Here is a 72,089-nt window from a genome sequence, read left to right on the forward strand (position 1 = left end):
TGTTCTTTAGGCTCAAAAACATTGACTTAGCACGCCGATAATGGTAAACAATTTATCGGCACTAGTGTGATACAAACTCATTAGCTCATTTTTTATCATATAAATACTGGTAAAGGAAAATACTAAGCTTTGTCAAACTAATACATGTAAACAAGTGACTACGGCTTATTTACAAATAGCAATTGATTGATTAATTATTTTATTAAATGCTTATTAACATTCTTAAATTGTACAAATTCGTAAATTTTGCATATGCTCGGGCCGGGTCGGGCCAAAATTCGGGCTGTAAAGGTGGCCCAAACTCGGCCCTATTAAATTGAATTGGGCCATGAGCTTCGGGCCGTGGGCTTTTTGGGCCTAAAATCGAGGCCCAGGCCCGGAAAAAAATCGGGCTGGACCGGGTCGGGCTAGCGGGCCTGGGCCATATGATCAGCTCTAATATTAGTCTATTCTAAGACTAAGGAAAAACATGAGGAGCACTTAAGGATAGTCTTGCAGACTCTGAGGGAGAATCAACTTTACGCCAAGCTATCTAAGTGCGAGTTCTGGTTAGAGGAGGTGGCTTTTCTAGGGCATGTGATATCTAAGAAGGGGTATCTGTGGATCCTAGTAAGGTTGAGGTCGTGACCAAGTGGGAATCACCGAAGAATGTTGCTGAGATTCAGAGTTTCTTAGGCCTTGCTGGGTACTACAGGATATTCGTGAAAGATTTCTCTACCATAGCACGGCCCATGACGTCTTTGATGAGGAAAGAGACCAGATTTTTTTGGGACGAGGGTTGTGAGACGGCGTTTCAGACCTTAAAGGAACGCTTGACCACAGCTCCTATTCTAGCTTTGCCAGAGGGATGTGAGAACTTTGAGGTATATACCGATGCTTCAAAGAATGGTCTTGGTTGTGTTTTGATGCAGGCAGGGAAAGTCATCGCTTAAGCTTCGAGGCAGTTGAAGCCATATGAGGAGAACTACCCTACTCATGATCTGGAGCTGGGTGCAGTTGTTTTCGCTCTTAAGATTTGGAGGCACTATCTTTATGGAGCAACTTTCAAGGTGTTTTCTTATCATAAGATCCTAAAATGTAATACTACGGATTTATGAGTCTCTGGGTACTCTATCGAGTAGGCCTTACTCTGTCGAGTAAGGGTGAGTTGCAGTTTAAAATAGTTTTTGACCTGTTGGGTACTCGATCGAGTAACGTAGATACTCGATCGAGTAAGGGGGCACTCGATCGAGTATCTCAGCTACTCGATCGAGTAGCCGGTTTACGGGGGTTGATTTGTCGGGTTTTGTTAATAATGCGATTAAGTATATAATAACTTCCATCACTTTTCTTTAAACACTTTTAAACCTAATTACTTTCAAAAAGAGAAATCAAACTACGTTCTTCGCTTCAATCGCATTGTTGGCAAATCCCGGAGCTTGGAAGGTCGGATTTTACCTTTCTTTATACCGTTGTAATCCTTGCGTCGAGGGTAAGATTTATATACCGTTTTTATAGTATTTCGTTAAAGTTGGTTAAACCCTAATATTGGGATTTGGGGGTTTTGTTGTATTTTGTGATTGGTAGTGATTATATGTTTGTATGTTAGGAGGAGCATTCATAGAGGAAGCGTTTTTATATCAGCTGTGAGATCATCTGATTGTGTTGTGCTTTCCAGGTAGGGTTTCCCTTCTCAGTATTAGTCCCATGATGTGTTGTGGTGTTTTGTGGTTGTTGAATATTATCATACTCGTATTGTGACGATTGCTGGAATTGGTTGCTGATAGTAGTTGTGATTGATTGTATCTGTCTGTGTTCTTCGGGATGCGTCCCTGGCTGAGTGGAGTCACTTGCGGGAGTGGCTTCACGCCCATGATTCGCTTTCTGTGGAACCCGCCACAGAAGGGATGTGCACATTAATGGATTTGGGTTTATCGCTCGATGGAGATGAGCGGGGCTTAGGTGGGAACGGCTGCGGTCCCCCATTGGCGGCGAGGAGTGACCTGTTGCGATGGGCACTCTGGCAGGGCTACACACTTTAGTGTGTAGTCAGGATTGTGGAGTAGGGTTTGGAGTTCGGAGAATATCTGTGATGATTGAGCTGTTTGTTTTACTGTGTTGTTGATTTATATAAATTGTGTAATTAGTACTGACCCTGTTTAATGTTTTAAAAATTGTGGTGATCCATTCGGGGATGGTGAGCACTTATTGAGCAGGTATGAGTCGAGTTACTGGGATAGCTGGGATGTGCCACCGTCTGATGATAGAAGTCTTCCGCTGTAGTTTAGTAGTTTAATAAACATTTCAGTTAGTTGCTAGACAGTTGGTTTGAGGACTTGTATTCGTATTTTGGTTTTGGTTTTCGATTGTAACCTTTCGCTAAAGTATTACTATTTAAATGTTGTTTCGTTATTATCTATTTGATCATCGTTGCCTCGGGTAACCGAGATGGTAGCATCCTTATACCTGAGTGGTCCTTGTAAGGCACTTGGAGTATAGGGGTGTTACATAAAATATATCTACACTCAGAAGGAGCTTAACATGCGGCAGAGACGGTGGATGGAGCTGATCGGGGATTACGATATGGAGATCATCTATCACGAGGGTAAGGCTAATGTTGTTGCAGATGCTTTGAGTAGGAAGAGCGTTCATTCGCTATGTACAGCTATGTCCTTATTAAAGCTGAGAGATGAGATGTCTAGGATGGGGATCTTTATGTTAAGGAAGGGAGATACCATCGGGGATTTGACGATCGAGCCAGAGTTGTATGGGAACATCAAGAGGAAGCAGGAGCTTGATCCTAAGATTCAAGAGTGGAAGTCAAGAGTAGAGAGTGGAACAGTTTCCAGGTTTTTTATCCATACAGATGGGAGTGTTCGTTTTGATGGGAGATGGTGTGTTCCTGAGGATGCAGAGTTGAGGAGAGTGATCTTGACGGAGGCTCATTGCACTCCTTATTCAGTTCATCCGGATGACGACAAGCTTTACAAAGACCTTAAGAAGACTTTCTGGTGGCCAAACATGAAGAAAGATGTAGCCGAGTTCGTGGCCAGGTGTTTGACCTGTCAGAGAGTCAAAGGTGAACAAAGGAGACCACAAGGTAATATACAATCCTTGGAAGTACCTGCGTGGAAATGGGAGTCAATCTCTATGGACTTCATTGTGGGGTTGCCTAGGTCACAGTAAGGTAACAACATGATCTGGGTGATTGTTGATCGGTTAACTAAGTCAGCTCACTTTGTTCCTATGAAAGATACTTGGTCTAAGATGCAGCTAGCACTGGGTTACAGGAGGCACGTTGTTAGGTTACATGGTATACCTAAAGATATCGTTTCTGATCGTGATGCGAGGTTCATATCCAAGTTTTGGCAAGAACTGCAGAAGTTGATGGGTACAACCTTGAAGATGAGTACAGCTTTCCATCCAGCAACTGATGGTCAGACTGAGCGAACCATCAAGACCTTAGAGGACATGTTGAGGGCATGCGTTATGGAGTTTGGGGGCAGTTGGGAAGACATGCTTGATCTGATCGAGTTTTCATGCAACAACGATTATCATACGAGCATCGGGATGACACCTTTTGAGGCTTTGTATGGCGGAAGTGCGAAGTCCGATTTGTTGGGATGATAGTTACGAGACAAAGTGGTTTTAGGGCCACAAAGTACAGGATATGGTTGAGCAAGTCCAGTTGATTCGGCAAAAGATGAGAGCAACTCAAGATCGTCAGAAGAGCTATGCCGATTTACACCATGAGAGACATTGAATTGTGCAGAGGTGACAAGGTCCTTTTGAATGTGTCACCTATGCGAGGTGTGATGAGATTTGGGAAGAGAGGTAAGCTAAGCCAAAAGTTCATAGGTCCTTATGAGATTTTGAACCATATAGGCGAGGTAGCCTCTGATTAGCTTTGCCATCGCTTTGGATAGAGTCCACAATGTTTTCCATGTTTCTCGGCTTCGGAAGTATGTGAGTGATCCATCACATATCCTTGAGATGGAGAACATCGAGCTTGATGAATCCTTGTCCTACGACGAGATTCCTAAAGAGATTCTTGATCGCAAGGTTCGTAAGACAAGAAATGGTGAGACGGTCTTACTCAAGGTCCTTTGGTCTAATCACAATGTGGAAGAGGCCACATGGGAACCCGAGGAAGCCATGCGAGAACGTTTTCCTAGCCTGTTTGATCAGGTATGTTGGTTACGGGGACATAACCGTTGTCTTTTTAAGGGGGTAGGAGATGGTCGCGGTTGTGTTTTGTTTTACTTTGGGTTGGGTTGGTGGTGTCTTGGGTAGTTCCTTTGGGTTTACAAATGTTTGCGTGGAAAGTCTTTTTGTCTTTTGTGTTTGTGTCTTTTGTGTTTGTGGTGTCCCGTGTTAGTTGGGGTGTGAACTTGGGGACGAAGTTTTTTTTAAGCGGGGAAGACTGTAATATTACGGATTTTATTAAGTTGTATACTCGACCGAGTAGAGCCTACTCGACCGAGTAGTGTTACTTGTAGGGTCTGTTTTGGTTATGCCGATGAAAAATCGGCCGAGTATGGGAATATTCGACCGAGTAGAGGATACTCGGCCGAGTATAGCTTTACTCGACCGAGTATCCGGTCTGACGAGTGTTGTTTTAGCGGTTTGATGCGGGAGTGTTTAGGGTTATTTTTATATTTACCGTCAGTTTCTAAAACGCCATTTGAACCCTAATAATTTTACGATTACCTTAATTACTCTCTAATCACTCCCTAATCATCCTCTAATCTCGTGTGTGTGCAATCGTTGTGACCTTTACGTGCAATCTCACATTCTACTATTGGTAAGTTCATTCCCTATGTCATTTATGTTTTATTGGGACTACTATATGTTTGGAATTAGGGAATAAAACGGGGATGGTTCATTATGTAATTGTGTTATGTGATTAATGTATAGGAGAAGACTTCGTACAGGAGCCTTTCTGATTGTCTCATCTTCATTCTAATGTTGATTGCTAAGGTAGGGTTTCCTACTCAGTTTATGTTAATTGTTATGGCATGATTGTTTCGTGATTATTGTTAACTGCTGATCATTGGAGTATGGGCGTTGTTGTGATGGTGTTGGTGTGGAGAGGTTGTGGCAGCTGTGATGCTGTGTGATGTGATTGTGGTGGAGTCACTTGCGGGAGTAGCTTCACACCCTAGTTCGCCCTCCGTGGAACCCGCCACGGGAGGGGATGTGCACATTAAGGGACAGAGATTTGTTTTAGTCGCTCGTTGATGAGCTGGACTTGGTGGGATCGGCTGCGGTCACCCACTGGCGACGTGGATTACCTGTTGCAATGGGTAATCTGGCGGTGGCTACACACCGGTGTGTAGTCATTCTTGTGTGAGATCGGGAGACCGGGAGTGTGGATGATCACTGGTTACCGTGTTGTTTGCCTTACATTGATTGAGTAATCTTGTCCCCGTGTTGTTGTTTGTAAAACTGCGGTGATCCATTCGGGGATGGTGAGCAGACTTTGAGTGTATTGCTATTGGTGAGCTTGGGACGTCATGGGGGAGTTGTCATCATCATCGTAGCATCATTGTTCGAGTCGTAGTTATGATTTCCAGTTGTTAGACATTTATTTATATTTCGTTGGATCAGTGTGGGATTTGGTTTTGATGTAAACACTATTTTGTTGGTACTTTAATAAATGTGCTCAGTTCAAACGCTTTTAATATTTACTAACCTCGGATAACCGAGATGGTAACACACTTTCATGGTAGGGTGGTCCTGGTAAGGCACATTGGTATGAGGGGGAGGGGGGGGGGGGCTTGCAATTGCATCAATAAACATTTGATGATACTTAATGAAAATAATCTGTAAATATTTCAGAACAAAGGAGGGGGTGCAGGTGAACTCCCTGCACCCCCATAAGAACCGCCCCAGAGTCTGTATCCACCACTATAGAGTCCCACCTTTACCTTACAAATACCCCGTTTAAACCATGGTACAAGAAGCCCCAACTAGCAAAGATCCTAGATCTAAGAAGTAAGATTCCTAGAGGTGCGATGACATCCTAAGGTAGTGTCGTAGTGACGTGGGCCATAAGTGGGAATGACAGTCGTGGTGGGTTTATGGTGGTTTCTGAAGGTGGTGACAGTTGATAGTGGTGGTGTGTGAAGGAACAGAATGCAAAAAAAATCAGCATGAATCATCATCCCAAAAAAATCTCAATAAACACATTAAAATTGTAAATATTACCCTGAGAAGCCGAAGCTTAATGTCTTGACTATCAAACTTTTCTCCACGTTCTTTTAACGCCCTCTCACATCTCTGTTTTTCAGATTCAATCCTATCTTCAATTTTTTGCTGTTCTAATGTTTTCAGTTTTGATATGGAAAGAAGAAACATAAGTGAAAACACAGAAAGTGAACTAAAACAAAATACGGCAGTCGACAGGAAAGAAAATCAAGTGAAAAAATGGAGGAAAATATACCGTCAAAGCAAGATTGAATCATAAGGTCTATTTCACTGTAAGCTACCTTGTAAACTAAATTCATAACATCTATTTTTTCCATCACCTTTTGCATGTTTGCCATACTTTGTATTGAATTTTGTTTGTTTTAAGCAATGATCAATTTTTTTTTTTTGAAATAAAAAGTGAAACAATGTAGGGTAAAATTGGCTCTTTTTTTTGTTGTTGTTTAGATAAAGGAGAAAATGTATGGATTAGGGTTATAAGGGAGAAGGAAGATGAAAAGACGAGAGAGTGAATGGAAAATGCAGTGCATTCGTATTTGAGAATGAATGGTACTCCGTATGAATGCAATTATAGCAGGAGACATCTTGAAAAGACGAAAGGGCCAAGTAATAACTAATAACTAGTTTTTGTGCCGTGAAATTCACTGGTGCGTTTGAGTTTAATTGTATAAGTTCACGAATAAATGTAACTTTATTCATTTCGAACATGTTGACAACTTGTTGAATACGATGCCACGCAAAACTGTTGCACGTGAATTGTCGTTCATTTATTTTTGCGAGAAACAGAACAACATACTAAATTCAATTCCACGTGAATTAAGATATTAGACGGGTAAGTAATATAGTGGTGTAATTTAACCTTTTTTTTGATAAAATATAAGTATATTATATCAAAAAGTAAAGATCACCATACAAGAGAACACAAGTCGATCATGAAAAATGAGTTAACGGTGAGGCAGACTGCACTCTGCAGGTGGCGGTGACGGTGAGACAGGCGTCGTGTAGATTTGAATATTTTCTAATTAACTTGAATACGGAGCCACATAACCACTGAAATCGGGTCAATATGGTGTTGGGTAGAGGTTGTAAACGGGTTAATCAGATTAGTTTTTGTAAGATAAACTTTAAATTCAAAATCAGTAAAAAAATCGACTAAAAGTGAATATATAGCCAACATACACTTAACCAACTAGGTAAATATATAAAATTCTAGGTAAAACACCATCGCTGATAAAGACCGAAAACACCTTTTATAGGACTGAAAAACTCTTTTATAGGACTGTCTTATAGTATAGAACGGGCACATTAGGAAATCCAACGTTAAAAGAGGAGATTACCATTATAAATGGGAAGTTATTTAACTAAATATTATAACAATGTGATAAAAGCCACAAGTTTATAATTGACATAAAGATTTTATAAAACGGCAACCAAATCGCGTCTTCCCAAATACCCTGCATATGAATAACTTGAATTGAGTTAGATAAAAGAACTAGAGTTGTTCTATCAGATATGAGTAGTACTTGAGTTGAGTTCTTAGATAGAACTTGAGTCAAAAAGCATTGAGACAAAAGAACTTGAGTTGAGTTAGACAAAAGAACTTGAATTGTGTTGAGTTAGACAAAAGAACTTGAGTTGAGTTGAGTTGTGTTGAGTACTTGAGTTGAGGGAGTTAGCCAAAAGAACTTGAGTTGAGCTTTGAAACTTGAGTTGAGCTTTGAAAACTTGAGTTGAATCTTGATATTAAACGAGTTGTGCTTGCAGCGAGAAGTCGGGAATAATATTAATTTACTTTTAGTTCAGGAATCTTAGCAACATATCGGTACATATATTGGTAAAAAAATACAACCAAAATTGCAGATATCTATAATTTAGACCTTAAAAATGGGTCATTTGATTCACTTTCGGATCGGGTTAAATGAGTTCGATTTGGATCGAGTTGACCTTAATTTTGGTTTCAGTTCAATTTCGATCGGGTTCATTTCAGTTAGCCACTTTAATCGGTTTGTATTATTTCGAGTCAGATACGATTCCTATCAGGTCAACGTCAGTTCAGTTCTGTTTCGGGTTATTAGTATTCGTGGTCATGACGTATCTGGTGAAAACAAGAAGAAATTCGCCTCGCTAAAAGGATTCGCAAGCCAAATTTAGAACTCGGATATCTATAATTATTTAGACCTGATAAACAAGCATTCGATTCACTTTCGGATCGGGTTAAATCTACATGAGCCCGTACAAACCACCGTCTCAAAAATTATTGTTTTAAGACGTAAGAGCATCCACAACCATAAGGATTACTCTATGCGAAAATGTGAGGAAGAGTAGAGTCAGTTATGAAAATGATGTCGTAAAAATGTGGTGATGTACTTCAACGTTGATATTTTAATATATGAATTAACATTTCAACGAAAAAAATATAGTATCTTAATAGATATTATTGATGTCTCAACCAGCAAAGAAGCACTTCTTTCTTGATATTTTTCTCCATGACATGGCCAAGCACTTTCTCTAAGTTATGCCTGCAAAGACAATTTATAAGGCAATGACAATTCATCTATGCCAGGGTACGGGTTCAGATGGACAATTAGAGACTGTTCCTGTCAGTTACGGAAAAAATAAAATGTAATAAACACATAGTATGAACATACCTTTTTCTTGATGACCAAATCATAACATTGAACTTCTCAATGCAGAACTTTAGAAAATCATCACAAAAAGGCCTTTTGTACACTGAGAAAACAGAAAACAAAAGTGGTAAGGTGAGGGAGTCAGTCGAACAAGTCAAAATTGAATTACAATTGGTTAAAAATGATGGTTCAAGCTTTAAAGATTTTTCATTACCTTTATCCATACTTACAACATGTCCAAGCAACCCATTCACATCGAGGACAAGAAGCTTTCTTTTATATTTCAAAATAGAAGCATTTGAGGGATGTGATGTTGGCAGTCCGCTTGGGGTAACATTTTTATGATCCAAAGAAGCTTCTTTTGCTATGTGATCTGTTTCTACGTGCGGCATAGGACTTTCAAACATCGCATATGCATGGAAGCTGTGTATATATCTACAATTTGCCTCTTTGTCACACCTGCCTACATTGGGGCAAACCTCCGGTGGGTTTTTACCACCAAAATCCCTTGAATGTATGCTTCTCTCTCTCTCTCTCTCTCTCCCCCTCTCTCTCTCTCCCCCTCTCTCTCTCTCTCTCTCTCTCTCTCTCTCTCTCTCTCTCTCTCTCTCTCTCTCTCTCTCTCTCTCTCGTAGAAAACCAACTATGATTATCATCAAAGCTATGATTATTTGAATTCCCTGCAACCACTTGCTGTTCTACACTCGGATGTTTGCACTTTTCTTCTTCCATCTTCTCGTCTTCTTCTTCTAATGCATTTTCAACCCCGTCTTCTTTCTCTTTCTATTTCTCTTTCCCTTCATCTTCTGCATCTTCTTTTCCTTCTCTTTCATCCTTGTCTTCTCCCATCTGAGTGTATGCCAAGTTGAGAATTTGTACGTATGTTTGTCTTGTCTTTGTCAATGCTTCAGCAACTTTTATAACACTAGGGCTACTAAAAAATTTGTCTTGGCCATTATCATTATTTGAGGTTGACACATTGAAAGCCTTGTAACACTCCATCATTAATTTTTTCATGCATTCATGGTTAGGCATTGTTTTCATCAAAGATACAGTTTTTAATTGCAATTCTTTGAAGTTGTTGGCCAATTTCTCAATGGTCCTTTCATAATCATATAACATCTCCTGCTTCATAAATAAGGCAAATAAGTATTTCAAATATACATCAGAAGTTAAAAGGATGAAAAAAGTATTCTTACAGCAACCTGTTCATTTTTCTCTTCGTCTACATTTTTTTTCTAGTATTTGAGTCTCTAAAAATGTTTTCAAGTACGGAGCCCCCTCATTTATCTCTTCGTCTACATTTTCTGGTGGTTGAGTCTGTAAAAGTGTTTCCAAGTTCGGAGCCCCCTTTTCAATGTCTCCAAGTCCAAAGCCCTTTTTTTTCCATTCTTCTTGCTTCGCATTCAATTGTTTTATTGTCCAGTCTTTAATTCTAGGGCACGCACTTTCATGGTCAACATAATGGATCTGCACATTTGATTAGACTGATGAATTATGTGGTTATAGTAAACTATTCAACATATAGAAAATAATATCAAGTTGGAAAGCTGGTGAATTGGGTGTACTGCATAACAGATAGACTTTGGATTAGGTTGATTAATCAAATTTATATAAAACAGCAGAGTGGAACACTTATCAGCCACCTGCAAATAGGGGTGACTAAGTATTAAAGCTTCAATCTTAGATGTACTACACTAAGTATTAAAGCTTCAATCGAAAATGTGAGGAAGAGTAGAGTAAGGCTTCCAACTACAAGGAACGGATTTTAGCGTAATAACGACAAGCTTCTGCATATCAAAAATGATTTTACTGATGGAAAACTATGTACAAAATGGAATGATTCCTAATAGAAAGTTTATACACGTCCCAAAATGAAAACCAGAAAGCTTAGTATGGACACAGATACATCGGCTATCAGTTGCTTGGAAGATGGCTTGAAATTGATATACCAGATCAGATCAGGGCACTCTAGAATGGTGCAGAAAAATGAGAACCAGATCATTGATATAGAAGCATTTGATTATTGCTGCAATTCTAGCTCTTTTATATATGTCAAAAGATATCAGGAGGTAACACTTAATTCTTCTTGCCAGCTCTACATGCTTCAATTTCAATTTCAATTTTCATTTAAAGAGTCTTGACAACCTGGCAAAACCCACTGTTTTCGATGGCACATTCAAGCTTATTTTCTTGGATGAACTTCTGCACATTCTCGGGAACTGCCACTCCTTCAAGATATTTGTGAATATAACCATCTAACCCTGCCATGACCCCGATATTACAAACTATGTTAGTCAAGTTACTTGTATTTGACATGGATCTTGGGGATCAATAGAACTATAGAAGCAAGCATCAAACATGGTTGTGGAGACCGAAAGAAGTTGATCTTACCTATGCATTTATCTTCCTTGTTGTCCACTGTGAATGTAGAAGGAAATACCGCTGTGTAAGGCTGGATGAGGGGGCATATTAAACAAAATCTTATTCCAATGAGAGGCTATAAAAATCTTATTATTGTTGCATCATATCAAATATTTACAGGATTGCACAAAGCCTTGCATGGTGAATCGTCCAACAATATAGTATTCGTTTCATCATAGAACCCCTTCTCCCAAGGAAGACCTTTTTCTGTATTCTGCCATAACTTCTTCAGCTCCTTCAAAAACAAAGGTTTATGTTTGTTTTTACAATGGTATTATTGTTGATGTACCTGAGCACACTTGTCTTTACTCTGCATGTCATAGTTAGATAGACCAAGAGAATACATGTGAGTAGAGTACAGAAGTCCATATGAACGATATTTTATGAATGCAGTGAAGGCCATATGCATGATAGTATCTTAATATTATTATTTGTATAGAGTACTTCACTAGAATTCTGAATGTGGTAACCCATATAAGTGAATTTAGGTTCCACCCATTATGCAAACCTTTCAGCTATGTCATCTCTGCTTTGCTGATGACTTCTTGTTGTTTAGCAGAGGGGATATAGGATCTGTAACTGTAATTCTCAGAGCTTTTGCCACATTCTCAGCAGCTTCTGGATTGACAATGAACAAGGATAAATCTGAGATTTAGGGTGTATTTGGATACCATTTTAGGAGGGAAAGGGAGGGGAGGGGGAGTGAGAGGAAGGAAAGGTAGAGGAGGGGAGGGAAAATAAATTATGGTTGTTTGGATAACAAAAATGATGAGAGGGTGATGGAAGAGGAGGAAGAGGGAGGTGGTAGAATGTATGGATGATTATGATGAAAGGAGAGTTAAAAAAGTTTTCCTTCCAAATCTTGCCAATGATGGAAAGATTTTAGTTTGCTCTAAAGGAGGGAAATTAAATCCTCTCATTCCCCTCCCCTTCCATTTCCCTCCTTCCAAATATTGTAACCAAACAAAGGAAATTAAACCCCTCCCTTTCCCTCTCCTCCATTTTCCTCTAATTCTCTCAATCCAAACACACCCTTATTGTAATGGTATGACACCTGATGTGGTACAGGCCATTATTAGAATTTCTGGGTTTCAGATTGGGCACTTCTCATTCAGATACTTGGGGATTCCCATTTGTTACAAGAGAATCTCCATGGAGACTGTTCTAAGCTAGTGGAAAAAATGGTGGCTACAATTAAAGGGTGGGGGTACCAGAAAGTTGAGTTATGCAGGTAGGTTGGAGTTGGATATTTGTGATCCCTAAGGGGGTGATTCAGAGAATCATGCATTGGAGCGTATACGGAGCGGAAGACTTTATTGTGGATTCAAGTGAGGCGAAAGATCCGAATGCACTAGGTGCAACCCGACCAGTTCGTGTCACTTGGCGTGATATGGACGAAGCGGAAGTCTTTTTGTTTGGTTTTTGTGTTTATGTTGTGCAAGAATAAAAGGATATTTGCTTCGATTTCTTGTGAAGAGATCGAACCAATGGGATATTTGCTATCACTAGACCTATAGCGATAACAATGGGGAATTACTCGAAAACGCGTCAAGTAATTCAACTTAAACTGCGGAGCGCGTCCTTAGTTCAAGGCAAGACTCGAAATCATCGACTCTTTGAAAAGATTGAAACAACAAGTTTCTCTCTCTAAAAGGTTTTTTCTTCAACTTGGATGATTTACAAAAGAGGAGGTTAGGTCCTTATATAGGAATAAAACCTTGGCCTCCAAGCAAGCATTTAATGCTAGTTTGTAAGTTTCTAGGATGAATGAACATAGAACTCACAAACTAGACTATTTTGTCAACTTTTTTTCTACCTAGTTTGAAAATGCAAAAAAATAAAATTGGATGCTCCTCCCCTTGGTGCCGCTGAAATTTCGGCTCCTCCTATTGTTCCCACACGACATTCCTCTTGTTCCCACACGGCATCAAGGTTCTCGCGGGTCTTGAGCTTTAATCGCACATATTTCCTTTTCTTTTATGTGAGCCCATCCAATTTTGTGTGCGAATATGTATTACTTGGGCGTGGTTTTGCTTGGTACTCTAAATTGAGCACAACCTCTTTCATGGAGTCGATATTCGCATCAGGTCGTTTATTAATCGTCCCGCCATACGCATCAAATTCTCCCCCTTAAAAAAGAATTGTCCTCAATTCTTGCCTCAGCATGCCGGGATCAAAGATGAATATTATAAACCCGAACAAACCCGAACACGTAGTCGAATCTTTGATGCCACCGGGATCAAAACAAATCTGGAAGTTAGATTCAAACTTGATTAAGAACATGAAGCAGTTTATGCACCCCGTTGATCTATTCTTCAGCTCATCATCTTCAATGTAGTCTTCATATTTATCCCTCTCCGGTGATTTGAATTTGTAATGAGTATTGTCAATCACAACCATTTTGTGCCATCTTTGCTTGTGCTTTACTTTCTTGTGATTTCCTTCCCACCACCTTTCATGCACAAGTCTACCAACATCCTCCAAATAGTAGTTGCTTGAAACAACAAGATCATCATGAGTTTCCATGAAAATTGACCTCAATAAGAATTTAGAGTTCCCACCATGTAGCTTCTCATCAATGTATTTATCAATTGGTGATTGATACGGTTCTTTGACTTGATATGGTTCCCACCTTCGTATCACATCCTGCATGTCTCTTTGCAGTTGGGGCCAATGAAAATGCTCTTTGAGAATATCTATAATTTTTTTTACCCCGAAATGTCCTCCAAGTTCACCTTCATGAGCTTCTCGAATAAGAAGTTCCCGAGTTGAAAGTTTTGGAACATAAAGTCTATTACCTTTGAAGAGGAAACCATCTGGAATAATGAACTCATCATAAGTTCCGGATTTGCAAATCTCGAAGGTTTATCCAAAGTCGGAATCATGCTCGTAGTAATCCTTCAATGCCTCAAATCCAAGTAATCGGGCATCGAGCACGTTCAATAATGAGTACCGTCGTGAGAGAGCATCGACCACCACATTACTCTTGCCATGTTTATACTTTGATGAAAAGTGAAAGGATTGTAGGAACTTCACCCACTTGGCATGCCGTGGGTTTAGCTTTTGTTGTCCATTGATGTGCTTCAGTGATTCGTGGTTCGAGTGCAGGATGAAATGACTCGGCCAAAGGTAGTGATGAAGAGCTCTCACGATAGCATAAAATTCTTTGTCGTACGTCGAGTAATTGAGCCTGGCTCCATTCAATTTCTTGGAGGAATAAGCGATGGGTCGTTTTCCTTGTATTAGTACGGTTCCAATTCCAACACCGCTTGCGTCACATTCCATCTCGAATGGTTGAGTGAAATCTGGGAGTGCCAATAAAGGTGCCTCGTAAAGTTTTTGAATAATCGTCTCGAACGTCCCTTGAGTAGCCGGGGTCCATACGAAGGTTCCCCTTTTCGTACACTCGGTAATAGGACTAGTAATGGTACTAAAGTCCCGAATGAACCTCCGATAGAATGATGCGAGTCCATGAAATGATCGGACCTCCGTGGTGGTCTCAGGAGTAGGCCATGACTTGATTGCTTCAATTTTGATTTGATCCGCCGAAACCCCGTCTTTAGATACCATATAGTCGAGAAAGATGACACTCTCGACCCACAACGACCACTTCTCCTTCTTTTCATAGAGTTTCTGCCCTCGAAGTATGTCGGACACCTCTCGAAGGTGTAGGGAATGTTCTTTCTCAGTTCGACTGTACCCCAAAATGTCATCCAAATAGACGACAACAAATATGCTCAAGAAAGGTTTGAGTACCTCGTTCATGAGTCGCATAAAAGTACTCGGAGCATTGGTTAATCCGAATGCCATGACGGCCCACTCGTATAACCTATGTCTAGTCTTGGACGCGGTTTTCCACTTATCCCTTTCTCTTATTCGCATTTGGTGATAACCACTCCTCAAGTCGATCTTAGAAAAGGTTTCGGATCCATGTAACTCATCAAGCATGTCGTCGAGCCTTGGGATAGGAAAACGATACTTGATAGTTATGTTGTTCATGGCTCGACTATCAACGCACATTCGCCACGTCCCATCCTTCTTTGGGACAAGTAGAGTAGGGACAACACATGGTCTTATGCCCTCGCGCACATAACCTCGTTCCATCAATTCCTCGATTTGCAATTCCTTTGTCTTCATTGGATTGCATCTATAGGCGGCCTTGTTTGGTAAGGGAGCTCTCGGTAGGAGATCGATTTGGTGTTCAATCCCTCGAATAGGTGGTAAACCAGCTGGTAGTTCCTTGGAGAAAACATCCTTCATTTTCTCACCCGAGATTGGCACAAGATTAGGATTGTCTTGAGTTGCATCGTGATAACTTGAATGATCACTTTCTCCCATATGAGTTTCGTCATAAACTTCTTCCAATTCTTCATCAAAAACAATTGGTAGATTTGGATCAAATAAAGAAGTACCTTCCGCATGAGGTTCATCCAAGTTGGCAAATATATCGTCTTCAATCACATCTTTAATTTGATCATCGTCACTCAATGGCTCTATAATCTCGTCCTTTTCTCTTTCTTCGAAATTGAACACATCACCCAATCGTTCCTCCTCATAAAATAACTCACCCCGATAAGCATCAGCGTCTCTCAAGGTATTCAATTGTTCATTTGGACACGTGCTTTGATAATGCCCAAACCTCGGATACTTTAAACATCGTGCTTTGGAGAGACTTGTTTCCTTAGAATCGGGCGTTCTTGCCGTGGAACTAGGGGTGGCAGCCGACTTGGGTTCGCCAACACTATTCGCCGTGCTCCATTGTTTGAGATTGGCGATCTTACGATAAGTCGTAAGCGTATAAGTTGCTGGAACATATTTCTTACGCAACTTGCGTTTAAGAGAATCCCAAGAAGATAATTTCCGTTTCCCAGCGCGAGCACGCCTTGCTTTCAAACTCTCGTACCATAGTGAAGCCCCTCCACTCAATCTTTGAGTAGCGTACTTGCAGCGTTTCACGTCATCCAGAACTTCAAAATCAAACATTCGTTCGATTTTCCGTTCCCATTCCAGGTAGTCCTTTGGGTCCGTGCCTCCCGTGAACTCGGGTAGTTCACTCACTTCGAACTCTTCAACGGTTCGTTCTCGTCTAGGCAACCACTTGGAATCGTTTTCTTGTAACTTTTTCAAGGCTCTTTGAAGATTCTCAAGAAATTTGGGATCGTCGAAGTTCATTTTGATGTTGGTTGTCTGAAATTTCGAAGCTCTCTTTTTTTTTTTTGATGGTGAACAGTACCGTGAACATTGATTTTTTTTTTTTGTTCAATTCGTGCCTTCAAGATCCAATCGATTAAACCTCAACTACCTCGCCGAGTTTAATCTTTGAATACCAAGCGCGTTGGATATTCAACTATCAACTGATTGAGACCTCCTTAGGACCGTCTTGATTTTTTTGGGGTGATCAAGAGCCGAAGCTCTGATACCATTTGGAGCGTATACGGAGCGGAAGACTTTATTGTGGATTCAAGTGAGGCGAAAGATCCGAATGCACTAGGTGCAACCCGACCAGTTCGTGTCACTTGGCGTGATATGGGCGAAGCGGAAGTCTTTTTGTTTGGTTTTTGTGTTTATGTTGTGCAAGAATAAAAGGATATTTGCTTCGATTTCTTGTGAAGAGATCGAACCAATGGGATATTTGCTATCACTAGACCTATAGCGATAACAATGGGGAATTACTCGAAAACGCGTCAAGTAATTCAACTTAAACTGCGGAGCGCGTCCTTAGTTCAAGGCAAGACTCGAAATCATCGACTCTTTGAAAAGATTGAAACAACAAGTTTCTCTCTCTAAAAGGTTTTTTCTTCAACTTGGATGATTTACAAAAGAGGAGGTTAGGTCCTTATATAGGAATAAAACCTTGGCCTCCAAGCAAGCATTTAATGCTAGTTTGTAAGTTTCTAGGATGAATGAACATAGAACTCACAAACTAGACTATTTTGTCAACTTTTTTTCTACCTAGTTTGAAAATGCAAAAAAATAAAATTGGATTCTCCTCCCCTTGGTGCCGCTGAAATTTCGGCTCCTCCTATTGTTCCCACACGACATTCCTCTTGTTCCCACACGGCATCAAGGTTCTCGCGGGTCTTGAGCTTTAATCGCACATATTTCCTTTTCTTTTATGTGAGCCCATCCAATTTTGTGTGCGAATATGTATTACTTGGGCGTGGTTTTGCTTGGTACTCTAAATTGAGCACAACCTCTTTCATGGAGTCGATATTCGCATCAGGTCGTTTATTAATCGTCCCGCCATACGCATCATGCATATTTGTAGAAAATTACCTGTGGGAGAGAGAGTAAATTAGGAATTGTTAACAGTCAGACACGGAATATGACTTTGATTGGCAACTTATGGATCTGTTGGTTCAACCACATTTACATCAAGCGGAGAGACTGGTTTAGCTAATAAGCAGAGAGTACTCTGATCCTGATCTGGTTTGGAACAGGCTTGCTTTGCTTAAGCGTAACTTTATTGCTTGGGTTTATGCTAGGGGCAGATTAATGACCAAGGATAGACTGGTGAAGTTTGGAATCCTTGCTGATGGGAGTTGTGAACTGTGTGGGGGGCTGCTGAAACAAGGAATCACCTTTTCTTTGCATGTCCATTTAGTTGCAGGTGCCTTAAGTTGATTGCAAGATGGCTTGAAATTGATATACCAGATCAGGGCACTCTAGAATAGTGCAGAAAAATGAGAACCAAATCATTGATGCAGAAGCATTAGATTATTGCTGCAATTCTAGCTCTTTTATATCAGGTCTGGTGGTGTCATAATAAATGCAGGGTGGATATGATAGTTTGTCAACCTCAGGTAATTGTTGCTCAAGTACAGCAGACATTAGAAGTGCAGGCAGCGGAAAGCTTTGGACAACTTATCACAGAGTGGATGGTGCATGGTGTACGGGGATAGGCATCAACTCAAATACTTCAGATTAGTTTTGTAACATGGTTTGTTGGTTGTAAGTGTCAGTTATGAAAATGATGTCGTAAAAATGTGGTGATGTACTTCAACGTTGATATTTTAATATATGAATTAACATTTCAACGAAAAAAATATAGTATCTTAATAGATATTACTGATGTCTCACCCAGCAAAGAAGCACTTCTTTCTTGATATTTTTCTCCATGACATGGCCAAGCACTTTCTCTAAATTATGCCTGCAAAGACAATTTATAAGGCAATGACAATTCATCTATGCCAGGGTACGGGTTCAGATGGACAATTAGAGACTGTTCCAGTCAATTACGGAAAAAATAAAATATAATAAACACATAGTATGAACATACCTTTTTCTTGATGACCAAATCATAACATTGAACTTCTCAATGCAGAACTTTAGAAAATCATCACAAAAAGGCCTTTTGTACACTGAGAAAACAGAAAACAAAAGTGGTGAGGTGAGGGAGTCAGTCGAACAAGTCAAAATTGAATTACAATTGGTTAAAAATGATGGTTCAAGCTTTAAAGATTTTTCATTACCTTTATCCATACTTACAACATGTCCAAGCAACCCATTCACATCGAGGACAAGAAGCTTTCTTTTATATTTCAAAATAGAAGCATTTGAGGGATGTGATGTTGGCAGTCCGCTTGGGGTAACATTTTTATGATCCAAAGAAGTTTCTTTTGCTATGTGATCTGTTTCTACGTGCGGCGTAGGACTTTCAAACATCGCATATGCATGGAAGCTGTGTATATATCTACAATTTGCCTCTTTGTCACACCTACCTACATTGGGGCAAACCTTCGGTGGGTTTTTACCACCAAAATCCCTTGAATGTATGCTTCTCTCTCTCTCTCTCTCTCTCTCTCTCTCTCTCTCTCTCTCTCTCTCTCTCTCTCTCTCTCTATCGTAGAAAACCAACTATGATTATCATCAAAGCTATGATTATTTGAATTCCCTGCAACCACTTGCTGTTCTACACTCTGATGTTTGCACTTTTCTTCTTCCATCTTCTCGTCTTCTTCTTCTAATGCATTTTCAACCCCGTCTTCTTTCTCTTTCTCTTTCTCTTTCCCTTCATCTTCTGCATCTTCTTTTCCTTCTCTTTCATCCTTGTCTTCTCCCATCTGAGTGTATGCCAAGTTGATAATTTGTACGTATGTTTGTCTTGTCTTTGTCAATGCTTCAGCAACTTTTATAACACTAGGGCTACTAAAAAATTTGTCTTGGCCATTATCATTATTTGAGGTTGACACATTGAAAGCCTTGTAACACTCCATCATTAATTTTTTCATGCCTTCATGGTTAGGCATTGTTTTCATCAAAGATACAGTTTTTAATTGCAATTCTTTGAAGTTGTTGGCCAATTTCTCAATGGTCCTTTCATAATCATATAACATCTCCTGCTTCATAAATAAGGCAAATAAGTATTTCAAATATACATCAGAAGTTAAAAGGATGAAAAAAGTATTCTTACAGCAACCTGTTCATTTTTCTCTTCGTCTACATTTTTTTTCTAGTATTTGAGTCTCTAAAAATGTTTTCAAGTACGGAGCCCCCTCATTTATCTCTTCAATTCTTCTATATTTTCTGGTGGTTGAGTCTGTAAAAGTGTTTCCAAGTTCGGAGCCCCCTTTTCAATGTCTCCAAGTGCAAAGCCTTTTTTTTTTCCAGTCTTCTTGCTTTGCATTCAATTGTTTTATTGTCCAGTCTTTAATTCTAGGGCACGCACTTTCATGGTCAACATAATGGATCTGCACATTTGATTAGACTAATGAATTATGCGGTTATAGTAAACTATTCAACTTATAGAAAAGAATATCAAGTTGGAAAGCTGGTGAATTGGGTGTACTGCATAGCAGATAGACTTTGGATTAGGTGGATTAATCAAATTTATATAAAACAGCAGATTGGAACACTTATCAGCCACCTGCAAATAGGGGTGAGCAAGTTTAAGTCCGGACCGGAAAAATGGACCAGACCGGACCATTTGGTCTAGACCAAACCCGGACCGAATTTTTTAGGTCCGGTCCTCAGTCCCATTTTTTGAGTTTTCGGTCTTCGGTCCGGCTAGACCAAACCCGAAAATTTAGGTCCGGACCAAATGGACCGAATTTTATGTTTCTAAAGACTATCATTAGAATATTATAAACTAAATTACCCTTTTATCTTTACAAGACATTATAAATTAATATTGAGTATTTTTTCTCAAAAACAATCGTCTAATTATTCATCGACATTTAATTTAGTGAAACTTAAACGTAATTATCATACACGAAATAGTGAAAGAATTTGTTCTAGGTCCATTTCGGTCTAAGACCGGACCGGATCGAATGTTTCGGGTTTGGTCCGGTCCAAAACCGAAAGTTTTAGGTCTGGTCTTCGGTTCACAAAAAATTTATTTTCGGTCTTCGGTCCGGTCCGATTTGGTTCGGCCCGGTCCGGTCTTGGACCGATGCTCAGCCCTACCTGCAAATACAACCTGATCTTGGAAAAATGTTTGCAAAGTGAAAGAGATACTCAGGGATGGATATGTTTATGGCATCTGGGCTCCTCATGCTCAAGGATATACTTTCAGAAGGGGTTATGGTTGGCTTAAAACCCCTCAACCTGTTCAACCTTGGGCCAGATTAGTATGGAATAATTGGAACACTCCAAAGCACTCACTAATCTATTTCTCTACTGTGTGTACAGTTGCAGGATACGAGATGCCTTAGAGTTGTGGCTAGGCAGGGCCATACCCACAGTCACTGCCATGGTAGCATGAAAGAAGAACATTGTCCAGTGGAAAAGTATGGCAGTGGTCATAAATGCATATTGCTACAATGTATGACTACAAAGGAATAAGGCACGGACCAATGGTATGCTGATCAGACCTGGGAAAGTGGCCAAACAGATTGAAGAAGAAACCAGAAGGAGAGTCAAGTATAAAGCTGGTCCAAACATGGATCAGAAGAGCATTGAATGGTTGCGAAACTCAACTTTCTATGTTTTTACTTATGTTTTCCATGTATATTTGACACTTGGGTCCTATTTTTGATAGTATAATATATACTCACATTTCACCAAAAAAAAAATCGTATTTTACCAGAAGAAACAGGAGAGGACCATTGAACGGCTTTCCATGTTCCCATAGTGATCTTGTCAGCTTTATTCTGTCGATAACAAACTCACACCAATTCAACTCATCCAATTTATCTGTGTCAATCAAGTTTGGCAATATATCAGAAAACACAGAGTCATTCCCACGGCAATAGATCAAAGATGTTATGATGTACAAGATTATGTTGATCTTGAACATTCGACCATCGTCCTTGTTCTCAAGATGAAATCATATAAGCAATTTAGTGTTATATTCTTTCTAGGATGCTTCTTAAATTGAGCTGTCCACTCAGCTTTATAGTTCTTAAAAGCTTCGGTAGACAAATCTGATGGGATGACAATTTTTTTTTGTTCCCATTGGCAGCCCCAGTGTTTTCTCAACATCCTCTTCAGTCACCGGTAATCACTCATTTTCCAGACAAATTTCCGATTTTTCATAGTCAAAATTACTCACTACATAGTGAGCTAAACAATGCGGAATCTTGTTGAGTTGTAGACACATAAAATGCTTGAAAGGTGTTTCATTCAAACTTGCTTTCTGTGTATCACTCAATTTATGTATGAAGCTGACTAACTTAGACGGAGATATTCTTGTGTCTAAATGAGGCATACCTACAAAACTTGAGGCTTTACAAGTTTCCCTGACCTCATCATCCTCGCCTGCGTCTTGTTTCTCAAGGTTTTCTCTTTTTTTGCTTCTTATCACTTCTGCTTGTCAACGTATTTCTAGCTCCAGCCCTCTTTCTCTGAGGTATAGATTCTAACATGTCCTTTGTCGCGTCCTCTTTCTCAACAACATCCTTTTCTTGTGTGTCAGCTCTGAGAAGTGCATTAATAACAAACTATTAACAAAATTCATACAAGCTTTTCAAAAAGATAAGATCAATAACAAGTACGGATTACAAATTACTATCAAATAATCTGTCACCATGGGTTACCTAAGACCATTGTAAGCGATATGGATTAGATCTTCCTTAGTAGGTTTTGGAAGGAGGTCTTCGAGTTATAACAGGTTGATTTACACATGTCCACTAGTTACCACCCTTTGATGGCGCCAATTTGAGGTGGTCAACAAGTGTTTTGAGACCTATTTGAGGTGTATGACAAGAGAGAAGCCAAAGGAATGGGTTCAGTGGATACCCTTGGATGAATGGTGGTATAACACTAATTTTCACTCCTCTGCCCAAAGTACTCCTGGTCAGATTTATGCTTAATCACCAGCCATGGGAGATAGTAGGGTGGCAGCTGTGGATAAGAGCCTGGCAGCTAGGGAGGAATGCATTAAAGTGCTGCAATTTCACTTGAAAAGAGCCCAAGACAGGATGAAAGTGCAATCTGACAAGAGAAGAACTGACAAACAGTTTAATGTTGGGGAATTGGTCTATGATAAGCTTCAGCCCTATAGACAAATGTCTGTGGTTTATAGATCACGTGCCAAGCTTTATCCTAGGTACTTTAGGCCTTTCCCAGTAATGTAAAGAATTGGATAGCCTATAAACTCCAACTTCCTGAGACTTCAAAAATACATCCTGTATTTCACATTTCGCCTCCACCAGAAAGTGTAAGAATTCATAAAGTTGATAATTTGTAGGTTTTACATCTTTGTGAAAATGAATTTAGGTAACAAATAGGCTATAGAAGATTGTATGCGATTTATAAATGTATCCATTGATCTAATGAATAAACTCAAGCATTCAGTCTCTCTAAAACTTTCCTGTAATTCTATGTAATCTTTCAATTACCAGAATCAATAATTCGATTCCTTTCTTCTTCTAGGAATCCTATGGTTGTTTCAGTTTTCCTCGAACTGTTCCTGGAATTCATATCAATTTCTAGGGTTCATTGAAGCTGGTAAGAATATAATATCAACAAGAACGGAGTACAAATTACTATCGAATAATCAACAAATTCAAGCAATCGGGTAATATTTTATTGGGGTTTCCGTAAGTATGGACAATCCGGCGAAGGGTTACTCGAAGTCGAAGTCTGGATAATTAGGTACAAAATCAATTTATAAGGTTAGAAATTAACCTGAGTTTTCCGTCGGAAACTTTGACTTCCATGGGGAAGAAGTTGGTGTTATGTGAGAAAACAACTCAGTTGAGCTGGGGTGTTAGAAATAGAGAAATTGAGCTGAGTTAGTCATGAATGTCCAATAGAAGTCATAAAGTCGGCAACTTTGTTGGCTTCACGAAAGCAATGTTTAATTATCAGTTATCACTTCATCAAAGAACTGAAGATATAATTTTACATCCTTGATAATACTAGAAATTTCCCAAAGAAATTGCCAAGTACTACGGATTGAGTTGATAACACATAAATTTTCACCTTCTACAATTAACTTCGAGATTCCTAAGTATTTAGCTGCTAAAATGCCTTCCTTTAAAGGGAGAGTTTCAGCAACAAGAATACTATTAGCTCCGCACTTTTTTGCTCATAGCAAAACGACTTTACCATTATGATCTCTTATAGCATATCCTAGAGCAGCTTTATTACCATCTATTTTTGATCCGTCAAAATTTAGCTTTAGAAACACATTTTTAGGTTTCTCCCACCAAATTTCTTTCCTACTAATAGTATTTCTAACTGACACGTCTTTATCATGATTGTTAAGATTCTTATGTCTAGTCTCATTCCAAATATTGATGCTATTATTACATAAAAGGATAAGTTTACTGATATTAAAATGAACATCAATAAAAATAATGTTATTTCTATGGAATCATGCATTCCACCAAATAAATACAATCTTAATGAAATCGGCTTTTGGAATTAAAATTTTAAGATGATTAAGTTTCTCTATAAAGCTCTAACTTGCAATATTATCATATATTGCCAAAAAATTGTTAAAGCTAATGATATTCATGTATTGGGTGACCGATGCAATCAAGGAACACTTGAAAAAGAAATGATCTTTATCTTCAATTGGATGATTGCACAAAACACATTGAGGTGGTACAATTATACGATTTCTTATTAGAAGCCTACTTTTCGTAGAGAGACCATCTACATTTAGTTTCCAAATCCAGTAAAATTCACATTTGTCAATATTTCTATCGAACAAACCTTGTGCTAACCATGTCGCTATTTTGGTAGAGAAATTTCCATCCACAGATAATATCCAAAGAAGGGTATCTGGAATATCATTATGCGGCAATGAAATATTAATTATCTGTATACAATATCATTATTTACTATACTAGATAACTTACTGACATCCCATTGTTTATCAGGAGTTATAAAATCTCTAACCAAAAGATTTACATCAAGATTACTATGACCATCTATATTTCTAGTAAGAGGATAAGAAAAAACTCAATTGTCAGTCCAAAATTTGATATTGCTACCATTATCTACCTGCCATCTTAACCCTTTTCTAAAAAAAAAAAAACGAATCTTTTTGTTGTTACATGTTCTCTTAACAATCGTACCTATTTTATAAAAACGTAATTATTTTTAGGAAAATTCTTCCGTTCTTCCAGAGGATGTCCTCCCTACTTACACATGAGGAGGACAAAATGAGAATTAAATATTGTATCCTCCTCATGTGTGAGTAGAGAGGACGTCCTCCGGGAGGACGGAAGAATTTCTCTTATTTTTATTAGTACACCATTGTATATAATACGGAGTACGTACCTATTTTATTACTTTTTTGTACCATTTAATTCAAATTGTAATATGTCCTTCAATAAATTATTGAGAGACCGTTTTTAGGAGATTTATTGGTAGACATGGAAAACGGGTTAATCGGATTGGGTTAAGATCATGTCAGTTCAGGTTGAAGTCATGATTGGGCCAACAAATTTCTTGTTTCAAGAGATAATAGACTGTGTGCAAATAAATATTCGGGTCAGATCATATCTAATCGAGTTGATTCGGGTTACAGGCCAAGCTCGTGTCCTCAGTTTGCGTGTCAAGTTAGATACGAATTGGGTTATTCGGAACTGGTCATAAAAATCAGGTCAATTTTATCAGGTCTAGACGTAGTGGCCTGGGTTCACGTCTATTCCTTTTTTTCCCCATTGTTTTAGTAAATTGAACTCTCAAGAACAACCAAAAAATATGATGTGGGGCGTCAGACTTTGAATAAAACAGTTTTAACATTAACTTAACCAAGTAGGTTTCTCCTCCATTTCTATCCTTGATCCTTCCCATTTCTCACAATCCCACTCCTTCACCCTCTTCCCTTCATTTCACCTTTGTTCTTCCCACAATCCCACCTTTTATATATAAATAACCTCTTAATTACACACACTAATCATGTGCCTACACTAATCTCAACTTGCTTAAACAAATCCCTTTTGCACTACCAACCAATTAAACAAATAGCAAGTGGATAATTACAAGATTTACTCTTAAGATTATCAACAAGATAAGGAATATAATCATAACCCATAGGATAGATTCCACAACTTGTCCCAAGTTTTTTAATGGTTATAAGATTACAAGGTTTGTATTATTCAGATGGTTTATGTTGCTTAGCCAAAAGGGTCCCCTCTCCTCTCCACTACTTTGATGTTTATTTCTTTGCTTCCTTAATTCACTACAACAAATTAACACTTACCTACTTTTCTTTCCTATATCCTTTCCTTTCCTAGTAATAAAAATCCATCATCAATATTATCCATTTCAAGTACAAAATCTGTCCTTTTTTTAGTACTTTCCTACATGATATTACACCTAACCCACTTTCAAAGGTTTCTTTAGGTTTTCTTGTAAAAATAATTATTATTTAGTTCTATTTTGTGATGGAAATGAAGGATTTGAGCATGCATGGTGAAGATCTAAATGGGTTTGATGTATTTTCTAATAATCAAGAAGTTGTAGTTGTTGTTGGCAAAGAAGATGAAGAGATCTGGTTTGAAACCGCTTCTCAACATCACCAAAACAGTTTTATTAATACACATAATAATAACAACAACAATAATAATAATAACGATAACAATAATAATAATAACAATAGTGAGTATGTTGATTTGGATGTGAGTGATCCATCATCGCTATTCTACGCCGAGTTTCCGGCTCTACCTGATTTCCCGTGCAAATCATCCTCATCGTCGTCAAATCGAGTCGCGTCAAAGCGGTTTTTTAATTCAACAGCCACATCGTCCTCCTCCGCGTCGACGGCTTCTTCCGGGGTAGCCTCGTGGGCCGTGCTCAACTCCGACGCTGACCACGACCCGAATTCAAACCCACAAAACCAACAAGGAGGTTTGGTTTTGGATGATGTGGATGTAGATGAATGCATGGATATGATGGAGAATTTGGGTTGCATGGATCTACTAGAGAGTACTGATATTTGTTGGGACCCGTCTCCTTTATTTGAAAACGAGTCCCAAAACAGTCACAGTCATAGCCACGACCACTTGCGCCACGAACAGCAACAGCAGCCGCAACAACCCGTTGACGATGCTGATGAGGAGCACTTGTTTCGACAGTTCATGTTGCAAAATGAGTGTAAAGTTAACACTAATAATACTACACCATATGTTGACCTTGGTCAAAGTAGTGGTGCTGCTGGTGGGACCCAGCAGCCGGAGGATGACTTGGCGATGGTGTTCTTCGAGTGGTTGAAGTCAAACAAGGAGACGGTTTCGGCCGAAGATTTGAGGAATATTAAGATAAAGAAGTCAACTATTGAGAGTGCTGCTAAACGTCTTGGTGGTGGTAAAGAAGGAATGAAACAGTTGCTTAAGTTGATTCTTCAGTGGGTCCAAAATCACCATCTTCATAATAATCTAAACCCGAATCCTAACCCTAACCCTAATTCAAACACGGACTTTCATTGCATGAACCCGCCAACATGGTCTATGCCGGATATGGGACCCATGGTGCCAATCGCACCGTCTCCAGGGTTCATGATGCCCCAGCCCCACATGGGTGGGGATCCTTATGGGTACCCACCTCCGCCAATCCCGGGTCAAGAATACCACTCATGGGCCCAACCAGTTGCACCAGTGCAGTACGGGATGGGCCCATACGGGTCATATCCAGACCCGGGATTTGGTGGGTACCCGGCTCCGTATCCGGGTGGATTGTACTACCACCCGGGTCCAGGAGAGGGGTTGGTGAGGGTAGGGTCGTCGGCGACGAAGGAGGCTAGGAAGAAAAGGATGGCTAGGCAAAGAAGGTTGTTTACACATCAACATCATAGAAACCATCATAATCATCAGGGGAATAATAATCAGATGGCGGAGATGAGTGGGGGTTTAGGGCATGGGAATTGTGGGGTTGCTGCACCACATCCTAGCCATGCAAATTGGGTTTATTGGCCACAACATCAGCTTCCTCCGGTCCCACCTCCTTCTCAAGTGATTCAGTCGGTTTCGGGGTCCGGTCACATTGTTGGGCAGGTTGCAACCCAGCAGGACCGAGCTGGGTTAAGTGGGTTCCCTAGACAAGTGGGTGGGGTGGATAAAAAACAGGTGAATTAAATTTTTAAATTTATTATAATTTGGTTAATTTTATTGGTTCTTTTGGTATGCCAATTGTAATTGGTGTGTTTTGCTTTTTTGTTTTGAAATTTGAATTGTGGGGGAGTATTTTTAGGGTATGGTTATTTCCCTAGAAAGTTTTAATTAGTTCAATTTTTCATCATGGGAAATGAAAGTGAATGATTAAAGTTTTGAAATTGGTTTAATTTATTGTGGATTATTATTATTATTATTGTAGGGATGGAAAACGGAGAAAAATCTAAGATTCTTATTGCAAAAAGTGTTGAAGCAAAGCGATGTTGGTAATCTCGGGAGGATCGTCTTGCCCAAGGTAGGTTATCAAATGTAAATTTATACATTTAGATTAATGTTGTCCAAGGGGGTGTAATTAAGTCGTAATTGTTGTCTAATTCATGTCGGGTTTCTTAAATCAGAAAGAAGCGGAGATGCATCTGCCAGAGCTAGAGGCTAGGGACGGGATTCCCATCGCAATGGAAGATATAGGGACATCTCGTGTTTGGAACATGCGCTACAGGTACAAATTATCATAATGCTCAATAGATAACACCTGATTATTTAGAGATTACTCGTATTATTCTTATATTTGATAAATCTAACGGAGAAATATTTGGATTTGTTTTTTGGAGCTCCAGATTTTGGCCTAATAACAAAAGCAGGATGTACCTTCTAGAGAATACAGGTCTGTTATTATTATGTCCTCCAACTTGGTAACTTGGTACATTACAATTTGTGCCTTTTATTAGGAGTCTTCTCATCCATGAACGTGGACCGTTGATTTCAGGAGATTTTGTGAGATCGAACGGACTGCAAGAAGGGGACTTCATTGTAATCTACTCAGATGTTAAATGTGGCAAATATGTACGCTTTCTATTCCCCATCATTATCTTATTATCTTCAACTTGTAGTTGTAGTACTATGTTACTATGATCTTGTGGTACTCCAATTTGGTACAGAATATATATACATGTAATTGACTTTATTCCCTTTCCTTCCAAGTTGTCAAATATGTGGTGTATAGTAAAGAAGATATTAAGGTACATGTTAGATTAACTTGCAAGTTGCAAGCTTGGAACTAATCTGAACGTATTAAGGTCTATGATCGAATTTAGGCACAAATTGCTCGTTTCTTATAGATGGATTAGGTTATGGACAAATCCTTCGATGAGTCTATGATACATCATTATCAAATACTGAGTACTTCCCTTGTCCAATGCAATTGTTTAATTTTTTCACTCTTTGTGAGGGGTGTTGTAAACAAATGATTGGGACGGGTGTAAAGCTAACGAATTACCTAAAAAAGGGTTTACAGAACTTTAGCAAGTTGCATGAGTAGCGGAGAGTGAGAAAAAGGTGAACGACGAGGGGAGAATTATAGGGGAAATGATTTGGAGTTGTTGGAGGAGTAAGGCTTGTAGGGGAGATGGGTGGGAGGCGATGGTGGAGGCGCAAAAAAGGACTTGAGGGAGTGGGGTATGGAGGTAGCTATAGATGATGGGTTAAATGTAGTTGGGGTGAGGTGAAGGGCATGGTGATAAAAAAGGCGATCGAAGGGGTGACAATGTGACATAGGATGAGTGAGTATAGGGTTCGGGGTGTGAGGAGGGAAACTAAAAGGTAGAATTTGGAAAATTTGCTGATGATAAGAGTTTATGTTACAGTGAGCTGAGAGGACTAATAAGGCCGCATTTTATGGCGAAGTCGTCTCTTATTGATTACTCCTCAATTAGGATTTTGCTTTAGATTTTTTATACTAGAGCGTAACAAGGCATTATTGAAATGTGATATGTGAGATCATAAGAAGGTACTCCCATGCTGCTCAATCTGATTTTTATGATTCAATTGCGTCTGTGTGGGTGATATACGTATTTCAACGTTGATTCAGAATGTTTCGTCTTTAGATAAGGACTCCCAGTTTTGTATTATGTCCACAAATTGGACGCACAAAACTTGTATAGGAGTATAGGAGCCCCTTAAGGTCATTGTTGTAAGATCTTCAACGTTTTGCAATACAATGACGATATTTTAAGATAAAAAGCGGAAAGTTTGGGATAGCTTATATAAAATGACGTCTAAGATCTACTTTCTACCAATCGAAATATATACTCTCTATAAAAAAGAACACCTAAACAATGACGCTAAAAATAGTTTGATACTTCATCCGAAATATGCTGTCAAATGGTCTTATCTAAGAATTTGTTGTTCATGGCAGTCCGCTTGCATTGGAAATGATTCTGTAGTGTTTGTTCTTAGCATAAAACGGATTTTGTGTGACGTTCTTAAAGTTTTCTTAGGCTTAGACATGATTAGTCTTCTTGATTTAATAACAGTGGTTTCTTCTGTAACCTTTCAGATGATTAGAGGAGTGAAAGTACGTCCGTCCCAACAAGGTGCAAAACCCGAAACACTCACCAAGAGTAACAAGCCTAGCAAGACCCAGAAAACGCAAGGATCTTCCACACCCTCTTCTCTGAATATGATGCAATGACTTATTTGTTCTATGTAACATCGAGAATAACAGTGATCAGAGAAAAATAAATTAGATAGCTAGCATGTCTAGTTTTTTTTTATCTCTTTGATGAGCTAAACCGAAGATGTTCGAATGGCTCTTGGAGTTTTGGGTGCTGTAAAAGAGGACAATTTATGTGAGTAACTGGAACCTCTTAATTAGATCAGCACCTTGAAAATATTTGTATGTGAAACAATGTACTCATATTTTGTATCTTCTTTGTTTTTGTTGTTCTTTTGTAAACTGAGCTCATCCTTGGATGATGATGTGGTGTATACCGATTAAAACCCGCTGTTAGATAAAGATTCGTGTAGAGTTTATCTCATTTATTTACCTATTACTGTTTCAATTAAGTTCTGTAAATAAAAAATAAAATATGTGATAACTTGGGGTCTTATTTTAGTGTTTGCTCATTTTGCAAGAGTGGTGTTGCTAGGATTTGTCGTGAGGGCCGAGAAATTTCAGCGGGGATACCGACGCTTAATACGTTTTATGAAGTTTAGTTATGTTCATACCGACGGTTTTATACGTTTTATTAAGTTGATACTGTAAACTGGAAAATATCAAAAATTTCAATCAAGTTTTTTTTTTTTTTTTTTTTTTTTTTTTTTTTTTTTTGAGAAAAGATAAAAGATTATATTAAAAACGAAAAGGTTTAATACAAACCAGGGGGAGGATCAGTGGATAAAGGAGTACAAACATTGGGCACGGTCAGAGTTATAAAAAGATACTCCCTATGTTATCTGTTATCTTGTTTCATTTTGGGTGTCTCAGTTAATTGTTGTCCTTTCTATTTTAAGAATGAACTTGATGAGCAATTTGATCATTCACACTCAATTTGTTCCACTTGTCATTTAGTAATTGGTTCCCTCTCCTTTCCTTGATCTTTGTGCGAAAACCAAAGGACAACAATTGACCGGGACGGAGGGAGTAAAACAAAAGGGGTACAAAATCCCAATTAAATAAACCACCATCAGAGCTCGAATTGCGCAAAGCGAACTTGGAAATTGTCTCTGTAACATGGTTTGTAGACCGCTTTTCATAGATGATCGTTGAAGGTGAGACTTTTAATCGATCCCCGCACTCTAAAATGATATTTTACAGCGCGCAAGGAGCCGAATTACCCAAAATTAAGTCAATTAATTTAGGTTGAATTAATATTAAATTAGTTAAGTTTAATTAAGTTAATAACTTAAATTACATTTGATTAAATTCAATTAAGAGATGAAGTGTAAGTTGATTATAGAGCGTATATAGAAGCTCATTTTTGTTCGGATTGGCTAGCCAACTTAGGAAATAATGGGGAGCAAAGGTTTTTTTTGGTGTCAAATGAGCCACAATTGAGTACAATAATAAGAAGTGCGAGATTCGAAACTAGGTATAGGTTAGTAGTGCTGGAGAAAACTCAGGGAAGCACCGGAGTGTTGCGAAGTTTAGTGGATTTGGAGCAAAAGTTCAACCCATTTCTTCGCCCCTTTAATTTCCCTTCCGTCTTTACCCCCTCATTTTCGTTTTTCACTCTCTTCTCGTAATCAAAAATGGCCTTAAAAGAGACACTTACATTTCTTTTGGTCTTTGGTTGTTGCATGTTGTTCGCTTTTTCCCTTGATAACTCCGTCACAAGGCAGTGTCACGGCTGATGTTTAACACCATAGGAACAACACGATATGAACACAGTTTACTTATCCGATCTCACAATACCAAAGTCGTAGTTTTTTTTTTTTTTTTTTTTTTTTTTTTTTTTTTGGCAAAAGGCAAAGAAGAAGTTGACAAAACAAAGAAGTTGGAAAAGGGAATGTGCATTTACAGGAAAATTGAAAACTTCATACGACAGTACTAACTCGCGTCTAGTATTGCTTCTCTCTAATTTCTATCTCTGCTGCTAATCCTTCATGTTCTCCCTAAGCTTTCGGCAACTCTTTAACTAGACGGTAAAGCTTCTTTTTTATTTTATTGAATATCTTCCTCGTCTTCGCTTTCACTTTTGCGTGCGCTTGGCTTACTTGAAATAGGCTGATTTATCGATAGGCTCTGTCATCATCAGTACACATTGTAAAGACAATAAAACACAAGAAACAAAATACTTGCTATTTGTGTCATTCCATTCGATAACAGAAAAGTAGGCAATCACCTGTACTCCCTGCATTTGCATATGTTGGTAAGGAGGATACGGTTGACACGGATTCACCGTGTTTGCGATTTGTGTCATGCCAGGGATCTGAATGGCATATTGATTACCTGTAGAATCTGCTGCAGTGCTTGGTTGAACACAAGGCTGGGCATAAGGCGGAATGGGTAATCTTGGTGCCAACGGGAGCATCACGTTTGTACCAGGACTTGGTACTGTTGCTGCTGGAGCCGGTATAGCAGGCGGATATGGCATAGCCATTATTGGGCGGCTCATGCCCATATCCATACCCATACCCATACCCATAGCCGTACCCATACCTGTACTCATACCCATACCCATTCCCGTCCCCATTAGTGGCGCATACTGCTGTTGCATCCCAGCATACATCATTCCATATCCCATTGACATCATCTGAAAGCCACAGTTTTATCGGAATGATTCTCGTTAGTAAGATAATAGTTCAGATTTAGGCTTCATCTAATGGTCGACTGTTATTTGCATACCTTTATTTGCGTTTGCAGTTGTTTCATGTACTCGATTGCCTCATCCAACATGGAAGCTTTATCCGACTGTAATCAAGGATAAGATGAAAGAAAATGAGCAACCCACAAATGATTCATCGCAATCATCGTTTATCCATTGGAATACCTTGTTACACATGACAAATGATTACATGCATACCTTGTTACAACGAGGGATGAGTTCCTGCAATGCCTTCATTTTCTTATTTATCCTATCTCGACGTCTCTGAATTGAATATATAGTTGGAACTTATTAAACCGTCGAAAGGAGTACAAAAAAGGTCATGAAACAATAATATGATACACACCCTTTCTGATTGATTGTGAACATCTGCAGATCGAGTTCTCTTGGTAGCACTTGAACCACGGGAATGTTTCTTCTCCTCGTCAGACTCTACATCCTTGTGGAAACAAGCATGTGCCAATACGACTAAGTATTAAAGCTTCAATCTTAGATGTACTACAGTTGCATATTACATTTATTTTACCTAGTACATTTAGATCAAACATTACTAAACAAATACTCTGCGAAACTCTGAGAAAATCGCCACATTAGAACGGATTAAAGATTAATTACCTACTCTTGTCTATCAAGGGGTTCCATTTTCCTTCTACTCCATCAACTTCCAAGTTTTCGAGTAACAAAGATTATTCTAAGCATTTACATAAAACTTGGGAGGGGTTAAAAAAAGACTTGGTTAACCTGGTGTATAGGATGAAAAAAAGGTTAACGAGTTCATAATCACATATATAGTAATGAATAGAATCTCTCCCTAGATTCCTTCCCGTTCAATCATTTGTTTAGTTTTTTTTTATTTATATTAGAAGGTGTTTTAATTAAAAATAAACAAATGATTGAGACAAATACACACTTACAAGCCGGATAAGGACGAAAAGAGAGGGTACGTGACTAGCATATGACACCAATGGTAAAGAGCAGTGGCACAGTAAGAGTGAGGGCTCACTCTCCCCCAAAAAATGTATACTCTACTGCACCTCCACAGCTCCATGACGCCAGCTCTTCATAATGTATAAAATCCAAAAAAAAATGCAGCACCGCCGTTATAATCCACTGCCCATTTCACATCATAATCCTACAAATTTTTTAGATGTTGATCTGAACCAAAAGTATTTGGATTTTTACTCTGTTTTAGTAGTTATTTTCTATGTTTGATTCTGGCACAAAGAAAAAACTGTCATCTTTCACATACTTCAAACGTTAAAGGTAAAGAGATGATCGAAACACTTAAATTAGAAAAACGTAAACTATTTGTCAATAAATGACTAGGTTATTTTACGAACTTCATTAAGAGAACCCCTCGAGTTTGATGATATCTACGAGTATTATCCATGACTAGTTTTTTTTTTTTTTTTTCACCTCAAAAATACTCCTCACGAAAGAATGAGTATAATGTAAAGCAAATACAAGAGCCTAAATTAAGTATTAAAAGTAAAAAAATACTTCATCTATTCAATTGAATTCTTTACGTTTGTTTGTTTGTTTTATACACATATAAGTATATAAGTATATAACAATGCCCTTTTTTGTTTCATACGACTAAAAATTACAAAAATTTAATATTTATAATGCAGTCGGTAACATAACTCGAACAAGATCTTAACTAAAAGTAACGGAGTATATTGTAAATTTTTTCACTTTAAAAATAGTCCCCAAAAAGCAAAGCAAACTTAAAGAATTCAATATGACGAGGAAGTATGACTTATCTGAGTCCGGGATTAAAGATAGTCTAACCTCAATTCGAGCGGGGGCTGTGGCGGGCCCCGCAGCGGCTAAAGACTCTTCAATTTCTTCATTCTTTGATCTCTTTCCGCAAATAGCCCCGGTGGTACTGGCGGTTCCGGTAGTAGTTGCGGTGGCGGAACTGCTAGACGGCGAGGTAGTTACCTCTTCACCCGCTTCTACCTTGTCTCCGCCACCCGGAACCAAAGCCGCCGTCGTTGAATCCGTCACACCCGCCGCCGTCGGAGCAGCCTCAATGGGTCCCACCGTTGCCACACCTCCACTTGTTATCGGCGTGTCGTTGGAATCCACAACGGTAAACCCTGACCTCCTCCTCTGAAGCGGCTCCATAATCCTAGAAATTAGCGGAAACCCGAACCGTGAACCATTTGTCACGCTGTTTCCCGGCGGTATTACGGTGGTCGGCGGCGGCGGTGCCGAGGTAGGGTTCGGGTGTGGCGGTTCAGTGTTGAAATCGTCTAGAGGGTAGTGTAACCATGCTGCCAACTCGTCATCCGTCATGTCTAGGTGATTATTAGCGGCTGCTGGCGCTGGCGGAGGTGTTGGTGTTGGTGTTGGTGTTGTGTCCACGGAATTTGACGACGATGGCTGTTTCGTATAAGAGTTTCGGTCTAGTACGTGTATGTTCCGCCAAAATTGCTCCATCTCATTTTCTCCAGTACTGTTTTTTTACCATTCAGAAAAAATAAAAACGGCAATAAAATCCTACAGTTTTCATTTTGGATGTCTCAGTTTCGACAAAAGTAAATGAAAAGAAATGATTAGGACGAAGAGATTACCTTTGATTGGGTAAAGCAATATTTGTAGGAACAACAAAATCAGGTAAGTCGTTGTTCATCTCCTTGGACAAATTGATGTTGTTACCACAACATAATCCATCAATCTTATATTACTTGATGATTCAATTCCTTCATCAAACTTCGGGTATTATCATAACTACGAGCGAATTCCAAAACAATTTAGAGTCAGCTGATACGAAATATGAATACTACCCAATGATTATGAAGAATAATTAAGGACGCAATCGCAGATATCGTATACAATTTACGCGTTAGGGTACAGAAAAAATGGGTAGGCCAACTACAACGAGGGCGAGGAGATACATGTGTGCAGTGTATTGAAGGAGTGTAGAGACGAGTTTCAGACTTTCAGGGGAGTAATTGTGCTGCCAAGAGTTGAAATTAACATATGGTATCCGTCCCAAGTATACACAGATATATATAGAGGTATTTTTGCAGACTTCGGAGATAAGAGCGAGGGGCTAGGGTTCGATGATGACACCGTCCTACCAGTTAAATATTTATTCTCATGGAAAATATCAGGATTCTGGAGTAACCCTGTTATTTTAGACTTTTAGTGACTCCTGTGAATTTCATAAGATAATAATGGGTCTCAAAGTTAAAGGAAATGGCATATCCGCATATAGAATATGACACGAAAATGGGACAGGTAACATGCGCTCCTACAAATAAGAATAGTTGAATTTATGGGGACAGAGTTGGTGTTTCTTAAGACGGTCATATTTGTTTTAAGTGTAAAATCGGTCAAATATTATCTCATATAAATAAAATGGATAAGAGTTTGTCATTCTTTAGCGGTTTTATTTTTTATCTCTTCCACCTATTTGACCTATATTATTATTTAAAATTTGTATATCTGTATTTAACAAAAGATTGTAAAACACGGAAAATAAGGGAGATAAAACAAAAAGTGAGTTGGCTAATGTGAATTGTGAAAGCCCTGAAAGGTAGTCCGTAGTTTGCAAGAAGGGGCGTAGTAGCATGGGGCTGTAGTGGGAAGACAAGAATTGTGTTTGTTCAAGTGTTATAGAAGTAGAGTATTGTTTTTTGAGGACTTTGGAAGTTGGAACAATAAAAACAAAGATTGTAAAGGACGAAATAAGATGTGACGCCATGTAATTTGGATACTTTTGCCGCCTCCTTGTGCCAAACAGAATACAATTAAAACTGACTACCTCCCACGCTTAGGGCACAGACATATAGGAGTAGACGAGTAGTTGCTTGAAATCTTGAATGGCCATCCACAATTCCAGATGCTTCGACACTTCTACGATTGAGTTACACAATTAAAAGCACTTTATATAGAATTTGTTTCTAAAGTAAGAAACCAGTTTCTTGGTATAAAAAGGAGAGGGGAATAGGAACTTGTTAGAGTATAAAACCGATCTTGATACGTTAATTATCAGGTTAAACTTTTGGTTGAGATGGTTTCCATGGTATCAGAGTTCATGGCCAAAGACTTAGGTATGATGATTAACTGGGTCATTGTGTGTCAGCTGTTGACGAGGCCTTCTGAACCTCTAAGTTGGCCCAGACTGAGCTTCTTTGCAGTCGGATAAAAAGTCCATTCGTTGTTGTTTGTAGTCGGAGAAAGCCCATTAGTTGTTGTTTCTAGTCAGAGAAAACGTTCATCCGTTGTTATTTGAAGTCGGAGAAAGTCCATCAGTTGTTGTTTGTAGTTAGAGAAAAAGTCCATCCGTTGATGGCTCCAGTTTGGTTTAAAGTGGACTCACATGTGAGTGGGAGTGTGAAGAAACCCAAGTCCCACATGTGAGTGTTGTTCCACATGGATTAAAGAGGAAAGAAATTACCACTTTATAAGTTAAGGGCTCATCCCTTTATAGCCAATTGGTTTTAGAGTGGGACCTCTTTGGGTTTATGAAGCGAACTCTCTTTCCTTCATTCGCGTACGGCTCAGACCCCTTGCATGACTTAACTTGGTATCAGAGCCATGTGAGTGAAAGCTCACGGGTTCAAATCTCACAGCCCTCATGTCTAAAGTGGCCAGAATATTAAACACCAGTTATTAGGAGGCCTGCAGTTGCATCCACAATTCAAGCCTAACAGGCAGTTGCATATACACTTCAAGCCTAACAGGCAACTCAACTAACACAAAAAAGCATATAAACTTTAAACTTAACAAGCTCGCAATGAGTAACTAAAACTCATATATGCTCATATAAACTCTTAATAAAGCTTATATAAATCAGGTTTGTCACTTACCATCCTGCTAAAAAGAAAGTTATGTCCTCCTAACCTAACTCATGCCTGATTGAATAGATGCAGATACTTCTCCTTCATTTTATCTTCAACTTCCCATGTAGTTTCCTTAATATTATGGTCAGACCATAAACTTTTACTAGTACAGTGTCGCCATTTCGTGTTTTCCTCACTTTTCGATCCAGTATTTCTTTAGCTGTCTCCACATAAGCCAGTGACTCATCCATATCTACTATCTCGGGCTCAAGTATGCCAGAAGGATCAATGACGTTGTTGAACCATATAGCATATATGTTTGTGTTTTGATGATGTCAAGGTGCTTTACATTTTATATACTTGTTGGGTGTAATCGTTTGTTAAGTGTTTTAGAATTAACCTATTACAAGCAACAGAGAAGATTGTGACAATTGCATGAAAAGTTCGAGCCTTTATTCGAGGATCAAACGGTTCAAGAATCATTCAAGAATTATGTGAAGACGAAGTTCGTCTAAAGATTTATCAAGCTTGGATGATGACATAGCCTATACTCGAAGATCTCCTTGAAGATTAGAATAGTATAGGTGATTATCTCGTAATGGCAATCAAGAATGAGTTTCTTGGATTAGTATAGTTATAGCTTTGCAGCTATAACATTACTAGTAAAAGAGCTCAATGTTATAGCTCTTCTACTATAACATTGAAATGCTGAGTTTTTATACACGACTTATAAATATTTTGAAAATTGTTTTTTAATTGTTTAAAGTTTGTTTTAAATGTTTTAATGAAAGTATTTATATATTAAAGCCCGGTTTGGTGGCTTTGTATTAAACGTTAATTAGTAGTTATAATGGATCAACTTATGAGTTGGACTTTGCCACTAATTAGGGTTTCAACATAGCCTCTCTTAAAACCTAAATTCTAATTATATGTTGAGATTAGGGTTTGCACGAGTCACGAGGCATATGGGCCGTGACATCTCGTGTTACCTAGGGTATATTAGGTAAAGATTTTATTCTATAATAATATCTTTACATATCTTATATATCTTACTTAATATATTTGTTTATGGTAAAAGATATTCTTGTTTTAGGAAATCTTATCATAATCTTAGAATTTATAGTAAAGATAATATTTGGAAAGATTATATTCTATCTCATAGAATATTCTTTATTATCTTTTATTGGCTTTTAGGAAAGAGATAATAAGAAGATATGATTTGTTTCTATATCTTATTATTTCGGCTATTAGGGTTTGACAAAACCGTGTAGCCTACTCTTTCTTCTCCTATAAATACTTTGCTATCTACAAACATCTAAAATAGAGACCTTAAGCATAAAAATTGATTTTAATTTTACAAAGCAAACCGTGTGTTTTAAGCAGAAAAACCGATTTGCTATTTTGAAAGGTCGTGTGTCATAAAACTCGCATACTCGTTCTTCATTTATCGTTATAAGATAATAGTGCTTAGTTGAATTCTTAACTTGTTCATTAACGTGAACCTTTGTTAGAATCATTAGTGCTTTCTTATTAGCGTAAGTTAGTCACTCGAGTATTTAACGGTACTCATTGAGTTACAGCTAGAGTTAGTTGTACGAGTTGGGTTAGTAAATTTGTAATCCGTAGAAAGGTACTAAATTTATTAATCGAGAATAGTGGACGTAGGTTTCGACTTGTGAAACTGAACCACTTAAAAACCCTGTGTCTCTTCGTTCTTTCGTTTGTTTCGTTTATTACGTTTACCTTCATTAGTTGATTAGTTAAAGTTTAATCAATAAACTTTAAATAATCAATTACATTAGCATAATCGAAAAAGCTTTCAAAAAGTTTTAAATCCTCAATTCACCCCCCCTCTTGAGTATTTTGGATCAATAGACTCTTCAATTGGTATCAGAGCCTCGTGCTCTTGATTGCCTAACCGCAAAGAGGCTGATCTATCTTGTTTTACATTTATCTTATCGTTTTATATTCCGCTGCCTATCACGTGATAATTAGATTCCAAATATCTCAAGTGTCCCGTCTTTGATGGGAAGAATTATGGATTATGGAAGAACATGATGACTCACTATGTGAAAGGTCATGATTGGGAGTGCTGGAGGATTATTCAGAACGGACCGCACAAAATTCTTGTGGCATCCGAGGAAGGCACAACCTATGAAAAGAAAGAAGAGGACTATGTCGAGGCCGACTACAAGAAGGCCGAAAAGAACTCCAAAGCAATAAGTCTTCTGCAAAACGGAATGACTTCTACTGAGTTTGATCGGTTCTCTTCATGTTCCACGGCCAAGGAGATATGGGATGTGCTTGAATTAGCTTATGAGGGTACTTCCATTGTTAGGAAGCACCGAATAGATTTGCTTATGCAAAAATATGAGCTATTCATTATGGAGTCTAATGAGTCTCTAGATAGCATGTCCGCAAGGTTCTCAAGCATCATAAATGAATTGAAAAACCTAGGTAGGAAATTCTGCACTGAGGACATTGCTAGAAAGGTTCTTAGGAGCCTGACTAAAAAGTGGCGTGCTAAGGTCACTGCAATGAAGGAATCACAAGATCTTGAAACCCTATCTTATCAAGAACTCATTGGTGCTCTCATGGCCCATGAAATTACTCTTAACAAAGATGACGCTGAACCAAGTCGTAATAAGAGTATGGCCTTAGCAAGCGAAGAAGTTGACTATGAATTAGAGGATGAAACTGTTCTGTTTGCACGCCGTTTCAAAAATAAGATATTTCGAAACAGACAAACAAAGTCATCCTATAATAACAATAACAACAAATCCTTCAACAAAAAGGTCAATGACTCAAAGTCGTCCTTCGCAAATAGAGGTTGCTTCAAATGTGGAGAATCTGGTCATATGATCAAAGATTGTCCAACATGGGAGAAGATAAAGGACAAGACGAAACGTGATAAGACAAAGAGAGAATTCAAGCAAGTTATGATGGCTTCGTGTTGGGGAGACCTTGACTCTGAAGATGACGAGGAGTCTGAAGACGACGAAGTAGCAAACCTTTGTCTCAGCAGTGTTAGTCTTGACCTAATCTCTGACAGTGATGATGAAAGCACAATCTCTCACTCAAACTATTGCTTTCTTGGAGAATCAGACGAGGATGACGATGAAGAGGTAAGTTATCTTGAGCTTAAAAAACGTGTTAAGAAATTGTCTAAGAGTGCTTTAATTAAATTCTTTGAACAATATTTTGATAAGTGTCACGAACAGGATTTGGAATTGAAAGATCTAAAGGAATAGATTCTCGAAATCGCGGAAGAGAATCATACTCTCAAGACTAAAGCTAAGAAGTTGAAATCTAAAGTTATAGCTGAGAAAGCTACAACATTAGATTCTACTATGGCTGAAAAGAAGGAATTACAATCCAAAGTTATAGCTAATGAAGCTATAACTTCCGACCTAAAGCTTAACATCAAGCACCTTCAAGCCAAAGTTATAGCTAATGAAGCTATAATTTTAGAACTTAGAAAAGTCAAGGAACTTTTGGAAACTAAGGTCACATCTAATGAAGAAGTGATCTTAGACCAAAAGAAAGAGATAGATTCTCTTTTAAGGCAATTGAAGGAATCTAAGACTGATATGATCAATGTTAAGAAACAACACACTGATGTTGTGTTTATTCTTAACAAACGATTCAAAGACTTTCGTGATAACTTTAAAAAGGACAATGATGTAGATCACACAAAATGTCAAGAGGAAATTAAAACCCTAAAAGACCTTCTTCTACACGCTAGAAAGGTCCATGACAAGTGGGAAGGTAGAACAAAAGTCCTAAACTTCCTAACCGAACAATCTGATAATAAGATGAAGATGAGGTTAGGACATGAGTGCTACAGCCGTAGAGATCACTCTAAATGCAAATCAACACCTTCGGATTTTGATTTTAGAAAAAAGGAAGTATGCTGATCTTCCTGAATACTTGATTTGCAATTACTATGGTCATACGGGTCACATCCAAATCACTTGTGTCAAAAAGGCTCACGATTTACGAAAAAATGCCGAACATGTTAAACCTATTGACACAGTTGACGAGGACAAGGAAACCCCCACTAATGAACCTAACGAAGAAAGAAACAATAAATTTCGTTGGTTCTATGACATGGCCTTTGACTACTCTAAGAAACCTAGCACTTCACAAATTCCTTGTCGATCTCAACCTAGTAAACCTATTCACAAAGGAAATAGTCAAGAAAGACGTAGAGAAGTTCCTAGACCTAGAGAAAACCCTAACCCTAGAACTACTCCCAAACCAAATAAACCAAGGGTTATAAAAACGGTCATTAGATAAGTTTGGATTCGAAAGGACTTAGTTTATAGAGTAACTAATCTTAAGGGACCCAACTTAGCTTGGGTACCTAAAAACTGTATCTAATCCTTTATGCAGGTAGAAGTGAAAGAAAACAATCAATGGTATCTTGATAGTGGATGCTCAAGACACATGACCGGAGATAAGAATCTGTTTCTTTCACTTAAACCCTTCAACGGAGGAAAAGTAACGTTCGGAGACGACAAAAAGGGAAAGGTTATCGGAGTTAACAAAATCGGAATTTCTAAGTGATACGTGCATTTTATATAGTCTTTTTAGCCTATTTTATGCACGTATTTCTGTGTTTTTATCGTAGTTTTATGCTACGAAATGCCCCGAATATGCTACTTTGGTGTATTTTGTCTTAATTGCAGGAATGAACCAGAAAGTAGCGAAATCAAGTCATTTACCGTCCATTTAGCATGCATTTGGAAGAAGAGTGGATTTGGAGCGGGAAATATTGCTGTCTTGGGATGCGTGAAGGTGTTTTGGGCGCTAAAAGGACAAGTCAAAGTCAATTAAAGAGAATGATGAGCTGCTGAAGTCAAGATCCACTCGATCGAGTGATTCATTAGTCGATCGAGTGGTTTAGGAGTCAATAATCAGTCGATCGAGTAGACTTTGTAGTCGATCGACCAGTTTCTCTTATGCACTTACTCGATCGAGCACTTTACTTGGTCGATCGAGCTGTTTTCTGGCCGAGTTTGCTCGATCGAGTGGTTTCTCTACTCGATCGAGTGGATTTTTGCTGACGGGCTGGGCTTTTTGCTCTAATTTCGTCATTAGGTTTAATTAAACTCCTAATTTCTTATAAATAGGAGTTGGGTCGTCAGTTAATGATGCTTTATCATCCAAGGATCACGTTACTCTTCTCCCTTTCTTTATACACTGTTACTTTTATTCTTGCTCATTTCCGGATCTTTGCAATTCAGTAATTCTTTCTTCCTTTCCCTCTTTTTAATTTAATGTTTATTATTCTTATTTCCTTTATGCTTATTCTCTTTAATTCCATGTCTAGCTAATTCCCCCTAGTATGTTAGGATTAGGGAAGCCGTGGTAGCGATGCTTTAATTGACTTATATAGATTAGTCTTGCGATAGGAATTGTATTAGGCAATTTAATTGTTATCCGGTCGAATGAATGCATGCAGGAGACCATAAATCTAGTTAAACCCGACTTGGATCGAAAGATTGGAAGGGAAGGCTTGCTTAATTACAATAGGGTATTGCAGTGAGGGCGAAAGTTAAGCTGTTTACACTCTAGGGCGGTTTAAGGACCGAAAGGTGACGACCATAGCTCTTCTTATCAATAGTCTAATCGCCTTAGTATTCCCGATAGTATAAGATCTGATAGCTGCCACGGTAGACCGACTCCTAGCGTACTTCCCTTCTCTTGCTGTTATTTATCTTATTCTTTTCCCTCGCCTTAGTCTCTAGTTAGTTAAATCAATTTAAAACCCCCATTTCTGTGACACCTTGACAGACCGAATTAGACAGATAGATAGCAACTTAGCCTCCCTGTGGAGATCGACCCTACTTGCTGCTAGCTATTAGTTAGTTGTACTTAGGTATTTATTTTTGGTGTAGAAACGACCGCATCAAATTTTGGCGCCGTTGCCGGGGAGGCGACGCTTTTTATCTGTTTTATTTTGTTTGTCCTTTCGCCTCAAGGGAAGACTAAGTACCTTGAGGCTGTTCTTATCTTTTTCTTTAGTCTTTGTTTTGATAGGCCTACGGGTTTATTAGACAGAGCACTGAGGGAGATTATCGAAGGGAAGGCTTGAGTACCTTCGATCCCTCTTGCCAAGATGACATCGGTCTCCCGACTAATTGCTCAGTTTGAAGCCCAAGTGAGCCACCGCTAGTTGGGAAAGGAAGAAATCTTGGGGATGTGGTACCTTCTTGAGCACAATGCAGCCGTAGTTGTGCCGCCACATCCACCCTATCAATGGCCACCGCAACAAGATCCTCCCGATATACGAGAAGAAGAATTTGCGGAGCTGAAATCCTTGATGGAGACACTTGCATTCCAAGCGCAAGAGTATGTCTCGCGACTTGATAATCTTGAGTCTGTAGTTGCTCAGTTAGCAGCTGAGATGGAGAAAGAAGAAATCGCGGAGCTGACATATTCAATGGTAACGCTTGTATCACAAATGCAAGAGAGTGATAGATATATGGACACTCGAATCCTTGCGCTGAAGTCACAAATAGCTCAGTTAGCAGCTGAGATCCAAGAAGAAGAGGTTTATCTTGCTGAGAGCGGTTTTTCTCCGGAGGAAACCGTGTTGCCCAATGATGAGGATGACTTATACGACTCGGACGACGAGTTCCTATCATATTTCACTGCCCCACACGAAGATTTCAGCCTTATGCAGGAAGAATCACTCGATCGAGTGACTAAAACTAGTCGATCGAGTGAAATTTCAGAAGGAAGCCCTCGATCGAGTAGTATTCTTACTCGATCGAGTGGAATGCAGGAGGATGATTCTCGATCGAATGGTTTTGTTACTCGATCGAGTGAGATGCGGGAGGAAAGTGGTCGATCGAGTGATTATTCTGCTCGATCGACTGAATTGGCCATTGGGAGCTTTGATTCGTCACTTGGGTTCATTTTGGATGACGATTTTGACGACGATGACAGTTACGGTGAACCTCCCTTATTCACAGCCGAGTCGGATACACTTGAAGCTGCGATTTACGGGATGGATTCCACTGAGGAGGTTGATGAAGAAGCAGCTGAGACGGTATTTGCTCCTAGCACGGATGAGGTATTACATTCTTTTGTCAGTGATTCCGTGGTTGAGAGCAACCAACCTGAGGTAGTAAACGATAATTTTATTATTGTTCGTGTTAATAGTATATTGCCTCGTTTGACTCGCGCTGTTCCTTTTAAAGTTATACCTCCTCTCATGTGGTCGATTAATTTAAAGATTTTTCACCGTTCTTACCATTTCAAGTTCGTTAATCTGAAAAGATACCCTACTCTATTGACAATTGCTTCCCCGCTCCTATATTTTGTGGATAAATTTAGGAGCGCCCATAGGAAATTTGTTAGACTTAAACGGTTTATTATTTTAATTTCCTATTCTGTTATTCCACTTTGGTGCTACTTATGCTGTTGTGTAGCACATGCGCAGCTATTTGACAGGTTGCTGCGCGCTTTGAGCTGTTTTGATTGTGATTAATTATAGAGGCTCGAAGAAAAGAAGGTCGAGCTGGGACCTAACTGAAGCTAGCGCTACCCGGAAGGCAACCCGGCGATTTTATTTTACTTTTTATTTCATTTCAGTTGTAATAAATGGTTTTTATACCATAGACTATCTCAGTATGCTTGTCTTGTTAGTTTGCGGCTGTTTTATTTGCGTTTTTGCAGGACTTACATTGAGAAGCACTCGATCGAGTAGTTTTTCTACTCGATCGAGCACTTTTTGCTGATGAATCCACTCGATCGACCACCTGCAGAATGAGAAACCACTCGATCGACCCAGATTCTTGTCGATCGAGCAGTTTAGATGGCCATGTTACTCGATCAGCCACTATCCCTTGCTATCGAGTGTATTTGACTTGGATTAGCTTCCTGAGACGATTTTCTGGGCCCTTAGCAGCCTCCCATTTCATGGTCGGTTTGGGGAGGTCCCTTTATTCGCGCTATTTTGTGAGTTTTTCCGCTTTTACTCTCTTTCTCTCTAGTTTGCATTTCCTTTCCATGTTTTGGTACAATGGGGGCATTGTACGATTTGGTTTGGGGAGGTTATGCATCCATATCTACGTCTGCATATTGTTTTTATTGCATTTCAGTAATCACGTTTAATTTTCTGTTTGCATTGTTATTTATCACATAAAAATTCAAAAGTTGTTGAAAATTCAAAAAAAAAAAATTCACGTTTATTTTAGCATATAGGTTGAGTCGGAACGGTAGATTTCAATGATGATATTGCACTATAACTGTCTTTTTGCTTAAGCCTTGCATTGAACTGTTATCTTTTAGCTTTGTCGTTTGCATAATCTACGAGTTAATGTTTAATTTAGCTGAACATATAGACTTGACCTGAAATTTTGGCAATCTACTTATAATTTCTAAGATTTAGAGCCTTATAAATTGGTGTCATTTATGACCAGTTTCATGTAGGATTGTGAGTAGTTACTCCTTGCATAACATGTTCGTTAATTTGCACGTATATGAAATTCAATTGCTTTTTGCCGTCATACATTCGGGTTAGTGGTTGGTGTCACATGCAGGGAGGTGCTTACATTTCCCTTTCTTTCATTTTTACCCATTCAGCTCCACATTTGCCAAATTTGCCTTTTGACCCTTTAGCTACATTCCAAATTTAGCCTGCCTTGTCAAGCTAGTTTAGATTGTCGTTTTGCGGTATATATTTCATTGTATCAAATTTTGGCGCATATTCTGTTTATTCGGAGTTGGTAATCTATGAAGAAAAAGACGTGATGAAAAAAAAGAAAAAAAAAGAAAAAAAAAGAGATGTTGAAAAAAAAAAGAGAATTGAAGAATGAAAAAGAAGAAACCGGAAGAAATAGAAAATTCGAAAAAGAAAAAAATAGATGTTGTTTTATGAGACTGTTTCTACTCCTATGTTCTATCTTACATCATTTGACGAGTACGTTCAGTTTGGTTTTGTGAGATTTTATGCCAAATGAAGGGCATGTGTTTAATTTATAATTGAGTTGGAAATGGATATATCTCATAGGGCTTTGTTTAGGTACTAGCTTGATCACCTATACCTCCACATTACCCTAATTGTTTTGCCTTTTCTTACCCATTGCCTCACTTTACCATATCTTTGTAAGCCCTCGGCTGTGACAGGACCTTGTTTGGTTGGAATGTGTGTACGATAGCTAGAATTGTCTATCATATTAGTTGCATGCATGTTTATGTGGGTCGTACTTTAGGTGAGCGACTATTTTTTTGTCTCTCTTACATATATATGTTCACCCTTTGCTTCATGAGAGAAAGAGTGACCCGTGAGAGTCCATCATTAACGGTCTTGCAAGGTCGACGGTTCAGCTTTATTTATAAACATCTTATAACTCGTTTGCATTGACGGTTAGCTATAAGTGTTAGTTTGCTTGCATTAAATTGGCTTAAGTGGGCATTTGTAGCCAGCTCTGAGTTATCTTTTTCCGTTCCTTTAGTTGCATTTTAGTTTACTCGGGGACGAGTAAAGGTTTGGTTTGGGGAGATTTGATACGTGCATTTTATATAGTCTTTTTAGCCTATTTTATGCACGTATTTCTGTGTTTTTATCGTAGTTTTATGCTACGAAATGCCCCGAATATGCTACTTTGGTGTATTTTGTCTTAATTGCAGGAATGAACCAGAAAGTAGCGAAATCAAGTCATTTACCGTCCATTTAGCATGCATTTGGAAGAAGAGTGGATTTGGAGCGGGAAATATTGCTGTCTTGGGATGCGTGAAGGTGTTTTGGGCGCTAAAAGGACAAGTCAAAGTCAATTAACGAGAATGATGAGCTGCTGAAGTCAAGATCCACTCGATCGAGTGATTCATTAGTCGATCGAGTGGTTTAGGAGTCAATAATCAGTCGATCGAGTAGACTTTGTAGTCGATCGACCAGTTTCTCTTATGCACTTACTCGATCGAGCACTTTACTTGGTCGATCGAGCTGTTTTCTGGCCGAGTTTGCTCGATCGAGTGGTTTCTCTACTCGATCGAGTGGATTTTTGCTGACGGGCTGGGCTTTTTGCTCTAATTCCGTCATTAGGTTTAATTAAACTCCTAATTTCTTATAAATAGGAGTTGGGTCGTCAGTTAATGATGCTTTATCATCCAAGGATCATGTTACTCTTCTCCCTTTCTTTATACACTGTTACTTTTATTCTTGCTCATTTCCGGATCTTTTCAATTCAGTAATTCTTTCTTCCTTTCCCTCTTTTTAATTTAATGTTTATTATTCTTATTTCCTTTATGCTTATTCTCTTTAATTCCATGTCTAGCTAATTCCCCCTAGTATGTTAGGATTAGGGAAGCCGTGGTAGCGATGCTTTAATTGACTTATATAGATTAGTCTTGCGATAGGAATTGTATTAGGCAATTTAATTGTTATCCGGTCGAATGAATGCATGCAGGAGACCATAAATCTAGTTAACCCCGACCTGGATCGAAAGATTGGAAGGGAAGGCTTGCTTAATTACAATAGGGTATTGCAGTGAGGGCGAAAGTTAAGCTGTTTACACTCTAGGGCGGTTTAAGGACCGAAAGGTGACGACCATAGCTCTTCTTATCAATAGTCTAATCGCCTTAGTATTCCCGATAGTATAAGATCTGATAGCTGCCACGGTAGACAGACTCCTAGCATACTTCCCTTCTCTTGCTGTTATTTCTCTTATTCTTTTCCCTCGCCTTAGTCTCTAGTTAGTTAAATCAATTTAACTCCCCCATTTCTGTGACACCTTGACAGACCGAATTAGACAGATAGATAGCAACTTAGCCTCCCTGTGGAGATCGACCCTACTTGCTGCTAGCTATTAGTTAGTTGTACTTAGGTATTTATTTTTGGTGTAGAAACGACCGCATCACTAAGTCTCACGCAATAAGTGATGTTTATCTCGTAGATAGTCTAAAACACAACTTGCTAAGCATATCTCAACTATGCGACAAAGGTAACAAGGTAGTTTTTCATACTGATAGTTGTCGCATTATTATTGAAGGAACTAGCAATGTTATTCTTGAAGGCCACAGAAAAAGGAACGTTTATATGGTGGATTTAAATGCTGTGCCTACTAACTCTTTTTCGTGCATGAAAGTTACACTAGATGATCCTTGTTTATGGCATAAACGTTTTGGTCACATTAGCTCACTAACCCTGAACAAACTCAAGAATTGGGACTTGGTTGAGGGGTTACCTAAGATCATGTTCGACCAAGAAAAGATGTGTGATACGTGTGCAAGGTGCAAACAAGTAAGATCATCGTTCAAACCAAAAAGAGTGGTAAGCACAAATCAAGCCTTGGAATTGGTACACATGGATTTATGTGGACCTATGAAGGTAAGGAGTAGAGGAGGATCCAGGTATGTCTTTGTTCTTGTAGATGACTACTCAAGGTATGTATGGCCTATCTTCCTTCACTCAAAAGACGAAACATTTGATGAATTTAATTGTCTTGTGAAACGTGTTCAAAATAAATATAAGACTAATCTAGTATCTATTCGTACGGATCATGACACCGAATTTGATAATCAAACTTTTATAGAATTTTGTAGAGTTAATGGTGTAGGGCATAATTTTTCTGCACCAAGAACTCCTCAACAAAACGGTGTTGTTGAACGTATGAATAGGACCTTAGAAGATTTGGCACGTACAATGCTCTTGTGTAGTGGTTTACCTCGTAACTTTTGGGCTGAAGCCATTAGTACTTCTTGCTACATCCATAATCGTGCTATGATCCGACCTATCCTTAAGAAAACCCCCTACGAACTCCTTAGAGGTCGAAAACATAATATCTCCCATCTTCGCTGTTTTGGGAGTAAATGTTTTGTACATAATAACGGTAAAAACCGTTTAAGTAAGTTCGACCCTAGGTGTGATGAGGCAATTTTTATAGGATATTCAGATCATAGCAAGGCTTACAAAGTCTTCAATAAGAGAACTCTTTGTATTGAAGAAAGTGTCCACGTTATTTTTGATGAAGATAACGTGTTTGATAAGCCCTTACAGGATGAGGAAGAAGACTTGGATGAACCTAACTTTCGTCTCTCAAGAGACGATCCCCCGGATTTGGAGTTAGAGGATAATGAGATTGAGGGAATAAACGATGAACTTGATCGTTCCTCAAAAGATAAAAAGGAGAAAAACAAAGTTATAGTTGATGATACTATAACATTGACTCAAGATAAGAACTCCCAAACCAATGTTATAGATGATGTTACTATAACATTGAATCCAAATCAAGGTGTAGAGTCCGAGGTTATAATCGGCTCAAATACAACACCCGGATTGGATTCAGGGGGAACTTCCTCTAATTCCGAACCAAATGAAGTCGGAACAAGCTCAAATAACGATGAAGAACCAAGCACTTCAACGAAGTAGAAATACAAGAACTCACACCCCATGGACAATATTCTTGGGAATATTAAGAAGGGTGTTCAAACAAGACGTTCCATAAACAACTTCTGCTCTTTTTACTCTTTCCTATCCATGATGGAACCAAAGAACATCAATGAAGCCCTTGCTGAATCAGATTGGATTATAGCTATGCAAGAAGAGCTACAACGGTTCGAAAGAAACAAGGTTTGGCATTTAGTTCCTAGACCAAAAGATCGTTCAGTAATTGGAACAAGGCGGGTCTTTAGAAACAAATTAGATGATGCCGGAGTTATTGTCAGAAACAAAGCAAGATTGGTGGTCCAAGGTTATAATCAACAAGAAGGAATAGATTATGATGAGACTTTCGCACCTGTTGCTCGTCTTGAAGCTATTAGACTTCTGATAGCATTTGCCGCACACAAGGGAATGAAGCTCTTCCAGATGGACGTCAAGACAGCATTCTTAAATGGATATTTACAAGAAGAAGTCTTTGTTGAACAACCTCCCGGTTTTAAGAATATCAAATTTGAGGATCACATTTTCAAATTAGATAAAGCCCTATACGGATTGAAGCAAGCACCTAGGGCATGGTACGATACATTATCTAAGTTTCTACTTGATAGTGGGTTTAGTAGAGGATCCGTCGACAAAACCCTATTTCTAAAAACTAAGGGTTCTGACCTTTTGGTTGTTCAAATCTACGTCGATGACATTATCTTTGGATCGACCAACCGAAGCTTGTGCAAATATTTTTCTGAGTTGATGACTTCCGAGTTCGAGATGAGTATGATGGGAGAATTGAAATTCTTCCTAGGTCTGCAAATACAACAAATAGATGAAGGCATTAAGATCCATCAACAGAAATATATCAAAGAGTTGAGTCGGAAATTTGGAATGGAAAATTCACACACTATGCCTACTCCAATGGTCGAGAACAAGAAATTGACATTGGATGAAAACGGTAAATCAGTTGATGAAACTACTTACCGTGGGATGATTGGGTCACTGTTATATTTGACCGTAAGTAGACCCGATATTATGTTTAGCGTATGCGTTTGTGCGATATATCAATCGTCTCCCAAAGAATCGCATATGACGGCCGTAAAACGAATTTTACGTTACTTGATTGGAACGGCCAACTTATACCTATGGTACCCAATGGAGTGCAATTTTGATCTTGTCGGTTATTCTGATGCCGACTACGCAGGATGTTCTCTAGACAGAAAAAGCACGTCGGGTTTCGCCACGTTTGTCGGACCGTGTATCATCACGTGGGGTCCGAAGAAACAAAATTCGGTTGCTTTCTCAACCGCTAAAACCGAATATATTGCCGCAGGACTGGTATGTACTCAACTTTTATGGCTTAAGCAACAATTACGTGATTATGGTGTTGACGTAGGATGCATTCCTATTTTATGTGATAATACTAGTGCGATAATAATTTCTAAAAACCCCGCACAACATTCACGTACCAAACATATTGAAATAAGACACCATTTTATACGAGACCATGTTGAGAAGGGGAATATAAAACTTGAATTTTGTAGTACTGAAAAACAATGGGCAGACATTTTGACAAAATCATTAGCTAGAGAACGATTTGAGACTTTACGGTTGGAAATTGGTTTAATCAGTGGTACCTAAGCTTCTATATTTGTTCAAACTTTTTATGACTGACTAGTTAAGTTATGATTGTATGACTGTGTCCGTATATTGCGTTGCATGAATAATTTCGTTGTAGGAATATTCTTATCATAAAATTCTATTTATAATTTAGAATTTAATTGTTATACAAACTAATTCCTTATCACAATAAATAAAACACACCAATTCTTTTATCTTTCCAAATCTCAAAGAATCTTTCCTATATTGATCTTTCTTGTACACGGCACAATTATAAACTTCCTATACAAACTAAATTTCCTTATTCTTATCCTTTGCCTAATAAATCTATCTCTTAAATTCCTACACCTACCATAATTCATACTCCTAATTATTCACTTACCATAATTACTCTCCACTTGTTAACCCTAGCCTACACCTATATCTACCCTCCTTGCGTGTTAACCGTCCACCCAACCCCACTTGCATACTTTTCCTTCTCTCAAATTTTTACCATCATCACAACTCATCTTCTTTACACAATCCATCACCATCACCTCCTTTTTCAAACCATCATCATCATCATGAATCCTACCCATGCAAAAAATACGCGATCTTCAACCCGTCACCACCAAAACCGCCCCTTTCATAACCAAACTTCACCTCTACCACCACATGATCCTAATCCTACTAATGGTCCTTCACCACAACCAAGCCAAACCACACCCCTGTTCCGTGGTCGGGACGAATCGGTGTTCGAAGGCAAAAGACGTCGTCTTTTCAAGGGTAAAAATAAAGTAGTTGTTGGTGATAGTGAAGCTGTGGAGGAACCCGAGGTTATAATTCGGAATGGTGTTGCTCGTACTTTGCTTAGAGATGTTTCGAAAACCGCGAGAAAAGAAGGGTTAAATCGTGTTCGGCTTACACATGACGAAAGCATCTTAGTGAATCGAGTTTTGCGGTATTCCATTCATGGTGGTAGGTATTATCCGAAATCTTGGTTGGTTAATGTTCCCGCTCTTGCTTTCTTTGTTAATTTTCTTGATTTTCAAGGGTGGAGTCACATTAGTCAGTTTTCGGGTCCTGTTTACCCAGTTGAGGTAGTTCAATTCTTTGCTAGTGTCTCAATTAAGAAAGGCGTCTTGCATGCGGTTGTTAATGGAGTTGATGTGACGGTCTCTGTTTCGGATTTTTGCTCTGCTTTTTCGGTTCCCGATGAAGGAATCGAATTAAATCCGAGTCTTGAATGGTCTAATGTTGTGAGTGAAAAGGAATTGTTAGTGAAAAAGTATTTTGAGGAGATGAAGGAAGGAGGTAATATCGTGGTTCGTCCTCTTTCGGCAAAAATCAAGTTCCTCTTGAACTTTTTGTGGAACACAGTGGTGCCGAGGAGAGGAGGCGTGATACGGTGTCGAGCTATGAAGCTATTATGGTTTATTCTTGGTTGGAAGGTCAGAAGGTGAATTTGGGTAGTGTTGTCTTGCACCGTATAATTCAGACAAGTCTTACGGTAACTAAGGAGAAGTTGAGCACCACAATAGATTTGCCATATGGTATGTGGATATCTCGATTGTTGGAAATAAAACGAGTGGTGGGGCCTGGCAGTTACGGTGTTAGTGCTCAGGATTGTATGTGTGACAAGTTGATCAAGCTAATGGGTCTTGTTGTTGATGGACCCGAGTTGCTTCTTGCTAAAGATGTTGAGAAAACCCCGGGAGATTCGGGTTTAGGAGCTATGAAGTCGAAGTTGGAGGGGTTTATGAGTGGTTTGATGGAGAAATTTGAGGAGCATTCGGCAAATTTGGCTACGGTATTGTCACGGGTTGGACCATCTCGGTTTTTAGACTCGGGCTTGGATGCTACTCGGGTGTATTCATGGATGGAGGAAGTGGATAAAAGGTTAGCGGGTTTTGAGAGGGAGTTGAAGGCAATTCGTGGGGAAGTGTTCCCACACGGTGATCGTCTCACTTTCCTTACGAGTCAGGGTGGAGCTTTGGTTATGCACGGGAAAGCCATGGCGGGTGATCAAGCTCTTACGTTGGAGGCCACGAAAGCTCTTTCCTTGAAAGTGCTTAACTTTGAAAGGAGCATTGGTACTCTTTCGCAGCTGGTTCGGAGCTCGTTTGACCGTCTTGATGCCTTAGAGCATCGTACTAGGCCCGACTACGTGAACCCGTACCGTACCCGCAATATTTGATCTCCATGCCTTACCATAATTAGCCCTTACCTTAATTAGCTTTCTTTTTATTTCTTTTAATGGTGTGTTAAACAAACTTCTTATTCAGCCCATTTTGGCAATGCACTTGTGGTTATGGCCCAAGTGTTTCATTAGACATGTGTTCATTCGGTCCACTTTGGCTTAAACATGTTTAATTCCTAGTTTGTATGATCATTATCTTTTGGATGCTTATAGTCTTGCGTGTTATTCTTATTTCCTATGGCGTTTTTATCTCTTGTCTCGTCTTATATTATTCTAGTCATTTTTGATTTGTTCTTAGCTTTTCGATGATGTCAAGAGGGGGAAAGAACGTCTCTAGTAAGCATCTACCTAAGCTTGCTCCTTGTCAAGACCAATTGTCTCTTAAAGTCCTTAAGTTTCGGTTTTAGAAAAATCGTTTGGATCTTGCGTTAATCTCTATTATATTGAGGGGGAACTACACACTTAGTCACAAATTCTAGGAGGCTTGCCATCATCAAAAAGGGGGAATTTGTTGAACCATATTGCATATATGTTTGTGTTTTGATGATGTCAAGGTGCTTTACATTTTATATACTTGTTGGGTGTAATCGTTTGTTAAGTGTTTTAGAATTAACCTATTACAAGCAACAGAGAAGATTGTGACAATTGCATGAGAAGTTCGAGCCTTTATTCGAGGATCAAACGGTTCAAGAATCATTCAAGAATTATGTGAAGACGAAGTTCGTCTAAAGATTTATCAAGCTTGGATGATGACATAGCCTATACTCGAAGATCTCTTTGAAGATTAGAATAGTATAGGTGATTATCTCGTAATGGCAATCAAGAATGAGTTTCTTGGATTAGTATAGTTATAGCTTTGCAGCTATAACATTACTAGTAAAAGAGCTCAATGTTATAGCTCTTCTACTATAACATTGAAATGCTGAGTTTTTATACACGACTTATAAATATTTTGAAAATTGTTTTTTAATTGTTTAAAGTTTGTTTTAAATGTTTTAATGAAAGTATTTATATATTAAAGCCCGGTTTGGTGGCTTTGTATTAAACGTTAATTAGTAGTTATAATGGATCAACTTATGAGTTGGACTTTGCTACTATTAGGGTTTCAACATAGCCTCTCTTAAAACCTAAATTCTAATTATATGTTGAGATTAGGGTTTGCACGAGTCATGAGGCATATGGGCCGTGACATCTCGTGTTACCTAGGGTATATTATGTAAAGATTTTATTCTATAATAATATCTTTACATATCTTATATATCTTACTTAATATATTTGTTTATGGTAAAAGATATTCTTGTTTTAGGAAATCTTATCATAATCTTAGAATTTATAGTAAAGATAATATTTGGAAAGATTATATTCTATCTCATAGAATATTCTTTATTATCTTTTATTGGCTTTTAGGAAAGAGATAATAAGAAGATATGATTTGTTTCTATATCTTATTATTTCGGCTATTAGGGTTTGACAAAACCGTGTAGCCTACTCTTTCTTCTCCTATAAATACTTTGCTATCTACAAACATCTAAAATAGAGACCTTAAGCATAAAAATTGATTTTAATTTTACAAAGCAAACCGTGTGTTTTAAGCAGAAAAACCGATTTGCTATTTCGAAAGGTCGTGTGTCATAAAACTCGCATACTCGTTCTTCATTTATCGTTATAAGATAATAGTGCTTAGTTGAATTCTTAACTTGTTCATTAACGTGAACCTTTGTTAGAATCATTAGTGCTTTCTTATTAGCGTAAGTTAGTCACTCGAGTATTTAACGGTACTCATTGAGTTACAGCTAGAGTTAGTTGTACGAGTTTGGTTAGTAAATTTGTAATCCGTAGAAAGGTACTAAATTTATTAATCGAGAATAGTGGACGTAGGTTTCGACTTGTGAAACTGAACCACTTCAAAACCCTGTGTCTCTTCGTTCTTTCGTTTGTTTCGTTTATTACGTTTACCTTCATTAGTTGATTAGTTAAAGTTTAATCTATAAACTTTAAATAATCAATTACATTAGCATAATCGAAAAAGCTTTCAAAAAGTTCTAAATCCTCAATTCACCCCTCCCCCTCTTAAGTATTTTGGATCAATAGACTCTTCAGACGTACTTCCTGAGCTGTAACACATGGAACACATTGTGAACCTTATCCAAAGCTGGGTGTAGTGCCAAGCGATATGCTACTTCCCTAACTCTGTCTTGAATCTCATATGGTCCTATATACTTCTGACTCAGCTTACTCCTTTTCCCAAATTGCATGATACCCCTCATTAGCGACACCTTCAGCAATACTTGTCCCTAACTGCAAATTCAATGTCACTCCTTTTCAGATAAGCATAACTCTTTTGACGGTATTGAGAAGCTCTTATCTTTTGGCGAATAATATGCACCTGCTTCACCATCTCCGAAATCATCTGTGGTCCCAAAACTACTGAATCACTCACATCATCCCAGCATACATGACTTATGCACTTCCTCTCATACAAAGCTTCAAACGGTGTCATCCCAATACTATCATGGTAACTGTTGTTTTATGAAAACTCGATCAGGTCTAATCTTTCCTCCCAAGATCCACCAAAATCCAGAACACAAACTCTTATCATATCCTCCAAGGTCTGAATGGTTCTCTCAGTCTGCCCATCAGTTCCTGGATGAAAAAGAAGTGCTCATTTTCAGCGTAGTACCCATTGCACTCTGCAATTATTGCCAATCTTTCAAAATAAATCTCGAGTCTCTGTCAGACACAATATCCTTAAGCACTTCGTGTAGTTTCACCACATTCTTGCAATAAGCTTTAGCTAATGCCGCTTTACTCCAAGTATCTTTCATTGGTATGAAGTGAGCAGCCTTAGTAAGACGGTCTACTACTACCCAAATCATATTATTCCCCCTTTTTAGTACGAGGCAAGCCAACTACAAAATCCATGAAACTGCTTTCCCACTTCCATTCAGGCACATCTAAAGACCGCACCTTACCTTGCGGTCTGTTATGCTCCCCTTTTACTCTCTTCCATATTATTCATCGTACCACAAACTCTGCAACCTCTTTCTTCATACTGTAGATACCCAGTATCTGCTGAGACTCCAACAATCACCCGATGATTATCGGACTACAACATGCTTTGGAATTGCGGCGTTTGATCGACAGTTTGTGTACAACTTTACATCGGAAAACTTAAAACGATTTCGAAAATAAAACATCTCAAAACATTTCAAAAATACCTGGAGTGTTTAATGCATGACGACGGGGTCGCAATGACACTAACTAGAGTCAAAACCGACACCGGACCAAAAACCGACTCAAAATTCAAATCCCGACTCCAACAACGAGTCAAACCGAGTCAACCACCAAAAACAAAACATTAAAAGCCTTCTATACTAAGATTTCCCGGATTCATGAATGGTCAAGTACCAAACATGTGACTACAAATCCTAGGATAGAACAAATCATGATTGCTCTTGTGTGAAAGCGACAAGATAACTCGAAGACCCGCGACGTGGCTCGCGCCTCTTTGAGCAGCCCAGGTGGCCACGTCGCTCAAAACTCACATAACCACTCATTTTTCTATAAATAGCCCTCAAATTCCCCCATTTGAGAACTTACGCGAGTGTCCGCCCCCTCTTTTCTCCCTTAAAATTATCGACTCGACTTCTTAAGTCACAATCCGACGCGTATTTATGACCTACCGATAGGAAATACAAGACTTACACATTGTTTGGTACCGTCATCGTGCATTAAATCACTTGACCGACCACTTCGACCACTACACCATCACTAATCTTAAAACACGCTTGTTTTACTTACCAAAACGGTTTTAAACCGAGTCTTTTCCGACCAAACGAGTTGTTACACTTACGGCGGTCACTCGCCATAACCAAACATGTAAGTATGAGGGTGTAAAAATCCTTCTTTTATCATGTTTTTATTTGTTTCATGACTATAACATGCTAAAACATGCATAACATGAACCAAAACATTAGATAAATGAGCCAAAACTGATTTTTGGCCTGAGACAAAAGCCCCTTGGCTCGCCGGTTTGCCCGCGCCTAGATGGGGTGTCCAAGTCAGAACTCAACCGTGTTTGTTCTCGTCTTTCCCCTTTAATCCATTCTCATATTTGTAATCGGTTTTTACCATTTCAAATATTTTCGAACCTTTTTGTTTTATCCTATTTGTTTTAACCATAAAACATTTTTCACCCTTGGTTCCTCATTCCATGACGGTTAAATCCGTGTTTCGGTGATAATATTTGGTTAATAACATTTAAAAGGTATTTTAAAGCCTTTTATTTCATTTCTTTACATTTTAGGAGGTATTTTAAAGCCTTTCATCATTTCTTTACATTTTCTAAACAAACATATTAGTCACCAACACAAAGTCATCCTTGGTTCTACATACCATGCCGGATTTTAACCCGGGTACGATGATGAGTATCGACTAATTACATTCAAATGAACTTAAAACAATTAGTTCATAATTATTTTCAAAACTATCCATGTCAAGTCAAACCCGACACCGAATATCATCAAAATAATGATGATTATTCAAGTCCCGTTCTTCAAATCAACAAATACGGTCTAAACGACCCTTTCAAATCAAATCGGGTCAAATACCCACTTTTCAATACGTTTTATAAACGTTTTTCAAATGGTTAGAACACGGCATACAACCGTCGACTAACCCGCGCCTAAACAGGCCTCTTCTTTCTTATTTCCAAAACCAGGGGAAACCCCCCTTGCATCGCCAATAGGCTCGCGCCTATATTGGGATTTTTTCAATTTTTGAATTTTTTGAAATCAAATCGGGTCAAATTTTTGAATTTTTTGAAATCAAATCAAATCAAATCAAACGACCCTTTCAAATCAAATCGGGTCAAATTTTTGAATTTTTGGGATTTTTTCAATTTTTTTTTTGAATTTTGTATATATAGGAAATAAATACAATGCAAGCAGAAATGCAATAAACGTGTAACTGAAATGCAATAAAAACAATGCAAATGCGACGCAAAACCCTTCCCCAAACCAAATCACACAATGTCCCCATTGTGCAAAATCATATAAAAGAAACTAAAGGGAAATGGGATTTTTGCGATAAATAACTAAATAAGACATGAAAAGGAACTCAGAAACTCATAAGATTTTAAGCGCAAAAGGAAACCTCCCCAAACCAGCGTGAGCTAGGAAGTTTCAGTAGCCAGCAGTGCTACCAATAAGTACCTGAAAAGACAGAATACCACGCATTATCCGAGAATAAAAAGAGGGAGTGGTAAAAATGCGCAAAGAAATAAAACAGAAGAAAGCGATAAATAAATGTGAGAAGAAAAAGATAGAGAGAAAAACTCCCTAAAACTCCCATTCACGATCCACAAAATGACCAAACACAGCAGGGAATGATCGCCATAACAGGTACAACAGTAGATGCGGTCGATCGACCAATGGGGGTAGTCGATCGACCAGAGGAAATGGAACAGGACTCCTGGAACCTCTGCAACCAGTCGATCGACTGATGGTGCTAGTCGATCGACTGCTTTACCTGGCGCAAACTTCGTTTTCTTCGAATTAACTCAATGAATTGAGTTACGTTGGTCTAATAACCTGCAATTGCACATAAATACAGCGCCCAAAATTGCGCAAAACCAAAAATAGCAGTCTATAATCTTATAAAATCCTATACAAACCAAATAAAGAGAAGTCTCGCGCAAACCAAAGCAGTAAATAGTCTTAAAACGCAATAAATTGTTTAAAACTCAAGAAAATAAATAGTTCATCCGCGAAAACTTCGGAATAGCTCCGACCATGGCTTCTGGCTGCATGAAGTGCCCTCCACAGTGCTCATCTTCTCAGAATGACTCCACTCTACTCCGTCGTCTAGGACGCTCAGCGGATCATCATCTCCAGCATCTTCCCATACATGGGCATCATCTGGCTCATCAAACTCCAGGTCAGACTCCAAAACTTTGACTGACTCTTTCTCCTCGGGCTCCTCATTAGTCCCGTAACTCAGACATCCCATACCGCCTCTCTGAACAATGGGCTCTGTCACAGCTGGAGCAACAAGCAGCTCTTCTTTCCCCAAACCAGTTTCTGAAATATCCAATACAGCAGAATCTCCCTCCATGTTGCTCCCAATCTGGGGCAGAGGTGTCATAGTAGGAATAGGTACAAGTACTAAAGAGAATGTGAGAAAAGTTTAAGGAACGAAAGTTTCTTAAACAAGAGAATAGACTAAAATAAAAAAAACAACTAAAACTAGCGCTGCCTCCCCGACAACGGCGCCAAAATTTGATGCGCTGTCGTTGTGTGCACCAAAAATAAAATTTATAAAACCTATTAGAACTAATAACAGAAGCTAGTGGTAACAGGGTCGATCCGCAGGGAGGTAGGGAGTTAAGTTGTTTAATTTCAGTCTATGAATATCTGGGGGGGTTTTGGATTGGACTAAGTCTAATAACATAAGATAAATTAGCAAATAATGAAAGAAATGTAAACAATAATTAAAAGAAGGCTAAGACGATCGGTTCACTGTAGCTACGACGGCGGTAATCCTAGGTAAGTCTGAAATAATCATTTAAGATGGGCAAATAACAGGTCCTCTCGGTCCGAGTTAACTAGTAGCTCCTTTCGGCCTATGCTACTAGTCCCTAAGTCTCACTAAAACTAGCTCTCGCCCTGAATAATGATTCCTATAGCCTAAATTACTTATCTTTCGATCTTAGCAATTTAGTCGTCCCAATTTATTAATCTATTTTCCCTCCCCTATCTCTCGATCTTGTGGGTTGGTCAAATACTAGGCATTTAACTAGTCGCATGCATTCGATTTTGTCAAAAATTGCAATTAATAAACTGAAATAGTGCTAATCTAACACGAGGCCAGTCGATCGACCAGCTATGTCAGTCGATCGACCATGACCCGAATCAGGGTTACTTAAACTACGCCATCTACGCTACGGATCCCCTCACATCTTAGCGCGGGATATTTAGCTACTCATACTGGAATTAATAACGATAACGAAACTAAAGATGAAAACAACAGAATTCATAACTAAATTAAATGAACAATAAAACCGCATAAAAGAAAGAATTAGGGCTTCGGGATTTTAACTAATCAGTTCTAATCTATAAAGAAGGATTAAAAGCAAACTAAAATTTATAACAAGAATTACCAGAAATAAAGAAGGCAAGAAACGAATCCGGATGCCACAGAAGAACTTTATTGAAAAACTAATGAAAACTGTAGACTTACTGATGAAAAATCTAAAACTGAAATGTAAAAACTAGGTATGTGATAATGAATCTGAATGAATCCACTAAAGCAGTAGGAAGGAGTTACGTTATATAGAAATGTCACGTAACTCCCTTCTCCAAACCTAATTACAAATGGGCTTAGATTAAAATCTTGTAATTCTCGTCAGATTCCATAAGTGGTCGATAAACCAAGTCAGCCAGTCGATCGACTAAAGGTAGAGAATATCAGAAGCTTCTGACTTAAAATAAAACTTGTACGTCAGCTCATGTGGTCGATCGACCATGGACCTCAGTCGATCGACTGACTCTTGTTCCTGCAGTCAACTTTTCAGCATTCTGACAGTCTACCATGTAGGTCAGTCTATAGACCAAGTTAGCTGGTAATCCGCTTCTGAAACTCTCACAAATCTATCTTTCAGGCCTTGCTACGCGCACCAAGTTCATTTCTCGAGTCAAATCTTCATGTCAAATCCTATGCCAAGCACTTAGGGACGGATTCGGCTCGATTTCCGCTGGATTCTTCACATTTCTGCAATATTATACAAAAAAGGCGGAAGTGGACAAAATGGGGCAAATAGTAGAATAAACTACCAATGATGGACATAAAATGTGTGGAAATAAAGATGTAAAACATCATATTATAGACACGCATCAAACTTCCCCAAACCAAACCCTTGCTTGTCCCCAAGCAAGAACTAGACTCGATCTTAGGACCTAATAGAACGATTTCATCCTCAGAGCGAAATGCAAACCGAATAGCCTTAACCAATTTAATGCAACACTAACAATCAAATAGCAATATGAATCATGCATACGAGTTATGAAGCTGTTAAAAACTGCTGAATTATCAACTATAAAGACTTATCAAATTGGACTCTCACGGGCCGCTCAAATCACACAAAAAGCACAGGTGAATATATATATAAAAGATAGAAAGAAGTAATTTTGTAATGACTCTCACCTAACTACGACCTATAAGAACATGCCTGCAGTCTAACATGAAAATGATCTCTACAACCGTACATATGCAGTCCAACCATTAAAGACCATGACACATGCTGAGGCGATTATGGGTAACTGAGGTAATGGGTAAGCAGGGGCTAAGATGAATTTGGATAAGAGGAGTTAAAAGCCAAGCTAGCAACTACTAAACACCAAATTTAGGAACATCCCAACTTCAAACTCAAAAATAAATCAATACAAAACAGTGCCAATTGGATGCACACAACTCACTAATCACCAAATTATCATCAACTCCCCATAGGATACAAATATAACAAGGGAGCAAAAATCACAGCTCAATATTATTCCACTTTTCCGTATATGATTTTTTTCTTTCTTTTCATAATTCTTTTTTTTTTTCATATTTCTTTTTTTCTCCTCTTTTTCTTTTCCTTTTTCAATTCTTTTTCCTCCTTCATTCTTTCACCCAACATTTCATAATGAGAATTAATAACCAAACCGCAAACAACACATTCCCAAAATTGCTACCTTTACTAGCTTGACTAGGGTAGCATAGATTATAGATTGTAGCTAATTAGGACAAAATAGACAATTTGGCTATGAGGCACTCATGGGTAAAACGGAATAAAGGGGATACCTCTACCACATGTGTCAACAAACCACAAACCCGAATGCATACAGGTACTAAGCAGATCAAGTTCATGTTTATGCAAATTTATGTAACATGCCTCATAAGGAGTAACTACTCACATCCTAAATAAACTGGTCTTGGATGACACCAGTTATAAAGCTCTAAGACTCAGAAAATGATGTAGTTTGCCAAAATTCAAAGTCAAATTTCAAATTCAGCAAATAATTTAACAAAAACTCGTAGGTATGCATATGTGATTCTACTAAACACCTGTCAATTAAGCACGGCTTAGGCATAAACAGCTGAAAATGCAATGTCATCATTGAAATACTACCGTTCCGACTCGACCTACATGCTAAAATAAACCTGAAATTTTTTGAATTTTTTTTTGAATTTTGTATATATAGGAAATAAATACAATTCAAGCAGAAATGCAATAAATGTGTAACTGAAATGCAATAAAAACAATGCAAATGCGACGCAAAACCCTTCCCCAAACCAAATCACACAATGTCCCCATTGTGCAAAATCATATAAAAGAAACAAAAGGGAAATGGGATTTTTGCGATAAATAACTAAATAAGACATGAAAAGGAACTCAGAAACTCACAAGATTTTAAGCGCAAAAGGAAACCTCCCCAAACCAGCGTGAGCTAGGAAGTTTCAGTAGCCAGCAGTGCTACCAATAAGTACCTGAAAAGACAGAATACCACGCATTATCCGAGAATAAAAAGAGGGAGTAGTAAAAATGCGCAAAGAAATAAATCAGAAGAAAGCGATAAATGAATGTGAGAGGAAAAAGATAGAGAGAAAAACTCCCTAAAACTCCCATTCACGATCCACAAAACGACCAAACATAGCAGGGAATGATCGCCACAACAGGTACAACAGTAGATGCGGTCGATCGACCAATGGGGGTAGTCGATCGACCAGAGGAACTGGAACAGGACTCCTGGAAACTCTGCAACCAGTCGATCGACTGCTTTACCTGGCGCAGACTTCGTTTTCTTCGAATTAACTCAATGAATTGAGTTAAGTTGGTCTAATAACCTGCAATTGCACATAAATACAGCGCCCAAAATTGCGCAAACCCAAAAATAGCAGTCTATAGTCTTATAAAATCCTATGCAAACCAAATAAAGCGAAGTCTCGCGCAAACCAAAGCAGTAAATAGTCTTAAAACGCAATAAATTGTCTAAAACTCAAGAAAATAAATAGTTCATCCGCGAAAACTGCGGAATAGCTCCGACCATGGCTTCTGGCTGCATGAAGTGCCCTCCACGGTGCTCATCTTCTCAGCATGACTCCACTCTACTCCGTCGTCTAGGACGCTCGTGATCATCATCTCTAGCATCTTCCCATACATGGGCATCATCTCGCTCATCAAACTCCAGGTCAGACTCCAAAACTTTGACTGACTCTTTCTCCTCGGGCCCCTCATCAGTCCCGTAACTCAGACATCCTATACCGCCTCTCTGAACAATGGGCTCTGTCACAGCTGGAGCAACAAGCATCTCTTCTTTCCCCAAACCAGTTACTGAAACATCCAATACAGCAGAATCTCCCTCCATGTTGCTCCCAATCTGGGGCGGAGGTGTCATAGCAGGAATAGGTACAGGTACTAAAGAGAATGTGAGAAAAGTTTAATGAACGGAAGTTCCTTAAACAAGAGAATAGACTAAAATAAAAAAACAACTAAAACTAGCGCTGCGTCCCCGGCAACGGCGCCAAAATTTGATGCGCTGTCGTTGTGTGCACCAAAAATAAAATTTATAAAACCTATTAGAACTAATAGAAGCTAGTGGTAACAGAGTCGATCCGCAGAGAGGTAGGGAGTTAAGTTGTTTAATTTCAGTTTATGAATATCTGGGGGGGTTTTGGATTGGACTAAGTCTAATAACATAAGATAAATAAGCAAATAATAAAAGAAATGTAAACAATAATTAAAATAAGGCTAAGACGATCGGTTCACTGTAGCTACGACGGCGGTAATCCTAGGTAAGTCTGAAATAATCATGTAAGATGGGCAAATAACAGGTCCTCTCGGTCCGAGTTAACTAGTAGCTCCTTTTTGCCTATGCTACTAGTCCCTAAGTCTCACTAAAACTAGCTCTCGCCCTGAATAGTGATTCCTAAGGCCTAAATTACTTATCTTTCGATCTTAGCAATTTAGTCGTCCCAGTTTATTAATCTATTTTCCCTCCCCTATCTCTCGATCTTGTGGGTTGGTCAAATACTTGGCATTTAACTAGTCGCATGCATTCGATTTTGTCAAAAATTGCAATTAATAAACTGAAATAGTGCTAATCTAACATGAGGCCAGTCGATCGACCAGCTATGTCAGTCGATCGACCATGACCCGAATCAGGGTTACCTAAACTACACCATCTACGCTATGGATCCCCTCACATCTTAGCGCGGGAGATTTAGCTACTCATACTGGAATTAATAACGATAACGAAACTAAAGATGAAAACAACAGAATTCATAACTAAATTAAATGAACAATAAAACCGCATAAAAGAAAGAATTAGGGCTTAGGGATTCAAACTAATCAGTTCTAACCTATAAAGAAGGAATAAAAGCAAACTAAAATTTAGAACAAGAATTACCAGAAATAAAGAAGGCAAGAAACGAATCCGGATGCAAAAGAAGAACTTTATTGAAAAACTAATGAAAACTGTAGACTTACTGATGAAAAATCTAAAACAGAAATGTAAAAACTAGGTATGTGATAATGAATCTGAATGAATCCACTAAAGCAGTAGGAAGGAGTTACGTTATATAGAAATGTCACGTAACTCCCTTCTCCAAACCTAATTACAAATGGGCTTAGGTTAAAATCTTTTAATTCTCGTCAGATTGTATAAGTGGTCGATCGACCAAGTCAGCCAGTCGATCGACTAAAGGTCGAGAATATCAGAAGCTTCGACTTAAAATAAAACTTGACGTCACTCATGTGGTCGATCGATCAGTGGACCTCGATCGATCGATCGACTCTTCTTCTGCAGATCAACTATTCAAGATTTCGATGTCTATAGACCATGTAGGTCAGTCTATAGACCAAGTTAGCTGGTAATCCGCTTCTGAAACTCTCGCAAATCTATCTTTCAGGCCTTGCTACGCGCACCAAGTTCATTTCCCGAGACAAATCTTCATGTCAAATCCTATGCCAAGCACTTAAGGACGGATTGGCTCGATTTCCGCTGGATTCTTCACATTTCTGCAATATTACACAAAAAAGGCGGAAGTGGACGAAATGGGGCAAATAGTAGAATAAACTACCAATGATGGACATAAAATGTGTGAAAATAAAGATGTAAAACATCATATTATAGATACGCATCAGGTATAAAGTGGATTCGAACGGGTTCCAAGCATCCCACAAATGCTTGGTGGCGACTCCGAACATCTCTAATCGTTTCGAGACCCTTACCGAGACGAAATCGACCGATCTAGAACGATCCGATCGAAAGCATTTTTTACGCCGCCGAGTGTGGCTTTCAAAAGACCGCTGTACGTCCACAGATCGAAGTGGGCTTGCAGGTGGCCGCGTCCACACATACCCGGCCATTAGAAGGTTTTCTTAAGATCCTTATATAATTTATCTCTTCCCGGATGCACAGAATAAGGAGTGTTATGTGCTTTAGTCAGGATATTTCGTTTTAACTCTTCATTATCAGCTACACAACATCTCCCATTGAACCTCAAGCTTCCATTAGTGTGAATAATAAATCGTGTGGGTCCCCCCAGTCTCGGCCTCCTGGCGCCATGCCGCTATCCGAGAGTCCACAAGTTGTTTTTCGCGGATTTCCGAGTACAACTCGGGTTCAATTGTCAAGTCATTTACAGCATCACCCTTCATGATCATAGAAATACCCATCTTCTCAACTTCATCTCGCATCTTTACGCGTGACATAGCCATACACAAAGCATGGACTGATTTTCTGCTTAGTGCATCAGCTACTCATTTGCCTTGCCCTCGTGATAAATAACTTTCATGTCATAGTCACCGATCAGCTCGATCCACCGCCGCTGTTTTATGTTCAGCTCCTTCTACGTATAAATATATTACAAATTTTTCGTAATAAAATACCTTGAAGGTCGCTCCGCACAGGTAGTGTTTCCACATCTTCAGTGCAAATACAACTGCTCCTATCTACATATCATGTGTTGGGTAATTTTCTTTATAAGGTTTCAATTGTCGCGAGTCATACGCGATAAGCTTACCATTCTGCATCAGTACGCAACCCAATCCATTCTTAGACGCGTCAATATACACCTCGAAATTCTCACTCCCTTCAGGTAGTGCTAAGATAGGAGTTGTAGCCAGACGGTCTTTTAGTATTAGAAACGTAGTCTCGCAATCTCATACCATTTAAACCTGTTTTCTTTCCTCATCAGCGCAGTCAACGACTTGGCTATCTTAGAAAAGTCTTTGACAAACCTCATGTAGTAGCCATCCAAATCCAAGAAACTTCTTACATCAGCGACATTATTTGGTGCTTCCCACTTAGATATTGTTTCAATTTTATTAGGATCAACATAAACACCTCCAGGATACAACATGCCTCAGAAAGGTAATCTTCGATCTCTAGCCAGAACTCACACTTACTCAGCATGACATATAATTGATTATCTCTCAACGTTTGCAAGACAATTCTCAAGTGCTCCGCATGCTTTTCCATGTTCTTAGAATACACCAGGATAACGTCGATAAACACCATCACGAATCGGTCAAAAAAGGGACTAAATACTCGGTTTATTAGGTCCATAAACACTGCCGGTGCATTAGTTAAACCAAATGGTATGACCACAAATTCGTAGTGTCCTTATCGTGTTCTGAATGCTATCTTTGGTACATCTTCATCCTTTACTCTCAGTTGATGGTACCCCGACATCAAATCGATCTTAGAGAAAACACCAGCTCCACTAAGTTTGGTCGAACAGATCATCAATGCACGACAAAGGATACTTGTTCTTCATCGTGACATTGTTCAGCTCTTTGTAGTCGATATAAAGCCTAAGACTCCAATCCTTCTTCTTTACAAATAGAACTGGTGCACCCCAAGGCGATACACTAGGCCTGATATACCCATTGTATAACAACTCCTTCAGACGCTTCTTCAGTTCTTCCAATTCTTTAGGCCCCATCCGGTAAAAGGGCCTTAGAGATAGGTCCCGTACCAGGTTTCAGCTCCACACTAAAGTCAAGATCTCAATTTGGTGACAAATATTGAATTTCCTTTGGAAACACATCTGTAACTCATTCACCACAGACATATCGATCGCGATGGGTGTCTCAATTCGCGGGTCCCATACGTGGCATAAGATCATTAGGCAACCTTTCCTCAAACAAGATTTCAAGGTGATGGCTGAGATACGCTTCACTTTTGGTTTAACTAAGAAACCCTTATAAGATACCATGACTCCATTGGGTCCGTTTACAGACTCCTTCTTTTGGTAACAGTCGATGTGAGCTTATACTTACCCAGCCAGTCCATACCAAGTATGATTTCAAATCCCTAAGAGAAAATTTTATAAGTTCAACATAAACATAACCCCCCCCCCCCCCCCCCCCAATAAAATTGGTACATATTTTACGACACTTAACTTACTCCCTTGATGGTATTATCACGCCGTCACCGATTACCTCATATTCAGTCAGCTCCAGGGTCCTAGCATGCTCTCTAGATATAAAATAATGGGTCGCTCCCAAGTCAAATAATACAAAAGGTGGTAAGAGTTTACTAGAAAAGTACCAGTGACCACATGAGCTTCTCCTTCCTTTCCCATCATGAAAAGCTTCTCACTCGATTTGGCATTATTCTTAATAATACGGTCCGAGGTAGTCGGCTTGACATTTCTAGACTGGCTTTCCCCGTTGGTTGGCCTCTGATAAGATTGTTGGAGCTTGTGTCCTCCACAAATTAGTGTGCTAACATTTGTAAATCTCTTACAGGTTCACAAGGGTATACTTCGTATTTTAATCAGTTGATTAACGATTACCTAATAACGGTTGGCTTGCTATAAAGTTTGACGTTATTATCATACAGATGGCGGTGATCAACTGGTCCCTAAATGTCACACCTATAGGATGTGTTTGTGAGATGTGGTTATAGAAATATAATCACATTGATGCCTTATATGACTAAACAGTTAGTCAATGTGTTGATGAGACAATTATTTAATGAAGATTAAATAATATTAGTTGAGACGAATTAACTGTAAATTCGTAAATTGAATATAATAAGTTATATTTAATTAAATGTATGTAATGTTAGCTAGGACGAATTAATCTGTTAATTCGTAATTAAATGTAATCGGTTATATTTAATATCAACAAGATGAATGTGTCATAGTGGTAATAGTGAGGGTACTCAAACCAAGAGGTCATGGGTGCGATCCTCACTAGATGACAATTTACACATTTTATACATTTTTGGAATAACAAAAAAAAAAAGAGAAATTAACTCTCCTAATTTCGGTAAATGGGCCGAGAATATTAGGAAGAAAAATTCTACCCTAATCTCCTCCTCATACACGGTTAAAGGGGAGGGGAGTGAATTTTTCTTAACCTAATTTTTTTCCACTGATTCTCTTGCCTCTCATCTCTACGAAAAACACAAAAAAACCTAAAATTATTTAGTTAATTTTTGGATCGATTCTAGCAAAATCAAAGGGCATATCTCATATCGTCTTGGGTGCAACTGATAGACGAATATCTACTTTGATATTGTTCTTAGGCCGTATTTGCTAGGACCGAAGGTTATTTCTTAATCCTTTACAATTTTGTTTATGCAATTTAATTTTATGACTAGTTTCATCATTATAATTCGTTATAGTCCTTAAATTTAAAGGGATGCATACAGATAAGTCCCACAAAGATCCCCCGTTATTATTCTAATTATATTTGTAACTGTTCTGATTGTTGTTGCTGGTGCTATAACTCTGCTGATTACCATACTGACCCGAAAACATGTTACTCCTATAACTCCGTGCTAGTGTACAATAACTACTCTGAACTCCACCTCAATTCCCATTTTGTCGTTCACTCCTGCACCCGAAAGCTCGAGGGCTGACAACTGTAGCATTGCCAGGTACAGATAGATCCTTGACTCTGACTTCCGGTCCATTTCTGTTGTTATTGTTCCCTTTCACATAATTGCCTCCGCCAGCAGAATATGACTATAACTAATTATAGTGCAGCTTTTTGCTAAATGCACCACTCTCACTCACCGTCTCAGCCTTTCTCTTTTCTCCTTTCTCCTTCTTCTCTTCTTTCACCATGTCTGATATCCTCTCAGCGTGACTAGCTCTTTGGTACACTTCTTCCACACTAATTAGCTCTCCAACTACAAGCCTCTTCCTGATCTCTGTCGATAGCCCTCTTTCAAATCTGACCACGAGGATTTCATTTCCCATGTTAAGGTCACTCACATACTCAGATAGGTCCATAAAACGATTATGGTATTCCTAACCTGTCATCTTTTCCGACATCTTAAATGGATCAAACTCAGCCCTCATCCTGTTGCGAATATGTTCAGGCACGAATGTGTTTCTCAGCAGCATCTTGAAGTTTAGCCAAGGTATATAGGTGTAATACTACGGTTTTCTATGTCTATGGGTACTCTATCGAGTGGGGCTTACTCTGTCGAGTAAGTAAGTTTTTACGCAAAACAGTATCTGACCTGATGGGTACTCGATCGAGTACGTGTGTCACTCGATCGAGTAAGGGACACTCGATCGAGTAAGTCACTTACTCGATCGAGTAAGTGAGTCTTACGGGTTATTTTAGCCGGGTTTTGTTAATAACGCGTGATTAGTATAAAAGGCTTCCCTCATTATTCTTAATCACTTTTGCTTTCTAAAACCTTTCAAGAGAAGAGAAAAGAAGTTACGTAGTTCGCTTTCGTCGCGTTATTAGCAAATCCCATGGCTAGGATCGTCGGATTGTCTTGTTCTTTATACCGTTGAGTTCGTCGCGTCAAGGGTAAGGTTCTTGTATAATTTTTATAATGATTTGTTAAGTTTGTTTAAAACCCTAATTGGGTAGATTTGGGGGTTTTGGGAGGATTGTACCGTTTGGGTGATAATTGTATGCATATCTGTTATAGGAGGAGGATTCGTAGAGGAACGGTATTGACTTGCTGCTGTGACGGTCTTGTGATTGCTATTCCAGGAACTTGGGTTTATCGCTCGGATGAGATGAGCGGGGCTTAGGTGGGAACGGCTGCGGTCCCCCACTGGCGGCGTGGAATACCTGTTGCGATGGGTATTCTGGCAGGACTACACACTTTAGTGTGTAGTCAGGTGTGTGGAGTTGTGGTGTAGATTGGTTGGTTGACTTGGCTTGTTTATTGTTTCAGCTGTGTTATTTTGTGTAATCAGTACTGACCCCGTTTAATTGTTTTAAAAACTGTGGTGATCCATTCGGGGATGGTGAGCAGGTATGAGTAGGCTGGCACGAGGGATCGCTGGGATGGAGTCATCACATGAGTCACTAGAGTCTTCCGCTGTGTCATGAACTTAGTTTATTTTAGTTGGTTTGACAGTTTTGAGAAACAGTTGTATTTATTTTATCAGTTTTGGGATTTGGACTTGTATCACTTTAATCTAATTTATTAATGTATGTTTCTTTATTGTCTATTTGATATACATTGCCTCCGGTAACCGAGATGGTAGCATCCTCATGCTTAAGTGGTCCCGGTAAGGCACTTGGAGTATGGGAGTGTTACAAAGTGGTATCAGAGCGACGATTTTGGAACCTGTAACTAATGAACCCAATGAACTTAGGGAGTCAAAATAAAATGAACCCGGGTAGGAGTTGTTAGGAGCTAATGCAAAGACTTGGGAGACATCCTAAAGTCGTGATCTCGCCCTACAACTTTGAACCGGTCACTATGGGGTGTGTCTTGGGATCGTTATGTGTTTATCTAAGTATGTTGCATGTTTATATAGAAATGTGTTGCGTGAATCGGTGGATGAATGCATGTGGAGGATAGGGGATGTTGAGGTTAAAGATGATGAGTAATATGAATATGTATGTTGATTGAATAACGGAATTGCATGATGAATGGTTTATAACGTGGCTTGTTAGAAACATGTGAAATAGGATGTTGTTTATTATATATATACACGTTTATTTGTTGTTATATATATATATAAAGTTGGTTGGGAAAAGTGTTGAGAAAAGCATGCGGGTAGTATACGAGTCAGCATGACTCGATCGAGTGGGGGGCACTCGATCGAGTAGGTGAATGACTCGATCGAGTGAGTATGACTCGATTGAGTGGGGTGTTTTTTATTTCTAGACAGTGTACTATTTTTGGGCACTCAATCGAGTAGGTAGGGGCACTCGATCGAGTAAGGTCAGCTCGATCGAGTAAGTATGTGGCTCAATCGAGTAAGTTTTTCGATGCAT

General features: G+C 38.8%; 4 protein-coding genes across 4 annotated transcripts; 1 reads left to right on the forward strand and 3 right to left on the reverse strand.

The window, feature by feature from the left end:
* Positions 1-8,623: 8,623 nt before the first annotated feature.
* LOC141589994 (putative FCP1 homology domain-containing protein C1271.03c) lies at positions 8,624-9,223 on the reverse strand. Its single transcript, XM_074410612.1, has 3 exons — positions 9,031-9,223; positions 8,838-8,919; positions 8,624-8,708 (listed from the first exon to the last, which is right to left on the reverse strand). The coding sequence occupies exons 1-3, from the start codon at positions 9,221-9,223 to the stop codon at positions 8,624-8,626; spliced, it is 360 nt and encodes a 119-aa protein (XP_074266713.1).
* A 16,442-nt stretch (positions 9,224-25,665) lies between these two features.
* On the forward strand, positions 25,666-30,574 carry LOC141591027 (B3 domain-containing transcription factor ABI3-like). The gene is made up of 6 exons (XM_074411496.1): positions 25,666-27,703; positions 27,951-28,043; positions 28,147-28,247; positions 28,366-28,412; positions 28,515-28,591; positions 30,084-30,574. The coding sequence occupies exons 1-6, from the start codon at positions 26,027-26,029 to the stop codon at positions 30,216-30,218; spliced, it is 2,130 nt and encodes a 709-aa protein (XP_074267597.1). The 5' UTR covers positions 25,666-26,026; the 3' UTR covers positions 30,219-30,574.
* Positions 30,575-32,017: 1,443 nt separating this feature from the next.
* Positions 32,018-33,393, reverse strand: LOC141591028 (uncharacterized). The gene is made up of 5 exons (XM_074411497.1): positions 33,200-33,393; positions 33,052-33,117; positions 32,874-32,939; positions 32,371-32,781; positions 32,018-32,270 (listed from the first exon to the last, which is right to left on the reverse strand). Exons 2-5 carry the CDS (start codon positions 33,088-33,090, stop codon positions 32,190-32,192), a joined length of 597 nt encoding a protein of 198 aa, XP_074267598.1. The 5' UTR covers positions 33,091-33,117; positions 33,200-33,393; the 3' UTR covers positions 32,018-32,189.
* Positions 33,394-34,509: 1,116 nt separating this feature from the next.
* Positions 34,510-35,974, reverse strand: LOC141589995 (uncharacterized). Its single transcript, XM_074410613.1, has 2 exons — positions 35,433-35,974; positions 34,510-35,314 (listed from the first exon to the last, which is right to left on the reverse strand). The coding sequence occupies exons 1-2, from the start codon at positions 35,489-35,491 to the stop codon at positions 34,510-34,512; spliced, it is 864 nt and encodes a 287-aa protein (XP_074266714.1). The 5' UTR covers positions 35,492-35,974.
* Positions 35,975-72,089: the final 36,115 nt, after the last annotated feature.

The sequence above is a fragment of the Silene latifolia genome, chromosome 7 (assembly GCF_048544455.1).
Source record: "Silene latifolia isolate original U9 population chromosome 7, ASM4854445v1, whole genome shotgun sequence".
Classification (NCBI taxonomy): Eukaryota; Viridiplantae; Streptophyta; class Magnoliopsida; order Caryophyllales; family Caryophyllaceae; genus Silene; species Silene latifolia.

Coding starts and splice junctions, on each gene's coding strand:
- LOC141589994 (XM_074410612.1), bottom strand. CDS start 9,223: ATGTTTGAAAGTCCTATGCCGCACGTAGAAACAGATCACATAGCAAAA. Junction 8,920..9,030: donor TGTTGTAAGTATGGATAAAG/GTAATGAAAAAT, acceptor CTGTTTTCTCAG/TGTACAAAAGGCCTTTTTGT. Junction 8,709..8,837: donor ATTTGGTCATCAAGAAAAAG/GTATGTTCATAC, acceptor TTGTCTTTGCAG/GCATAACTTAGAGAAAGTGC.
- LOC141591027 (XM_074411496.1), top strand. CDS start 26,027: ATGGAAATGAAGGATTTGAGCATGCATGGTGAAGATCTAAATGGGTTT. Junction 27,704..27,950: donor GTGGGGTGGATAAAAAACAG/GTGAATTAAATT, acceptor TTATTATTGTAG/GGATGGAAAACGGAGAAAAA. Junction 28,044..28,146: donor GGAGGATCGTCTTGCCCAAG/GTAGGTTATCAA, acceptor TTCTTAAATCAG/AAAGAAGCGGAGATGCATCT.
- LOC141591028 (XM_074411497.1), bottom strand. CDS start 33,090: ATGAAGGCATTGCAGGAACTCATCCCTCGTTGTAACAAG. Junction 32,940..33,051: donor TCATCCCTCGTTGTAACAAG/GTATGCATGTAA, acceptor CCTTGATTACAG/TCGGATAAAGCTTCCATGTT. Junction 32,782..32,873: donor AACTGCAAACGCAAATAAAG/GTATGCAAATAA, acceptor TGTGGCTTTCAG/ATGATGTCAATGGGATATGG.
- LOC141589995 (XM_074410613.1), bottom strand. CDS start 35,491: ATGAACAACGACTTACCTGATTTTGTTGTTCCTACAAATATTGCTTTA. Junction 35,315..35,432: donor ATTGCTTTACCCAATCAAAG/GTAATCTCTTCG, acceptor GTAAAAAAACAG/TACTGGAGAAAATGAGATGG.